The 56,080-nt window shown below is 39.8% G+C and overlaps 1 protein-coding gene across 1 annotated transcript; it reads right to left on the bottom strand.

Annotated features, from left to right (window-relative positions):
- Positions 1 to 17,323: 17,323 nt before the first annotated feature.
- Positions 17,324 to 24,708, bottom strand: LOC307127192 (polyunsaturated fatty acid 5-lipoxygenase-like; the record flags this gene model as incomplete). Its single annotated transcript, XM_079818300.1, has 14 exons — positions 17,324 to 17,476; positions 19,344 to 19,444; positions 19,594 to 19,706; positions 19,856 to 20,025; positions 20,353 to 20,439; positions 20,700 to 20,903; positions 21,022 to 21,168; positions 21,337 to 21,509; positions 21,683 to 21,792; positions 21,894 to 22,013; positions 23,225 to 23,302; positions 23,447 to 23,592; positions 23,999 to 24,135; positions 24,624 to 24,708. The coding sequence occupies 14 exons, from the start codon at positions 24,706 to 24,708 to the stop codon at positions 17,324 to 17,326; spliced, it is 1,824 nt and encodes a 607-aa protein (XP_079674426.1).
- Between the last annotated feature and the right edge of the window lie 31,372 nt (positions 24,709 to 56,080).

The raw sequence follows: 56,080 nt of genomic DNA, 5'->3' as shown, positions 1-56,080 counted from the left end.
TGTGTTCTCGCCGGCCACTCATCGCCTGTACAAGCGTCTCCATAACATTGAGGAAGGCTTGATTGAATGCAGCCGTTTGAGTATTTTCCTCCGCCCTTAAGGCCACTTCCTGTTCCCTCGCTAGCCGGGCCTCATCGATTGACATCTGCAAATGGCGCTCCCTCTGTGCCCGGTTCAGCTCCTGCTGTTGAATATCAGCCACCTGCATCTCTCTTAAAGCAGCAATATGCTCCTGATGCTGCAGGCTCCTTTTCTTCTTGCCTGGACAAAAGTGAAGAAAAATGTGAGTTTTTTTTTTTTACTGTGATTATCAATTTTTGAGAGTACAACACGTGATCATAATATCAATTGATTTATGAAAGAACTGTACATTAACATCCCTTAAATGATTTACAGTATGAACTAATCACATAGGGTGGGTTGCACCAACAAGGATTAAATTAAACTCAGTTTAGAGCTAATCTAGGACTTGTTGATCTAGGCTTTATTTTAAATCGAGTTGTGTTGCACCACTTAATTTTAAACCCAGATGAACAAATCGGGGATTAGAATTTAACCTGCGATTAAAACCTCCATTTACAATTCATTTTCGCCGCCATGATGGATTTACCATTGACACCAACAATACTAATATACAATTTCCTTCTTTATTGACCACCAGAAACTCTCTCTGACATAAGTAGCTCTTGCCGATAAAGGAAATAAACTTGTAAAATGTCAGCTGTCTTTATAAAGCGCTACGTAGAGAGACTGTTACTGCTCAAGCAAGCAATGAAAACATTGTGCGTGCGGATTTCATAAACCTGGAAATATATTTATAGTATCAATTAATGGAGTATATTGTGGCAGTGTAACTTATGCCAAAACAACTGTCACGATTGGCGGAGTGACTATCTCTCTTGACAGCGCCGCCCATTACATTCGATCGAGTGGAGCGCGCATGAGAAACACGAGGTGTGGCCGTGATTACTGGCGCTCACCTCATCATCCCCACTGCTGTTAAATGCTATATACTCCTCTCTTCTTTTCTTTGTCCGACACCGAGATGAGTGACAGATTCTGGACTCGATAGCAGGCGTAAACTCACGGGCCGCCACGATCCTCACACTCTGACGTCTCAATTTGCTTTATTTTTCGTTTTTATTTGCAATAAACACCTCTCTGAGACCTGACGACACACCCACTGTTTCTATCTCTGTTCAATCATCCGCATAGTTTAATTATAGGTGTACTATATTTTATTTAAACCTCCTCACATGTAAGTTTAAAATGAATCCATAATTGAGATTTAAATCTGAGTTTAAAGTTATGGAGCAACAGGATTAAAGTTAATATATTTTAAATATAAATAAATCCAGGATCAAAATGATGGTTTAAATGTAAACTTGCTTATTTTTAAACAAGGTTAAAGTTTGGTGCAACAGAATTATTAGTTAAACCTTGATTTAAACTAGATTTAAGATGAATCCTTGTTAATGCAACCCACCCATAGTTACAGTAACTAGCAATAAAGTATTTATGGTTAGTAACTGGAATTCATATACATTAGGGATGGAACGGTATGAAAGTTTCGTACCACGATTATAGTGACCAAAATGATCACACTTTTATTATTTATATTATCACAGTTTTGTTAAAATTTGTTGAAAGTGTTCAAAAAGAACTGATGCACACAGTTTTATATTTGAAATCAACAAATAAAAAAGCAGCTCTATGCACTTTTTTAAGCAAGATTGTATTCTGTGGCATTTCCTTCCTTATAATAACCATCGTCAATAGTAACGCATTATAACAGCGCACACACGTGTCACAACCGTCGTCAATAGTAACGCATTATAACAGCGCACACACGTGTCACAAACGTCGTCAATAGCAACGCATTATAACAGCGCACACACGTGTTACAACCGTCGTCAATAGCAACGCATTATTACAGCGCACACACGTGTAACAACCATCGTCAATAGTAACGCATTATAACAGCGCACACACGTGTCACAACCGTCGTCAATAGCAACGCATTATAACAGCGCACACACGTGTCACAACGGACGTCAATAGCAACGCATTATAACAGCGCACACACGTGTCACAACCGTCGTCAATAGTAACGCATTATAACAGCGCACACACGTGTCACAACCGTCGTCAATAGTAACGCATTATAACAGCGCACACACGTGTCACAACCGTCGTCAATAGCAACGCATTATAACAGCGCACACACGTGTCACAACCGTCGTCAATAGTAACGCATTATAACAGCGCACACACGTGTCACAACCGTCGTCAATAGTAACGCATTATAACAGCGCACACACGTGTCACAACCGTCGTCAATAGCAACGCATTATAACAGCGCACACACGTGTCACAACCGTCGTCAATAGCAACGCATTATAACAGCGCACACACGTGTCACAACCGTCGTCAATAGCAACGCATTATAACAGCGCACACACGTGTCACAACCGTCGTCAATAGCAACGCATTATAACAGCGCACACACGTGTCACAACCGTCGTCAATAGCAACGCTTTATAACAGCGCACACACGTGTCACAACCGTCGTCAATAGCAACGCATTATAACAGCGCACACACGTGTCACAACCGTCGTCAATAGCAACGCATTATAACAGCGCACACACGTGTCACAACCGTCGTCAATAGCAACGCATTATAACAGCGCACACACGTGTCACAACCGTCGTCAATAGCAACGCATTATAACAGCGCACACACGTGTCACAACCGTCGTCAATAGCAACGCATTATAACAGCGCACACACGTGTCACAACCGTCGTCAATAGCAACGCATTATAACAGCGCACACACGTGTCACAACCGTCGTCAATAGCAACGCATTATAACAGCGCACACACGTGTCACAACCGTCGTCAATAGCAACGCATTATAACAGCGCACACACGTGTCACAACCGTCGTCAATAGCAACGCATTATAACAGCGCACACACGTGTCACAACCGTCGTCAATAGCAACGCATTATAACAGCGCACACACGTGTCACAACCGTCGTCAATAGCAACGCATTATAACAGCGCACACACGTGTCACAACGGACGTCAATAGCAACGCATTATAACAGCGCACACACGTGTCACAACCGTCGTCAATAGCAACGCATTATAACAGCGCACACACGTGTCACAACCGTCGTCAATAGCAACGCATTATAACAGCGCACACACGTGTCACAACCGTCGTCAATAGCAACGCATTATAACAGCGCACACACGTGTCACAACCGTCGTCAATAGCAACGCATTATAACAGCGCACACACGTGTCACAACCGTCGTCAATAGCAACGCATTATAACAGCGCACACACGTGTCACAACCGTCGTCAATAGCAACGCATTATAACAGCGCACACACGTGTCACAACCGTCGTCAATAGCAACGCATTATAACAGCGCACACACGTGTCACAACCGTCGTCAATAGCAACGCATTATAACAGCGCACACACGTGTCACAACCGTCGTCAATAGCAACGCATTATAACAGCGCACACACGTGTCACAACCGTCGTCAATAGCAACGCATTATAACAGCGCACACACGTGTCACAACCGTCGTCAATAGCAACGCATTATAACAGCGCACACACGTGTCACAACCGTCGTCAATAGCAACGCATTATAACAGCGCACACACGTGTCACAACGGACGTCAATAGCAACGCATTATAACAGCGCACACACGTGTCACAACGGACGTGCTCTCGTTTCATTCAAAACGCAACTTGTGGCCTTGCGTCTCTGTTTGTGATTGTATTGAAAATGAAATCAGAGGACTTTAATATTAATACTACTATAATATTGTTGTTAGCATCTTGTCTGGGCGATGGTTTTGTACACTGTACAAAATGGATTTATAAATAGGTAAGATTTAAAACATTAATCTCAATTCCATATGTCCCTGTAATTATTTATGTGGTAAAAAATCTGTGTAATAAGTGTACAATGAATACACATTATTATCCTTTAAATGTCACCCTTAATAGTCTTGTTTGAACTTGTTTATTCGTTTATTCGTCTTTGGCTTTGTTTAAAACTTTTTGTCCAATTATATCCCAGATGTAGTTTTGGTATTAAGGTTAAGATAACTTGCCTTTGTGTTTGCTATAAAACAGTGTGTGATGGTCACGAAAACGATGCGGCAGATTTGAAGTGTTTGCCCCCTATTGCAGTGATTTTCTTTTTGCATGTTCTGCAGACAGGGTGACCATCCTCGATTGTTTCCCTCAGGACTTTTGTAAAAGCCAAAATATGACAGATTTGGTCTGTGAGAATAGCCTAATCAAAAGTAGCCAAGCTCATTGTACAACAAAATTACCATCCAATCACAATAAGTTATCGATAAACGTGCATTTAGTGAAGGCGGCATGTCAAAAAAGATTGAATGACACACAACAGAAGCGCTCTCTCTGACAGTATAACCAAAATAACTATATATCGGTTTTGCAAAATAGGGGAGGGGATGGGTGTTGGTGGGGTATATGAAAGTTACATTTTTATCATTACATTATGGAAAATAATGAACTTTATCACAATATGCAAATTTTTTGAGAAGGACCTGTATATATATATATATATATATATATATATATATATATATATATATATATATATATATATATATATATATATATATATATATATATATATATATATATACAAGCTTAGTCTAGACATATGATTTGTAACCGTGAGTTTTTTGGTCATATTTCATACCTGTGACCATGCGCTCTGGTTTCATGCTGGTGCTGGAGGTTGCTGGTGTTGGTGGATGTGCTGCTGGTGACGCTGCTAGCACCAGTTGGGAAGTTGAGCCATCAGTGTGTGGAGAAAGTGCTAAAGAATCAATCGTAGACAATGAATTTGAAACAAAAATTTGTACAATTAATTTGTAAAAGTTAGATGGTCAGTAAAGTGAAGATTTCAAGTGTAATATAGATTTAACACACAACGTACCATCCTCCATCGTGTTCTCCAGCAACGCTGTGGCTGAGTCCAGGGCAGCCTCCCTCCTGTTGCTCGCTGGTTTACTTCTATAGATAGCGTCCATTTGGGCGAACCACTTCCACATTCTTCTGTTTGAACCACTCCGGCTGTTGAGGTCCTTTATGGTTCTGTAGTTGCTTTTTAGTTTTTTTAACTTGTCCCTACACTGTTTGAAGGTCCGGTGGTATCCCTGAGCGACTTCCTGAAAAACTTTTTCATTCCGGGTCGTCCCATTCAGCTCTCGCTGGATCCGCTCCTCGGCTACCAACGAGAGGAACGTCTGCACCTCGTCTACTGACCACGATACAGCCACGTTGTGTGTGACGGTCGTGCTTTGAGAATGAAACCAACCTGTTTGTTCCTCAGTTTCTACATGTTTTACTCTGAATGTTTCTTCAATCTTCATGTCTTCACTCTCCTCTTTCTCTGTTTGTTCCTCAGTTTCTTCATGTTTCACTCTGAATGTTTCTTCAATCTTCATGTCTTCACTCTCCTCTTTCTCTGTTTTTTCCTCAGTTTCTTCATGTTTGACTCTGAATGTTTCTTCAATCTTCATGTCTTCACTCTCCTCTTTCTCTGTTTGTTCCTCAGTTTCTTCATGTTTGACTCTGAATGTTTCTTCAATCTTCATGTCTTCACTCTCCTCTTTCTCTGTTTGTTCCTCAGTTTCCTCAATCTTCATGTCTTCACTCTCCTCTTTCTCTGTTTGTTCCTCAGTTTCTTCATGTTTCACTCTGAATGTTTCTTCAATCTTCATGTCTTCACTCTCCTCTTTCTCTGTTTGTTCCTCAGTTTCTTCATGTTTCACTCTGAATGTTTCTTCAATCTTCATGTCTTCACTCTCCTCTTTCTCTGTTTTTTCCTCAGTTTCTTCATGTTTGACTCTGAATGTTTCTTCAATCTTCATGTCTTCACTCTCCTCTTTCTCTGTTTTTTCCTCAGTTTCTTCATGTTTGACTCTGAATGTTTCTTCAATCTTCATGTCTTCACTCTCCTCTTTCTCTGTTTTTTCCTCAGTTTCTTCATGTTTCACTCTGAATGTTTCTTCAATCTTCAGGTCTTCACTCTCCTCTTTCTCTGTTTTTTCCTCAGTTTCTTCATGTTTCACTCTGAATGTTTCTTCAATCTTCATTTCTTCACTCTCCTCTTTCTCTGTTTGTTCCTCAGTTTCCTCAATCTTCATGTCTTCACTCTCCTCTTTCTCTGTTTGTTCCTCAGTTTCCTCAATCTTCATGTCTTCTCTCTCCTCTTTCTCTGTTTGTTCCTCAGTTTCTTCATGTTTCACTCTGAATGTTTCTTCAATCTTCATGTCTTCACTCTCCTCTTTCTCTGTTTGTTCCTCAGTTTCTTCATGTTTCACTCTGAACGTTTCTTCAATCTTCATGTCTTCACTCTCCTCTTTCTCTGTTTTTTCCTCAGTTTCTTCATGTTTCACTCTGAATGTTTCTTCAATCTTCATTTCTTCACTCTCCACTTTCTCTGTTTGTTCCTCGGTTTCTTCATGTTTGACTCTGAATGTTTCTTCCCTCTTCATTTTAATAAACGCCATCTTTATAATAGTGTGTCACGTGGATCTCAGTCGCTTCACCAGTAGTGCTGCAGTCATCAAGTGTGACTGAAGCAGAGAAACATTGTGATTTTATACAGATTTCAGGGGGCCGTCCTTACAGGTGAAGACAAAGTATACAAAAGCATATAAAGGATGTGAGCAGTTATAGGAACAGCTCTAATCCAATCAGCACAACTATAGATTATCATAGACATCAGATAGTCACACCTTCATCCATTCAGTCACACTTAACTCAGATATTGATTAGCATCAACAATCACACCAATTAAAGTCATGAGGCAGAAGCAGCAACAGCCATTAAAGACAAAAGCCTCACTTACCATGATTTTACATTTGTGTTCCCACACACCTGAAGCAAAAGAGATTCTGAATGTTTCTTCAATCCTCATGTTTCACTCTGAATGTTTCTTCAATCTTCACGTCTTCCCTCTTCTCTTTAATAAACACCATCTTTATAATAGTGTCATGTGGATCTCAGTCGCTTCACCAGTAGTGCTGCAGAGTAGTTTTTTTTTTTTTTTTTACTATCGCTAGGACTCATTTCTCAATACTTAATACCATATTTTCAAAACTCTTCACACAGTTCTCTAAACAAGCTTTCAGCTTCACAGCAGTTAATTTGTGTCATTTGAAAGAAGTTGTGTATTTTGTGGCAAAGCAATGATAAATGATCTACAGTTTACCTTACATAGACTCACGTGTTAAGAGTTTTGAAAAAGCAGCCTAAGTGCAGAGCTGCCAACTTTCACCCATTGGCCATGAGACACACGCATTTGATTGGTTTCACACGCTCACACGCCCCAGATTTCTCACGCTGAAGTGTCAACCCGGTCGGTCAAATGCCTGAAAGATGAGTTTATCTATAGATCTACCTGTTGAGCCACTCGTGATCGATTAGTTATGCTTTCGGTGAGGGGGTTCAAGATAAATGTGCAAATAAATACGTGTAGTGACCAAAAGCTATATACCGTTTTGGGTCCTGTAATGAGCGAAGCGTAGCGCTGTGACGCTCAGGGGTGTTTCCCGAAAGCGTCGTTAGCTAACTATGGTCGCAAGTTCCGGGACATATAAGGGACATTCTACCAGAAACGTACATTTCCACTTGTAAAAATTCTTGGGGGGAAAAAGATCTTATTCTTAAATCTGAACATTGAGTCATATAGAGGACATGTTAAACTATGAGAAACACATATCATGCCATCTCAGCATGTTTCTATGATTGAATAAAATACATTTTTAAACGCATTGCACCCCTAAAATGTCAGGCCCTGTCACAGACAAATTTGTATATGTAAGAATGATTTCCTAATGATTATTTTTTTGTATACATAGCATTTTCTTATTGGTCACATGTCCCTGATTGTATCTAGCATGGTTTTGTAATTCCTATTAGAAATATAAGCAACTTTTCAGTCAACTGTAGTACATAAAAATCGCAGAATACCAGCCAGGCACTCATATAGTTATAAAATAACTACCTTTACATAGGAGATTTTTATAAAAAAAACATAGTAGTAGATATATACCCCCACGTTCATCTACACAGTTAAATAAGTTAATTCATCACTATTTCCTCGAATAGTACATTTTTATATCATAATTTCCTGTGTGACAGGACTGACCGTGGCGTGACAGGACTGACAGTGCTGTGACAGGACTGACTTTATGGATTACGTTGATGTAGAAAAAGTTATGTTTTCTGTTCTTTATTTAAGTTTTGGTATGCATTCCTTTTTTAAATTATTATTATAATTTAAAGTCTTGTTCTCAGCCAAGGACCTATAATAAGGAGCTTCTTCCTCTCTTTGTTGGAATGCTTTCGCCCCTCTATCTTTTGCCTGCAACCTACGTCCCTCATTAAAAGGTTACACTACTCTATTAATTTGCTGTGTAGTTCTATGGAAAATCACTTCATATATAAAGTACATTTTACTATGATACAGCAAATGTATTCAATAGGCATTTAACTGAATAGCACAATGTAAAGTAACTGTGTTACCACATTATATTACGGATCGTAATAACAGGGTAATACTATGGTAATATCTACATTACTTAAGAAATTACATGGTAATAACGAAAAATTGCATGTAATTTCTTATAATATAGATATTACCATGGTATTACTCTGTTATTACAAAGCTGTAATATGAAGTGGTACTGTGATGGTGGCCCTTTCTAACCTTGAAGGCCCTGGCCCTGGAACTGGAACTGCTCCTTTCTCTTAAGTCTAGAGGTTTTCTGTTGCTCTCTCCATAATTTGCGCCTATGTTTTTGGTCTCGCTCATTCAACTCATGAATACTTTTCCTTCTTTACTTTTTCTGCATCCATATCTCCCTTTCTTTCTGAAGATGTTTCTCCTTTCTGTCAGGGTCTGCATTTAGTCGTGCCCGACATTGTCTCTGTCTCTCAGCTGCACTAACTGGAGCCATCTAACTGCAATCTGTATGAATTGGAATAATTAGTCATCATTACGCAAAGCCAATATAAATGACAATTTTATATTATATCAATCATGAAATTAATATACAAAATGCAACCTCAAAAGCAGTGCTACATAGACCTAGGTAAAGAGGGACAAAATAAATAAAAAAATGTTGATGCGCATAAAAAGCTTAAAATTTACAGTGTAATGTCTATTTTTTCAAATAATGTTTTACTATGGCTTGCATTAAATTCATATTATATGCAATAAAGGTAATAAAAAGAACAATGCCATTGATTTGTAAGGCCCTGTCACAGGACTGTCAGGCCCGGTCACACAGTGATGTGACAGGGCCTGACGTGACAGGGCCTGACGGTCGGCCATTTTAAACCGCCATTAATCAGCCTGCCAGCATGCTAGCAAAAAAACGGCTAACATGCAAGTAAGGGATTTCATTAACCTTTTAGACATTTTTGGAAATACTTTTTATGCACTGTAAACAATTCAAGGACAGATAATGTACATTTCTGGTAGAATGTCCCTTTGACCTCAAATCAGGTTATATTAATGATTTTTAAAAAGTTATGGGGAAATTTCAATAACAAAATATATCCTGACAGAATCTGTTCTGAGAGGAGGGTTTTAGAAAGGAACATGTGTTTTCTGAAGTGATTTTGACCTCAAATCAAGTTATATTAATGATTTTTTTAAAGTTATGGGGAAATGTCAATATAATAAAATATATTCTGACAGATTCTGTTCTGAGAGGAGGGTTTAGTGCACTGCTTAGGTGGTTGTTGATGCTGTAAGGCAGGGGTGTCAAACTCAAATACCCAGTGGGCCAAAATGTAAAACCTGAACAAAGTCACGGGCCAACGGTGAACAAATTAACCTTTTAATATGGACCCAAACAAGTTTTGCTTTAAAACATTGAATATGGAACAAGCATCGCTTATTACCATACAATATATCATTTAATAGTGGAGACATGCAAAATCGAATTTCAAATGAAAAAACACATCAATGGCATTCATTTATTAAATAAATAAAAAAAATTCTATTTGCAGCCTTCTGATTTAGATACCAAAATAAACTTTTTCCACTGGCTAATAATTTTACAAATAAAATGATAATAAATCAATCAACCATTCAAAGCCCATGCCTTGTAGCAAGAAAAAGTGCATAAAGAAAACGTTAATTATTGCACACTGGTCTAATCTGATGTGCCCAAGCCAGATTGTCACGATCGTCTGAAGGAAACTGAGGTGAGGACTCAAATGCAGGAAACAAGATGAATTTATTATAAAAATAAACATAAACACAAACCAAAAAACCCACAAGGGGGAAAACATAACATAATTGGAACAAACAACATACCAAAATATCAGGAAGCGGATCACAGGGAAGGGAGACGAAGACCAGACATTACAACGTAAGCACAAGGACTGAGAACACAAGGGAACTATATAAAGGGGAAGAAATCAGGAGGGAACAGGTGGAAGAAATCAAACACTAATCAGATAACAAGGGGGAGGGATCAGACAAAGACCTGAGCACAGCCCAAAACAACAACACACCACATGTGCTCCACAAGACAGGACAGACATGTGACACAGATACCTGGCATCTCTTCTTGGATGCTAGTTCATCAATGTCTGGGCTCAAGCTCTGAGCTGAAGAAATCCTCAGTATCGAGCGAAGATGTTCATCAGTCAGACGTCTCCTGTGAGTTGTTTTGGTCATCTTCATCGAGGAGAAAAGTTGCTCGCATAGATAAGTGCTGCCGAACATGGAGAGCATCTGAGCAGCTTGGGTGCGGAGCTGAGGCATTGTGTCAGGGATGAACCGTGGAAACTGTGCGGCGCCCACAGCATCATACTTTGACTTCAGCGTGTCATTGCACTGGAGTTCAATCAGCTCCATTTGGATGTTGGTTGGTGCATTTTCCACATCAACTGCGAAGGGATTACTAAGCAGTTCAAACTTGCATTTCTGGGCATCGAAGTCGGCAAATTGCCAGCTAAACTCAGCGGCGAGAACACTGAGTTTTTCAGCAAACTGTGCGCATGGGAACACGGTGGTAGAGATCTGCGCTTTTATGGATTGGCAGCAGGGAAAATGGCAAGGGTTTCCTTGCAGCATCTGATTCTCCCACAGGCACAGTTTAGATTTGAAGGCCCTCACTGCAGCGTACATGTCTGTGATGATGCGCCCCCGCCCCTGAAGCTGCAGGTTTAGCGCATCGAGATGGCTCGAGATGTCACAGAGAAAGGCCAGCTCACACAGGAACTTTTGCTCCCGGAGCTCTGCTGTATCCTTCCCTTTGGTTTCCAGGAATTGACATATTTCCTCACGCAGCTCGAAACATCTGTTCAGTACTTTTCCTCTGCTTAGCCATCTCACCTCTGTGTGATACGGCACGTCTGCATATTCCGAACCACACTCCTCCAGAAAAGATTTAAACTTGCAGTGATTTAGACCTTTGGCTCTTATAAAGTTAACTACCTGTGTTACTGTGGTCATAACATGTTCCATCTTTAGGGCTTTGGCACACAGTGCTTCCTGATGTATGATGCAGTGTTAAACAGTTAGCTCACCTGCACAACTGCAGTTCTCTTCCCGCATCTTCTCCCGAACCATGCCCACAAGTCCACTCTTTTTACCGCACATCGCTGGAGCACCATCTGTCGTTAATCCAACGAGTTTATCCCACGGCAGCTTTATTTCAGTAACACATTTGGAAACCTCCTCAAAGATTTCCTTTCCTGTGGTTGTGCCATGCATTGATTTGAATCCCAATAGCTCCTCCGTAACCAAAGATTTGAGTCCACTCCACGGATGAAGACTGACAGCTGAGCAGTATCAGATGCGTCGCAGCCCTCGTCCACAGCGAGGGAGAACGCAACAAAATCTTTTCCCTTTTCCATCAGCTGGTCATACAGATTGGTGGCAAGATCACATGTGCGATCAGCTACTGTGTTCCTGCTCAGGCTCACGTTTGAAAATGCTTGTTTTTTCTCTGGGCATACGAGGTCACAAACCTTCATCATGCACTTTTTCATGAACTCTCCCTCATTAAAGGGCCGGGCTGATTTTGCGATCTCTGCTGCCACTATATAACTAGCCTTTACAGCAGCTTCGCTTTGTGATGTGGCTTTTTTAAACATATTCTGTTGTGAAACCAAACTTCTTTTCATCTCCTCTACTTTCTGGCTCCTTTGAGTCATGTCCAGGTCCTTGTATTTGTCATGGTGTTTCGTTTCATAGTGTCGTCTAATGTTGTACTCCTTACTTACAGCCACGTTGACTCCACAAACAAGAAAAACAGGTTTGTCTTTTACATATGTAAACAGATATTCTGCCTCCCACTTGTCCAGAAAGCTCCTGTTTTCTGCCTTTCTTTTCGCCATTTTTGGGAAGGGTTAGCTCGCTGACAGTTGTAGCGTCTATGTTGCTATGACTACTGTCACAGAGGAGAGAGCGTTTCTGGGTCCTGTCCTGATTGGCGCGCGAAAACAGCAGAGCATTATGGGATTCGTAGTATTAGTGGTGAATGCGCTGTATAATACCGGCGGGCCAGCTCTAGTAGTAATTTGGTATTGTCTCGCGGGCCAAATATAATTACCCCAGAGTTTGACACCTATGCTGTAAGGCTTTGCCATTTTCAGTTCTGAGTGTAAACCAAAACTTGTAAAGAATGGTAGAAGGTCTTTCTTTCTTTCTTTCTTTCTTTTGAGATGCATATTCATTTCCCACTTAGTTATTGATGACAGCTTTCAATTTGAAATGTAATTTGAAATAATAATGCTACTATTGTGTTTTGTAGCAGAAATGTTTCTTATAATTTATTTATTTTATTTATCAAATTGATATAGATATAAAAAACAATAGTGCAAACAGTATATTTCTTACTGAGATACAAAAGATTTGTTTAAATGTAAAACATTTTTTTCCGTAATGTAACTAAAGTTAATTTTGCTCGTAAAGTGACTCTTTGTAGCAAAAAACAGTATGTGATTTGTTATTTGGCCATATTTATATTATTCCTATTTCTTGTTGAAACATGTAAAAAATCCGGCACTTAATTTTTCCAGCTTCCACCATGGTTTGATGTGGGATGGGGGGTGGGGGTCTGGTCTTGGGCATAGACTCCCAGGCTGAAAATGGGTCCCACTCCGGCCCTGACAGTGCCCATCATCCGTTATTTCCACCACTTAATCAAGCCACTCTTCTTTAAAACATGATGAGGTTTTATTTCACGTCTGTGCGTTTCAAGTTGCCTCTCACACTATTATGCACACTACTCATAAAACTAGGGAACAAATTATTATATTATGCACACCATTTACTCATATTGAGCTATTTGGACTCTCAAATTGACTCACTGCCGCTCACATGTGACATCATCCTCTTTCTATGAAACCTGTAAACCGCATTCACCGGATCTAACACTGCAGCAATACTATAGCGGCTGAACAGAGCACTGCAGTTATTTCTCATTTAAAATACAATCTAATGGATTTCTCCCCACCTTTCACGTCTTTGTCTGTCGTCTGCACAACAATTGTATTATTTCTGCGCGGCAACACACGCGCACAGCTTAGAGGAAACATTACTGACAACTACTAAATGTTTTATAACTACCTGAATGAGTCATGAATTACAATAGGAATATGAATGTTGTTAAAGCATGTATTAACACACTTAGAAACTATTACTGTATGTCTAAATAATATGTATAAATGTACATTTAAATAGTTTATTACTCATTTACTTACACTTTCTAAATGATTTTATCAACCACTGACAACTCCTAAATAACTGGTTTGTAAATAATGTAATAATTTAGAAATGATAAATTGATTACTAATAAAACATGACAATACAATTATTGAACACATTATAGATAAGCTTATAAATCGAGAACAAAGTATTTATAAAATGCTTATTAATATGTATTAATGCTTTATAAATTATGATTTAACTATTAACTAATGCTTAACTAATGATTCATTGTGTATAGTTATTATAAAGTATTACCGAATATGTTTACTTTATTCAAGTTACTACAAGAAATACACCGAAGATGTGGTACACAGTATCAAGAAGTTAAGCTGGAACGTTATTCCTGCCACAGCATCTACTGGAAATCACACAGCAAGTCAATAACAACAAAATGTGTATAAACGATAATCAGTGTAAAATCAGTACAGATGTAATATAATCAGTGTAACTGTAGGGTGAAAGTCATTTCAATACAAGTAAAATGATCATCTAAAATGGACTACAAGCAATGTATAATTTAGGTAATAAATAAATCAAAAGATGTGTAAATTAATATAGCATGGAAATAAGATTATGCAAGTTTATATGAATACAGAAAATAATAAAAAGAAAATATCAAATGGATTATAGCACAAGCCAACAATCACCCTGCAGATAAGATACGTACAGGCACAGATAGCTTTACAAAGTAATATCCCTTACTTTCCAGCAGCAGAGTTAAATGCAAGAACAGTTAATCAAATATAACTTCTGAAAATTTCCCCAAAAGGCGCAATGCTGTTTTACTAAAACTTTTATTTTAAGTATGACTCCAGCTCTTCTCTATGTCAAGCATCCATTTGACGTAAACTCCATGGTTAATGTTTTCTTAAATTGCAACACTGTTGGGGATTTTGTCTGGGGACAAATAACAATAATCCATGGTTAATCCTTCATTCCGGAGTTTGATGCTGTGGGTCACCTCATCTAGTTTCTTGCGGAAAGTCTTTATGGCTTCCTTCATTGGTTGCTCTGGGAAGTGCATATCTGGATACATGCCTAAGAACAGCTGGGAAAAAGTAAACTCTTCAGAGAGGAGAACAACATGTTTCATTCTTTTTACATGGAAAACTGCCCCTCACACTCAGACAAGCTTATAAAACACCCCGGGAAAGAATTGGGGATTTTCACAAACACGTTTTCAGAGAAACGTGCTCATAATGTGGTATTCTTGGAATGTGACACTGCAAAGCATTTTATTGATTCATTTATTTTTGCTATGCAAATGCGTTTTACAGTAAGAGAAAAGCCTCATATGATAGTGATTACGGCGCAGTAAAAAAATATATGATCCATAAGTCCTGGCAATGTATGTTTTAAGGTCATCAAACCATTTTCTGCTTCATTTTATAAGCTAAACAACTTAATTTTAAGCCAAGATTTAAATGCAAATTTTATTTTATTTCACAAAGTTTTTAAGTTGAGGTAGAGAGAAGACGTGCGTTATAACGTGAGTTTGGAGCAAAAACATTTACATTTACATTTATGCATTTGGCAGACGCTTTTATCCAAAGCGACTTACATTGCATTCAAGGTACACATTTTTACATTTTGTCAGTTCTTGCTTTCCCTGGGAATCGAACCCATGACCTTGGCGTTGCTAGCGCCATGCTCTACTGTTTGAGCTACAGGAAAGCTAAAACATGGTCCATTATTTGTTGTGTTTTGATGCTGTGCTAAGCTAATATGCTAGCTTGCCCGATGCTATCAGGAGCGATTGTGTTTTATGAATAATTGTGAATGGTAAAGCTCAATGAAATGTTTATTTTTGTAAGAAGGGCATTTGATACAGTTTCAAAGAAGGTGAAGTGAGAAGTTTGATCAAAGAAATGAGGGATTAAAGTAGAAAGTCGTCAGTAATTATAATGAAGACAAAAGAATAATAATTAGAGCCATAACCCGGCTGGAGAGGTGTGAATGTGTGCAGCACAGATGAGTTATTATTATTACAATCTAAACTGGATAAAAACAAAGCAGAGCTCATAAACATGTAACCCCATTAAATGAATAACATATATTCTGTCAATGCCCAAACACGACGACTGGTTAGGGACATTTTTAAAGTGGGATTTAGCTAAGAGTCAGTTAATCAGATTGATTACACTACCTGGCTGAAAATACATGTACGGAGGCAGAGACGCAGAACACACAGACCTTAGCAAGCAAACAATGCGTCTAAAATAGTGGAGTGGAAACAGAGTAAGCTGATGCTGGAAAGGTACATGATCAAGTGCCCAAAACATGAGAAATCTTTATTTTAAGTTTCAAGATAATGCATTAGCGTTTAACATACCCTGTCATGAAAAATGTTTGTGTCAGCGTCAGTGCAAAATGTTAATTTTACAGGCTATATCCACTGATCTATATAGAGAACAGTAGTTATATCCTGATCTGTAAATGTTACTAATTCATGTGATTATTTCCATTTTGTATGAAAGCGTGTCCTGACAGTCTGCATTAAAGCTTCAAACTTCACTCAACGAGCGGCGGGCGGACGGGCACGCAGGCACGTGCGTCAAACAGACAGAACGCAGTCAAGAGGGAGACCATTAATATTCAGCGCAAAAACATTAATTTAGCTGAAATATCCCTTACAAAAAAATAATGCGGTTGTTTAGAATTAATACTGCAGTTGTTACATATAGAAAATTGCAATATTGCAGTTTTACTTCAATGTACTGCATTTATATTGCATTTATACTTCATTTATACTGCAAGTCTGGAATTGTACTTCATTGTACTGCAGTTTTTCTTCAATGTACTGCAGTTATTTTTTGTAAGGGATCTGCTGTTGGACGCTATATTTAGGTTTAAAAGTCAACATGTAATTCAAGTATTTTATGAGAGTAGTAACTGTAAAGGGATAACAGCATGTAATTGAATGTAAGACGTTTCTACAGGATAAAGAAATTACAGTAACAGGTACTGTGTCCAGAGCGATATCTGTTAACACTGAGTTTGTGTTTTTTAATATTTGAACGTACGGATTTAAACTGTCCTTTTGCATAGTATCTTATTTTGCACAAAATGTAGGCTATAGCACAGATAAACCCTTATGAAAATGAACCATGGTTCTATTAGATAGCCCTGTTTTTTTATTATTATTATTATTATTTGTTTGTTTTATTCGTTGTAGTACCATGGTTACATTTTGTAAAGTATATTCACTATTTATGTGTTCATAGCACTCAGTTGACACGTTTGAAGGACAGGATGGGGTATAGTGTGTTTTGTCAGTAAAAAAGAGCTACAAACATTTCAAAACATAATCTTTGGCCTTTTGTTTTGTTTTTTAAATGGATGCCTTGATGCCCTAAACCCCTCAGCTACTAACAGGATAATTTTTTTAATTTGATTTGGTCAAGATTTCTGCCATGTCCTCTACAATTTTAGGTGGACAGTATAACAAAATGAGATGTCAAACCTCATCGCGCTGGAACCGAGTGAGGCCCCAAACTGTGCCTAGAACCTCACTGGAACAATCCCGGTCCGGCAGACTGTCCATGATATATTCCAGGTCCACTTGGCCCTTCTGTTGGGGAGGCAGCTTGCGCATGGTGGAAGGACTGTGTAACCGATGTTAGGGCCGAGGGACGATTACCACACTCCGGAGGAGCAGACACCTGAGGATACCAAGAGGCGGACAACAGAATGACTTTCAAAGGTAAGTTTTGTTTATTAATTTAAAACAGTGCTGAGAATGTTCGTGGCTGGAACCCGATTTGGGAAGAGGAACTGGGGGATATTCCTCTTCTCTACTGACTCATGGGTGGGACAGTAATTTCTTTGACCCGTCAGAAGGTGCTTGTAGGACGGACAGAGGCTTCTTCTCGCCTTCAACTTTCCCCACGGACAGAGCAGGTAAGTATTTGGCCCGTGAAAGTGTTCTTAGGACAGCCGATCGAATGACAGCAGCTTCCTCACCTCTTCTGAGGGACAGACAGTGACGGTGCTCAGACTCGGCTTGTGGATGTGTTCATAGAACAGCCGATCGAATGACAGCAGCTTCCTCACCTCTTCTGAGGGACAGACAGTGGCGGTGCTCAGACTCGGCTTGTGGATGTGTTCATAGAACAGCCGATCAAATGACAGCAGCTTCCTCACCTCTTCTGAGGGACAGACAGTGACGGTGCTCAGACTCGGCTTGTGGACGTGTTCATAGAACAGCCGATCGAATGACAGCGGCCTCCTCACCTCTTCTGAGGGACAGACAGTGACGGTGCTCAGACTCGGCTTGTGGATGTGTTCATAGAACAGCCGATCAAATGACAGCAGCTTCCTCACCTCTTCTGAGGGACAGACAGTGACGGTGCTCAGACTCGGCTTGTGGATGTGTTCATAGAACAGCCGATCAAATGACAGCAGCTTCCTCACCTCTTCTGAGGGACAGACAGTGACGGTGCTCAGACTCGGCTTGTGGACGTGTTCATAGAACAGCCGATCGAATGACAGCAGCTTCCTCACGTCTTCTGAGGGACAGACAGTGCTCGTGGAGTGTGGTCCTCGGGGTGCGTTGAGCTCTTTCCCTCCACACCGTGCACTCAAGTGGGAACCTGGACACAGCTTGAGACAGATCAATTTGAAGGGATCTTCACAGTCATAAGTCAATATTCATCCATCAAAGTTTCAGAGAGAAACGCAGTCGTTTGATCTCACCACACTTGTGCATAAATCACTCTTATAAATCTTCACACGTGTGCACTTCACTCTTTCAGACACTGCAAACTCACTTCATCTCCACAGTGATTAATCGACTCGTTTCTCTTCTCTCTGTAGGGTGGATGACTCAAGGAATAACGTTTTCAGAAGATCAGCGTGAACACAGCAACGATCCTCCCAGCTGTTCCAGTTACTACGCTTCGTTCTGTCAACAAGATCACACACACTGCCCACAAACAAAGGTTAGTTGCACTCTGGTGATGGTCAATCTTCAACTGTGGTTTTCTCAACGGGTAATCAAATGAAGGGTGCACTTAACTTTTCCTCGGTGAGTCACTCAATATCCTGCAGTGGTTTCCTCTCTCACTTACTTCATTACGTTGCTGTTCGTGGTTTCTTCAGAAAACTCACTAAATGAGCATGCCTCGGGGAATCTCACAGTAGAACTCCGATCCGGCATTAAACCTTCAGCCTTCCTCTTTCACCGCCGCTGTCAGAACACACACTGCTGCCTACCCGTCCTCCCACACTGCGCAAACACTGCCTTTTTATGCTCCTTTTCCTGAGCACATGCTTCAATGAAGCACAGCTGATTTGCTTCAGCTGGCGCTCGTTATGGCCAGCACTCAACAGAGCCAGATTTAGAACCAATGAGGAATCTTTTTGGATTTACCAGGTTTTCACCCGGTGACAACTGTTTGGGATCCAGCCATACCACTCAAACTGGAATGCAAAAGTTTACTCACAGATATTAGCGTATAGATGTTATCCAGAATTTTCCCAAACACTTTTTAATGCTCTTGCAGGTGAGATGAAAGTGTGTTATCTCACCTGTCCAAAGTTGAGAGCTGAATGTTGCGCTGAAGCTGTGAATATCACAGCAGTCAGGTACTCGGCTAACTCCACTTGAGTTTTCAGAGACTTTGGGAAATCTGTAAACAGTGGCAATATGCATTAACCTTGTGTGCATCTAAAGGAGACTCGATACAAAGATGCATATAGAACATCCAAGAACACAATCATTCATGCTTGCACAGACAAACATTCACTGACATTCTGCTAAAGTTGAACCTGTACTCACTGTCAGAGTCATTCATGCCAAAGGAAACATCCTTAACAAATTTTTGAATCTCCACATCTTTTTGAACCGTCTCATCGCTGTCATAGTAGATATTGACCACATCAGAAACAAAACTGCAGGAAGATCATTGAGATGATGAATAAAAAACTCTGGATGCCACATTTCAAACATTTAAAAACATTTTCATTGTCACGTATGTGGGCTAATTTGTACTTTTACACAACTAGTACAGGATCCCAACGGTTGTTCCCCTACCACTTACCAGTTTATTGCCTCCCAGACCTTCATGCCATCGTCTCTATAATGGTACTTGGGTGCATCTTCCATTCCTCGAGCTTTTATGGCCTCAGGGAAACACAGGGACTTGTAGGTGAAAGTCTCCATGGCCCTTTTCATCACTTCCTCAATCCCAGGTCCACTTACGCTACTGATCTTTAGATACAGATAATTCAGTTAATCTTTGGCCGAAATATTTTCAGAAATGAACTAGGCTGTAAGCACATATTGATCTTACTGAAGTGATGATGATCTAGGAGGTTATGTATGAAGTTTTATTCTGGCAGATATTTAGAAAACTACACACTACGGTATATTAGAGAAAACACCAGCTAACTAAATACAATGAAGCCTACAAAACAGAAGACATCCCTAAGCCTAATAAGGTTAGAAATTACGGCTTTCCAGATTTGAATAGAATTTATTTGGATCCTAACAAGATGCTGTTTATCTGTGGATATATTACATTAGGTGTAAAGCTACCTTGCTGAAGACGCCGTCTTCATTGATGAGCCTTTCACGGCCCTCTGCGTTAATTGCAATTGTGAAACGAACATGAGGTATCAGTAACTGTAAAAAGATAAGAATCCATTTAAACGTGTGCATTAAATCTTAATATGTATTCAAAAAGCATAACCTCAAACACAAAAAGTGGTTTCCATGCCATGCAATGAAGGATTTTGGTCAACATTAAATGCTTGTTGAAAAAAAGGCAAGGATATCAGAACCAGCTGTCCTTTAATAAATTGACATACATAAAAAAATCACAATCTTCAGCACTGTTCAGCTTCGCACTGAATCTAAATATCATGACTGTGAATGGAAAGTACCTTGTATACAGGATGGACTGCAGAAAGCTGTCTGTACATGGCCATTTCAAAAACCTCTGATATCAGATGTGTCTTGAGAAGATGGGTGACCAACTGGTGTATGTTAAAGTCGGAAGATTTTACCCACATCTTGGCAAGCATCCAATCATGCTCATCATCGTTTGGGAGAAAAATTGGGCTTGTTTCCCCTGAGTGTTGACTGAGCTGTTTCAGCAAAGCAGACATTTTGGTCAAGCACAGACATTAACATCAATGAGTAGATTCACAGCAAAATCACTTTCCTTTTTACTTAATTGATACTGATTCTTTATGGGACACATACCTGGATGGCAATTGGCACTATTTGGTTCAATCTGTTGTTGTATAGTAGGCAGATGGGTGCAGTCAAATAGTACGGGGTGTCTGGGTGTGTCTTTTTGGCTGGTACTCCCTCTAATATTTCATAATCCACTATGTAGATGTTTCCTGCCTGTAAAGATATTTATTAGTGTACACTTTTATTGGATCTTTTATTAGTGTATAGTTTGGAACATTTGGTTTGTAAGTAAAAAAAAACATTGAGTCATTTACATAAACTAAAAGATGTAAACGATGTCACAATACAGTAAGCAAGTATTGGATTTGATCATTGACCAACCTTTAATTCCTCTTGAAGTGTGAGACCTCTCTGCAGACAGCCCTCCACCATCTCATGTGTGACGGGAAATTTGTCCGGAAGTTCCTTGCACTTCCTGATCATGACCGGATTGCAGCCATTCAAAAACTGATAGCCAAACATGTAATCCGTATTCCAGTCCTGTATCACGTTCTCTGTCCAGTTTTCAAAGAGAAACACTCAGTCAGTTGTCAAAGGCTTTACAGGTGTGAAAAAAGTGCCCCCACATGGTTGGTTTCCCACATTCCCACATAGTTTTTGTTTGGATGAAGAAAAACTATTACAATAACAACAAAACATTCTTGACAAAGGAAGAAATAATCCAAACCTAGTAGAGTGTTCTTGAGGTTATAATTTCCAAATATCTTTTCAAAATCTGCTATTTCTTTCCAGGACTCAAAGTAACCTTTAAAAGAGTCCAAGGAGGAACTCACAAACCTGAAACAGAATACATACACTATATTTATAGACATGAACACTATTTGCATGAGAAAAATTCAACAAGGACTGTGGTCATGACACGTTCTGCCCAAACTTACGCTCTCCTGAAATCCCCAGTAAAGTTTGAGTCTTTTTCCTCATCAAACCGAACGTCTAAAGGAAGTTCATCTAGTTTGGCATCTATGCTCTGAGGGAAGCCCCGGTGCCACTGGATCCATCTTCAAATAAAAAATGACAACATTTACTTAGTTACACCAAGGTGAAGTGTTTATTTTTCCTTATAGCCCAGTTTAATGCGTAGAGGCGATTATAAACAAGACATTTGCATGTTGGTTGCCTAGCTTTTTCCTTTTTTTTAACATACAAATTGCAATCAATCAATCCATAAAATATTGGTTTCACAGACCGGGCTTAGCTTAAACCAGGACTAGGCCTTGGGTAAATTTGGATATTTAAGTCACTTTTATAAAAAGGCCTTAGAAAAAAACATTACTGGTGTGCATCTTGAGACAAAACAATAGCACTGAAATATGTTTTAGTTAGTGCAAGTTATTTTCAGTTAAGATGGCTCAAATATGCATTTTAGTCTGGGACTAGCTCAAGCCTTGTCTGTGAAACCGGGCAATTATGTTTTAACAGTAACCTGTTTTTAGAAGCGCTCCAAAAAGTGTCAGCGGTGCCAGAAAACCATTCTCTTACTTTTCAAGAGTGATTAGTCACATGGCATTTACAGCTCAGGTAACCGGCTAAAAGGTTTTCAGAACCGAGTGCCCAAGAAGCTAAGATCCAGGTCAAGTACTGTACTTCCATTGAGATTTATAGAAATCTTCTTCGTCTAAGCCTAACGCACCACTTTCTACCTCAAATGAAGGTCTGAGTTTGAGGAATGGCAACTAATGAGCCATTTATCAGTAGAATATCCAAACATTGGCAAATGCCTAAAATAAGTTTTTTAATTCTTAGAATGTTACACTTCATCAGAGAATGGTATGAAACTTGGTAAAGGTTTTAGCACTATGTAAATACACACACACATACACACACACACTCATGTTTGTTTTTGTGAAATGTGAGGACATTCCATAGGCGTAATGGTTTTTATACCGTACAAACCGTATTTTCTATCCCCTTACACTGCCCCTGCCCCTAAACCTAGCCATCACAGGAGACTGTGCAGTTCACTTTCTGTTAAAAAAACCTTGTACTGTGTGATTTATAAGCATTTTGAAAAGTGAGGACATGGGGAACGTCCTCATATTTCACCCTCTTTTTGTAATACCTTCCCACATGCCCACACACACACACACACACACACACACACACACACACACACACACACACACACACACACACACACACACACACACACACACACACACACACACACACACACACACACACACAAATCAATATTGTTAAAGACTGTAACCGTTTCATCAAACCTGAATATTTCCTGTCTAGATTCCAGTTCTTCTTGTCTTTGCTTTTTAAGCGAATCAGTGTCATCCTGAGGCAGTCGAGCATAAACACACAAAGAAATACATATTACAAACATATAATAATAATAATGCTTCTAATAACTGAATAATGAAAAAAGTGAGTCTGTCACATACCACTGCCTTCTCTGATAATCACTTCAGTTTGGTCTAACCAGCGATAACAGGGGAACTCAAAGCACTTTCCAGAGGGGGATTTCACTCTGATATGCCCACAAAACCACTGAGAATTGTCCATTTCAAGTTTCACCTGGACAATGTCTCCAAGGTCCTTCTCCACACAGATGTCAAAGGAGATCTCCTGTAACAACATCTTTTATTAGACACACGTTATATAGGAAAAGAAACAAACATCACTCGCACAGGCTTTGGTCAAGAGGGATTCATCCTACTTTTGCCACATGGCTGAACTATAACGGTGAACTATTAGCAACTTTCTCTAACTTAATTTTAATTTATTTTCATGTCATTGTAATTTTATCTCAATGTAAATAAATGAGTATCTACAGCAACAGGTATTTTCCACACATTAAACCATTCCCACAGAGGAGTACGAGTTCAGAGCTAAAGAAAAGGAAAAAAATGGTTCTGAACAGTTGCTTATTATTATTTTATGTTCTCTTATATATGAGTGCACAAACAAGACAAAAAGCAAATTTATTATTTCTGAGAAATTATTAAAATAATTACGTCTTTAAAGTTCTTACCTTTCTAAAACCACCTAAATAGGGTTTTTTCACCAGGATTTTGTCACTGCTCTGACTCTTCGACTCCAGTGTCAGGTAAAAATCCTTGATTTCCTCACCATTAGTAGATAACAACAGCTTGTAGGTCAGCGTTTTGCCTGCATGACAGGACAAATAATATGTACAATCTCTGGATCCTCAGTTTAATTCTTAAACAACTTTATAAGTTTGCTTCCGACTCTCTTGTTTGCTCCACATCATATATGTATATGTATGGTGACCAGTGGTTGCTTTAGTTGGGCTCTTGGTCCTTTACTTTTTAACATTACAGTTCTCTGGCTGCTGTAACATTGTGTTTAAAAGGTTTTAAACACAATGTTTTTTTATGTGTCATGCAATGTTCTTCCGCAAGATGCATGCAGTTCTGTTTATTAACCACTAGAGCGCAAAAAGTTACGGACTTCAGCTTTAATGTTAATAATGATAATAATATAGGGAACCCACACAATTAAAAATGAAAACATTCAAAAAAATTTCTGTCCCAGTTTTTTGTACCAGCAATGTCATTGTAAACTAATAATGATTATCTCAAAATGTCATTGCTACTGATGGGCAGAATAAGGCCAAAAATAGACAACTCGCATACCTGCATGATGATCTGCAATTTCTCTGCGTGCGAGCTTAGCTGTTGGCATAGCAGCCTCCAAAAGATGTGCTCGTTTTGTCGCCATCATGTAAGTTTGTAGAAAAGCTGGATCATCAATCTCTTCATGCATTCTGAGGATAAAACCCACAGTGACAACTCTTTTATATCCAGCGGATATAGCCTAGTTTTTTCTGTCCGTCTTGATTGGTGAAACTAGTGTATGGGGCAGTTACAGTTATAGAGGCGCCGCCTTAAAGCTTGAGGCCCTAGGCAATTGCCTTATCTGCCTTTAGGTTGTGCCGGCCCATACCCCCTTCCCCCCAAGTATGACACCTCCACTAAAAATGTTTGGTTCCCAGAATGTTATTTTTTATATATTCCGATATCACTATCCTGCTGTACACAAGTAATCATCCAGCACACCCGCGACCCAGGAAGCATGGAAGATGGATTTGTATGGACGCTTATAAATCAGTATTATGCAAACCATATCTTGTTTTTATTTGTTTAATTAATAAAAATAATCTGAGCACATCAACCATCTTATGTAAGATTAAATAAGATTTTGTTCATTAATATGTAATTTTATGTATGTGTATTTTCACGGGGTACCCACATTTTACATTTCTACAGCCAAATAACAATGACCAACACAATCTATGGTTTTTAAAACATGAAGGTCTGGTTTCACAGACAGGGCTTAGATTAAACCAGGATTAGGCCTTAGTTTAATTAAGCAGCTTTATAAAGTGCCTTAGAAACAAACATCACTGGTGTGCATCTTGAGATAAAACAATGACACTGACATATTTCATGTTGCTTTCAGTTAAAACAGCTCAAACATGCATTTTAGTCTGGGGCTAGCTTGAAGGGATAGTTCACCCAAAAATTGTAATTCTGTCATTAACGATTTGCGTTCATGTCGTTCCAAACTAGTAAGACCTTCGTTCATCTTCGGAATACAAATGAAGATATTTTTGATGAAATCGGAGAGCTCTCGGGCCCCTACGTTGACGGCAATTTAATGAACACTTTCAAGGGCCAGAAAGTAAAATAGTCCATGTGACTCCAGTGGTTCAACTTTAATTTTATAAAGCGATGAGAATACTTTTTGTGTGCAAAAACCCAAACCCAAACGCTTTGGAGATACAGCAGCCGAGACTGTTCACATGAGCACCACGACACATGCGTGTTGTATTTACAACAGAAACTGTGTAGGACACTAGCACAGGCCAGAATGAAATTATTGAATAAAGTCATTATTTTTGTTTGTTTTTGCACCCAAAAAGTATTCTCGTCGCTTCATAAAATTAAGGTTGAACCACTGCCCAGATAGCAAAATCTTCCGGGCCTTTTCTGGATTCTTCTGGCATTTGTTTGGTTTGTGTACGATGTTGGCAAATGGATGGCAACACTGAAGAGTTCCGGAATCGGTGGTGGAGGTGGTGGAGGGAGGGGCATTATTTTATGGCTCTCTTCTGGCAAATATGAAACATGCCAGATTCAACGTATTTTTCAGTTGCATATGTGGGAGTGATTGTGAAATTACTTAAACAGTATTTCTCCAGTTTTATCATAAGATTTATATAGCATCTAATGGACAAAGTTGTCTTTGTCATAAATTTATGAAATTACACAAAGTTACACAATTTAATTTAATAAATAAATATAATAAATTTTACTGAAATCGAATTTACAATGTATGTAAAGGTAGGGTCTGACCACAATTAACTTGACATAATAAAATAAAAACTGATACATGATATTTAAGTATGAAAAACGAACTTATTAAAACATTTGTGATTTACCCTTTGACCTGCTGCCGCCGCGCCGCGCCATTTTAAACGGAGTCGGACGATTCTCATCGTCAGTACCTGAACCGCGCTGAGGTAAAGTGTGTTCTGAACTATGCTTTATTTTTAGTAATTCCAATTCTATCGTGCAAATAGCCAGTTACCTAATTATATTTTCTGTTATATAGGTGGTAGTTCCGTGTAAACTGGCATTATATGAAATGAGAAGCAAATTGTCCCGTTTTTGAATAGTACCAGCGTCAGCACTATGCGTCAGCAGTTACTTTAGCTAGCTGCTAGGTTTAGCATGTTCACCAAACCGAGCCCGTTTCTCTGACCAAACCAAATGTTCCTGTACATTTCCTGACAGAGATTTAACCGGTGACTATCAAGAGCCAAGTAAAAGTAAGGTAAGTTGTGTTCTTGTTTTTAACTCTTGTTCTATGTTGCGCTTTTTTTTTTGCACCATAACGTTAACGTGCCGCATGAGCACCAGGCAGATTGTCATGGCAGTTTTAAATGACCGGAATTTGATGAGAAAATTGCATATGGCATATGGATGGGCAGTTTATTGGTATTATAGCATATGCACATTTTTAGAGTATTCAATTTGTTTGAAGAAATCCGTATTTTAGCCACTACTTAGTGTTCACACCGCATGGCGTGGTCAAGATGGCGGCTGTCCTTCTGTCTGGTCACCGAAAGAATGCAAGAGGCAGACATTTTCCCGCTTCATTCTGCCTACTATTGTACATGAGGGATGCGCCAGCCTTATTCTGAGTTTGACATGTTTTCCATTTAGCGTTGGGCTTTTTTTTTAAACGTTTTTATTTAAGTTTATTATAATAACATTATATTTAATTTGAATTATTTTTAATACTAACAGCTGATAAGGCTCTCTGTATGTTTACAGCATTAGGTGAGTTTTTTTTTTCTTGAGGAAAATGAATGCCTGTCTTGTGTTCCTAATATTTATCCAAATTAGTCAATATTAAATCAAATCACAAGAATTTAACTGAATTGAAATCCTGAAATTGGTTTCAAGCAATAATAAAAAACGTAGCTTACCAGAATTTTTACCATATAAACATTGTAACATGTTGTCACTAAACCTAATAAAATTCAGTTTAGATACTAAAGTGTTTTGACAATCACAAAACACTTATTGTGATGCAAGATATATATTTTTTTTTAGTTAACACTTTATTTTAAGGGTCCAGAATAATGCATTAGTTAAGCATTAATTAAGGATTAACTTGTTCACAACTAAGCATTAGTTAAGCATGAACACACTAATTAATGATTAACTTTACATTTTAAGGGTCCATAATTATGCATTAGTTAAACTAGTAATTAATGATTTGCTTGTTCACAATTATGCATTAGTTAAGCATGGACACGTGGATAGTAATTAATGATTAACTTAACATTACAGTAAGGGCATATTAGCCACAACTTAATAAGCCATTAATTTTTTTTGTGTAGCGATGTAATTATATTTATGTGTATTTTCTGTTAAGTTAACTGAACAATAAGCTAGTAATTTATTTAATTACTGCTGATTTTGCTGTTATAAATTGCTAAAATACTGTAATAAAGACAATTTGACCCCTTATTTTGAAGTGAAAGTTTGATCCTCATTAATTATGGCACTTATTGAGTGATATTTAAGTTTATTAACCTGAATAAGCCATTAATTAAGCCTAACTACCATTAATACAGTACTAATAAAGGCAATTTGACCCCCTATTCTAAAGTGAAGTTTTATCCTCATTAATTAAAGCAGTTATTGAGTGATATTTAAGCTTATTAACCAGAATAAGCCATTAATTAAGCCTAACTACCATTAATACAGTACTAATAAAGGCAATTTGACCCCCTGCGAGACACTCTGGCATTGAGTAATGATGCACACTACTTTTGCCACTTGTATCGCGGGGAGCCAATCACATTGGTGTATCTGATTTAGGCGGTATAAGATAGCTAAACCGATGACAGTCATAGTGTTATCCAATTGCGTCGGAGTCCGGACGTTTTTGTTTTTAGCCTCACCAACAAATGTCCTTTCCCATGTTCATTGCATGGTTTCTATCTTATTCCATTATTGAGCCTGACAGATTTTTACATGCAATAAAATTATCAATAAGCTGCAGGCTTCAACATATTTTTCATTACCTTTTCTAAGTATTTTTGAATGGAGCTGTTTTATTTGGCTAGTGTAACATTGTATGCCTTGATCAGCGTATGTTTATTGAAATTTGAAAGATTTGATTTCAAATTAATACAAATAAATCAACTGAGCAGTGGAGTTGTTTTATGTGACTAAGGTTTACCCTAAAGTACAGCCTAGACTACTTGGGACATACACTGTTCAAGACATTCATACAAAGAGGTTTCTCCTCTCTTTTCTCTCTAAATAAATCCGTAGCGTTAACAAATGTCTGTGTTTGGTTTTTCCCCAGTTCACAATGGAGCGGTCCCAGTGGAGTAACATGCGCAAGCGAGCCATAAAAAGGACAAATGACAGAATTTTAGAGGTACAAAGAAGTCTGGGCACAGGTGTCGTAGAGCACAGTGAGATGGCAAGTTGTGACTTTGGTGAAGTTGTGGACACTGATATGGTGAGTGAGGATGAGGTCTCTGAAGCTGATGAGGTCTCTGAGGAGGAGGATGATGCGTTTTCTCCTCCTTTAGATTTGTCCACTGCTCTGTCTGGCTGGGCTGTTGAGTATGGTGTATCATTAGTGGCATTGTCTGCTCTTCTGTGCATCCTTAGAGTACATCACCCCTTTCTTCCAAAGGATGGGAGAACCCTTTTAAAAACGGCAACCAAGTACACTCTGGAAAGGTTGGCTGGTGGGGTGTTTTTCTATTTTGGTATTTTGAACATGTTTCGCAAAACATTTGAGTATTTGTTGTCCAAATTTCCAGATAGAAATGTTTTTATGTTGCAGCTTAATTTTGATGGATTGCCGCTGTTTAAGAGCTCGTCGACTCAGTTCTGGCCAGTGTTAGGCATGTTGCGTCACAAAGATTATGTTTCCAGCAGGCCACTGTTAATTGCTTTATTCTGTGGTGAGACTAAACCCACTTCATTGCAAGAGTATCTTGGTGCCCTTGTTCAAGAATTGACAATGCTGAGAGAGGGATTTGTCATAGGCTCAAAAACCCTGTTTCTAAAGATATGTTCGGTCATTTGTGATGCTCCTGCTAGAGCCTTTATCAAACAGGTGAAAGGCCATTCAGGTTATGCAGGATGTGATAAGTGTTTACAGCCAGGTGTTTATGCTCGTCACCGCATGACATTCCCAGAGGTGAGTGCTGCTGATAGGACTGATGAGTCATTTGCGAGGGGCACAGATGAGGAACATCACACAGCAGTTTCCCCTCTACTTGAAACGGGTATCGGTATGGTCAGTCAGTTTCCTCACGATTATATGCATTTGGTTTGTTTGGGAGTAATGAGGAGGCTCTTAGATTTGTGGTTTGGCAGTTCTGGCCCTCTTCGGTGTCGTCGTTCAGGTCGTGACATGCAGGAGATCTCTGAAAAGCTGGTAAGTTTGAAGGCATTCGTCCCAGTTGAATTTGCTAGGAAGCCAAGGAGTCTGGCAGAAAGACTAAGGTGGAAGGCAACTGAACTCAGGCAGTTCCTTCTGTACACCGGTCCTCTTGTTCTTAGGGGTGTGTTACCTGAGGAAATGTATAACAACTTCATGCTGCTGTCAGTTGCCATCTCGATTTTAGCCAATCCCCGCCTTTGTTCAGCTCTGAATGGATTTGCGAAAAGGTTACTTGTGTCATTTGTGGAGCACTTCAGTAAATTGTATGGTCCTGAGTTTGTTGTCTACAATATACATGGGTTGGTTCATCTTAGTGATGATGTAAAGATTCATGGTCATTTAGATGTGATATCTGGGTTTCCATTTGAAAATTACCTGTGTACATTGAAAAAAATGATCAGGAAACCACACAGCCCTCTAACTCAGGTGATCCGTAGAGTGTCTGAAGTTCACAACCAAAAACATAGCGTTGAAGTTAAGTGGCCAAAAATGCAAGTAAAGATGGAGCATAGAAATGGGCCTGTACCAGACTTGTTTGAAGGGGATGTTCTACAATTCAGAGAACTGGTAGTGAATGATGTGCACGTCAGAATTACTGAAGGAGACAATTGTGTTGGAATCAATCAGATTGTTGCTTTGGTGGAAAATATTATTGTCTATAAAGACCAGGAGTACATAATCTACCGTGAATTTGCAAAGATGGAGACATTCTTTCATTACCCAGTTGATTCTCAAGAAGTAGGAGTTTTTGTAGTGTCAAATTTGTCTTCAGATTTCAAATGTACAAGGCTGAATGACGTATTAAAATATTTCAGGATGCCATTTGGGGAACAGGGCAGTTTTGTTGTCTTTCCCCTTTTACATCGAAAATAACTTGAAACCCCCCCCCCCCCCCCCCCCCACCTCAACCATCAGTGTATTGCATAGTGAGCTTCATTAAGACAAATGAAGTGGAGGTGGTGCCAGGTGTGTGGGTAGAAGGAGAGGTCTGTAAATGGCCTAACTACAAACTCGATGCCATGTTGAAAGCCATCAAGAACTGTGAGATGCCTAAGGAGACCTGGACAAGTTATGACATCAGGGTTCTTTACAAAGCAAGTGAGTGTTCACTTTAATCCATTGTTCATGGTTCAAGACTAAATCAAGCCACCTTTATTATGCATTTCTTAATACTTAATATGTATTAACCAATACTGGTTTGGGTAAAGCTTTGTTTTTCACTTGGTTCCCGTTCTTGACAGATAGCTTTAGTGAGGCAAGGTTGAAACTTCGCCGGGCAGAAGAAGACACAGACCTCCAGTCAGAAGCAGAGGAGGGGAGGCCAGAAAAAAGAAAAACCAGGTATGTCGCAAATCTGCTGAATCCAGGATAACGTGTGTTGCTCTCAGTTTAAAGACAAACATTATGTAGACAAACTGAGCAAAATCTAAGGCATGTAAAAAGATGTAAGCATTTAAGTTGCCAAATTTCTGTAAGTAGCACTGAAAAAGTATGTGGGGTAGTTGGTGAGAAGCCATAACTGGGATTTAATTTACTTTAAAACCTCAGTTTTATAATTTCATTCATAGATGGGTCTCTTCATAGTAGGAAGTGTAAACGGGCCTTACATGACTGTAGGGTTGTAAATAATTTTAGTCATATTTCTCTCTTCAAAGACCAAACCAGCGCTTCCTCTCGAGTCAGGAGGAGTCTGATGAGGAGCCTGTGAAGCGCAAACCAGTCCTCCCTAAGGTGCCCTCCATTCCACCTCTGTCATCACTGTTGCATGACGCCATTTCCTCTTCAGATGAAATGTCTCCGCCAGCTAGTCAACTTGCCTCTATGCTGCCGTTTCACGCCCTTGGACCTCCTGAGCCATCCTACCATCTTGCCCCGCAATCGTCTCGCCACCATGGAACTCCTGAGCCATCCTACCATCTTGCCCCTCAATCGTCTCGCCAACATGGAACTTGTGAGCCATCCTACCATCTTGCCCCTCAATCGTCTCGCCAGCATGGAACTCCTGAGCCATCCTACCATCTTGCCCCTCAATCGTCTCGCCAACATGGAAATCCTGAGCCATTCCATCTTGCCCCTCATGCTGCTTCTGAGACGGACCTGCACTCTGGTGAGACCTTATGCTCTATTTCCATTTACAATACATTTCTATGTTATAGCTGGCAAGGACTGAACAGTTTTTAAAATGTTCTGGTTTCAGCATTACTACGAGAGATCATTGCCAAGCAGGAGGTGATGTGTGATATGCAAAGAAATCTGCTGCGGATTGTTCAGGATCTCTCTTCTGCACCTACACCACATGGACATCACATGGACGGAAGTTTCCTGCCATTGAGGGATGCTGAGGCTCTTTTGGCGCTGGACCGCGACATTAAGACAAAGCCAGAGAAGAGAAAGGACTTGGTAATTACTTTTATCATTAGTATTTGGACCAGATTTTTTTCTGAACTGTTTTTTTTTCTTTTCTTTTTTCTCTGCAATGAACATTCATATTTGCAAAACTTTTTATTTATTCCAGGTGCTGACACTGGGCCTTGCTGGGGGCGTGACCCTCAAGGACACTGTGTGGAGGGTCATGAAGATGCTTCTTCAGAATGACTTGGCCTGCAAAATTAATTGGACAGGCCTCAATGGCAAAACTTCATTCCAGGGCCTAGAAGTCAAGAATGTTGTTACAGGTAAAAGTGTTGATTAGATATACCAGGCAACATTATGTTCATTTACCAGCTTTGTAGTCACTTTGATGAGCTGCCACCCCTCAATACAGGGTGAATAAAGGCTCTCCCGCCTCCAGTGTAGTGGCCACCGTTTTTAGAGGCAAATTCTTTGTTTGTATGTAAACAAAGGGCAGTGAAATGACTTGTCAGGCTATGTATACATCTCTGTAAGGTCTGTGCCTGTTTAACTCCATAGTGGTAAAAAAAAAAAACTGTATGAACAAATTATGCTGTGCCTTTCCCTTAAGTCTGTCACACAAAGTCAACAGATGAATGGGACTTAAAGGGATAGTTCACCCAAAAATGAAAATTTGACATTTATCTGCTTACCCCCAGGCCATCCAAGGTGTAGGTGTCTTTGCTTCTTCAGTAGAACACAAATGGAGATGTTTTTAACTTCAACCGTTGCTGTGTGCCAGTTGTATAATGCATGTCAATGGTGACCAAATCTATTAGGGTAAAAAAAAAACATGCACAGACAACTTCAAATTAATCCATGCGGCTCGTGACGACACATTGATGTCTTAAGACACGAAACGATCGGTTTGCGTGATAAACTGAACAGTATTTATATAATTTTTTTTTACCTCAAATACAACACCATGTCCAACAGCACTGAAAGCGCAGCACTTCCGCAAACGCCAGAAGTGCTCTCGCGCTCCTTCTTGTTTTACGGCGGATCGCAAACAAATGTCACCTATGTCAGAAATGCTCTCGCGCTCGTATACAGTAAACAATGAGTGACATATACGAGCGCGAGAGCATTTCTGACATTGGTGGCGGTAATTCACGTATTTGTATCGCGCAAACCGATCATTTTGTGTCTTAAGGCGTCAATGTGTCGTCACGAGCCGCATGGATTAATTTGAAGTTGTCTGTGCATGTTTTTTTTTTACCCTAATAGATTTAGTCACCATTGACATCCATTATATGAGTGACACACAGCAACGGTTGTAGTTAAAAATCTCTATTTATGTTCTACTGAAGAAGCAAAGACACCTACAGCTTGGATGGCCTGGGGGTAAGCAGATAAATGTCAAGTTAATTTTTGGGTGAACTATCCCTTTAACTCCAGGGAATTTAAGTTAATCTTGATCGTTATACCTTTGTGTACTGTCTATAGAAAAAAAACGGCTAGCTGTAGTCTCGCACTGAAGTCCCGTGGGAAGTTGTAGCAGGAAAAAGATAAATAGTCCAGGTGGGAGGAGCGTCGTGTGTGTGAAGTGATGATCGGCTCACAAGTGTCCCCGCTGTGTGTCTGTGTAGTCATCCTTGTCAAAGTGTTTTGGTAATCTTTATCGCGTAGTACTTTTATGGGAGTTTGCACATCAAGTTGAAGTACAACTAGCCACAACTGCAGAATCTCGAGGTCATGAAAATGAAGACAATGAAATTGTAAATTCTTGCATTTTAGCATTCTGTTGCCACAATTCGGAACGGCACAAACGCGAACATTTTCTTCTTCACTTGTGAGCCGATCATCACTCCCTTTTTTTCTTTTTTTAATAGACAGTACTCACAAAGGTATAACGATCAAGATTAACTTAAATTCCCCGGAGTTCTCCTTTTAACTTAAAGGCCTAAATTAAATTTGAAATGGCATTGCCTGTCTTTACTTTGTCTTAAAGTCTTTATATTTAAACTCTGAAACCTTTCTTTAATTGTTTGTTTATAGAAGCCATTCGGCGAAATCCTGGATGCAGAGAATCCACGAACCAGGAGGTGGAGCAATGGTTGAGGCGTTGGTTGTATTTGGCTGGCGATCGAGAGGGGGGTAGGAGGAGGAGAAGCACAGTCCTCCACCACCAGCGACCCACCAACACATAGTCAGGGACACACCAACACAAAGTCAGGCACACAAATACATTCCACTTTGGCCCGTTTCTGGCCACACTTTAACATACACTACCGTTTCGTTCATAATCTTTCATTGTTTACACAACTAAGTGTGATTTCTAAAACCAAGCTTCGTATCAAATGTTTTTTAATTTTATTTGTATTAAAAAAATGAATAATTGTAAATGTTTACCTATTTGGGTCATATGTTTATGTTGATTGAAAATAAACACTAATTTTCAGAAGTTATGGTTTCCTGGTTTGATTTCTCTTTGAATTGCATGGTTGCTGTTGGGCGCAGATATTGAATATGGGCCAAATTATTTGTTTTAATATAGTTGTGGCCTGTGCTCGGGAGACATCTGGCTTTTCAATGGCGATATTATGGCATGAATATGGGCCAATTTAGGGTCTTCTGGCTCTTGTCTGGTAATTCATTGGCATTTTTCTGGCAGCTTTCTGGCATGCTTTTGGCAAAACTGTTTGGGCCGGTTTCGGCCCTGCATTCCTGGCGGTATGATTGCCAAAACTAAGAACAGTGTTTGGGCCATAAAAGGCCCGGAACAATTTTGCTATCTGGGTGGAGTCACATGGACTATTTTAATCATGATTTTACTTCCTTTCTGGACTTTGAAAGTGTTAATTGAATTGCTGTCTATATGGAGTCAGAGAACTCTCAGACTTCATCAGAAATATCGTTATTTGTGTCTGAAGATGAACGAAGGTCTTACGGGTTTGGAACGACATGAGGGAGAGGAATTAATGACAGAATTTACATTTTTAGGTGAACTAACCCTTAAAGTCTTGTCTGTAAAACTGGGGTAATTTATTCAAATAAAAAAAAAACTAATAACAATTATTGGACTTAAAGTAGGATATGAGTACATTTATTTCTAACCACTGAAGTGTACATTTTGCACAGCGGGACATGCTTCTTTTGGTCTATAAACAAAAACTTCTCGATTAACATCATGTTCTCTTCAGTTAAGCGTGTCAAATCTCTCCGAATCTCATATCAATTATAAGTAACTATTCAATAAAGAGATCAATAAACAAATTTTAGTTCATCAGCCAGTAAAACGAAATGACCGTTAATCTTTAAATTCCACAAGCACGTGGGTTTCTGTGGAAGACATAAGTGCATGCTGGAGAAACGCACATCGATCTTTCTTTCTCTCTTTTTCATGTGCCATTTTGACTTTTGAAACGATGAATGACACTGTGGGTGTAGGCTTGTACGAAACTGAAAATCATTCAGTTGTATTTCTAAATGAAATTCCTTGCAGTGGTATTGCTGTACAAAGTAAATGTGTTTATAAACCCTGTCAGACTGGTCAACCAAAATGACCAGTTCAAGCTGTGTTTTAAAACATGGTATCTGGTAGCTGGTTAGACCACCCAAACCCAGTTTATGCTAGTAGCTGTTTTTGTTTTTTCTGAGGATTGTAACCAGCTAGCTAGAGGTTGAAGCTGTTTATGTAGCTGGTCATTCATTTAATTTAATTCATATTAGCTGCTAGTTACACCACCTTGCCTTAGCGTATGATAAAACCAAACTTATGCTTTAAGACGGGTTCTTAACTTTTCCGCCTTTGTTTCTCACATGGAAGTCCGTAAAAATAAATTGCACACGTCACCTCAGTGATAAAACCTAAAACTTGTGCATTCGGATTGTGATTTATTCACGGTGGAGGGGAGAGTTTTGCTCACGTGGTCATATGCTTGGTATGATAAGAATAAATGAGGCCGTAAATAATGGCCCAATTCAAATGTTTATGTGCTTTTCTTCTTTCTTTCTTTTTTGAACGGTGATGAAATATATTGCTCTTGTAAACACTTGCCAGCATTTAAAGAAATACAAGTCTAGAATGCATCCAAATTACAGCGAAGCGCAACCGTACGGTGCTCTGCAGTGGTCAAAAAGGATATAAACAGTACATTTTAAAGTGATATATTCTTGAAAACTCATGTGGATTTGAACAGCAATTAAATGACCACACGACCTTGGTGTTTATCAAAAGCAGTAATTCGGCCGGGGATATTTACGCGGGTGGTGGGAGACGGACCGCAATAAAATCACTGACTAGCCGCTGTAAATGATGACAATGCCTTCCGACCGCACGAGAAACTATTTCCAGGGCTTCAGCCAACTCCTTCACCACTAACGGAGCGAGCTGGAAAATCAAACTTTTCCCCGGGACACAACATCATAGCCACCAACAACAAAAAAAAGCAAAGATTGTTCTTGCTCCGGCTTTAACTTCTGGATATTCGGCAGCGGTGCCACAACGGAATGAATGGCTTCACTCGCAACTTTTCTCCGCCGCCATTATTGAACTACAACTCAAACTCAAACCCAGTGTCTGCAGGAAGCATGCTGATGGACATTGCATCTCCTCTCTCATCGGCTACAATAAATAGGGAAGAAAACATATTATGTATAAAATATATAATAAATGTGTCTCTGTATTTAACATCTGTAAAAATGCCTTCATTCTGTCTATTGTGTATTTTTTATGCTTTATTATTATTAGGGTTGCAATGATGGGCTGTAAATGCTGCTCCATTTGAATGTAACGAGGTTATCCACTGGAGGCAAGTTGAAGGACCCATGTGCAGTTTTATTTCATCAAACATAATCCAAACATAAAACAAAGACTTACTTGACTGTAACGAAACTCACCAACAGCAGGTTACAACATTCAATACTTGACCAAGACACATGGCAAACATGAGGGCTTAAATACACACACTAATGACAAGACAAGTGCCACCTGTGAACAGTGATGAGACAATGAACCAATGACAGGACAAGACACAAGATCACATGAGGGCATGGGAGTCACATGACAAGACCAGGAAGTGCACGACAAGACTGTGAACATGACAAACTCAAACATAACCATGAACATAAACTGAAAACAGAACCAAGAACAATGAACATGAACCATCACCAAAACACCCTGTGACAGATCCCCCCCTCTATGGGCGGCCCCTGACGCCCAAACAATACCATAACACCCATGGCCTAACCGAGAGTCTTAACAAAAAGTCTTGGGGGGCGGTCTTGGGGGAGGGATGGTGGGCCAGGCCCGTGCAGGGGCACCGGACCCAGACATGACCTGGACGGGCCTGGGAGCATGGGCGGACCTGGACCCTGAGGCGTGGGCGGACCTGGACCCTGAGGTGGGCGGACCTGGACCCTGAGGCGTGGGCGGACCTGGACCCTGAGGCGTGGGCGGACCTGGACCCTGAGGCGTGGGCGGACCTGGACCCTGAGGCGTGGGCGGACCTGGACCCTGAGGCGTGGGCGGACCTGGACCCTGAGGCGTGGGCGGACCTGGACCCTGAGGCGTGGGAGGACCTGGACCCTGAGGCGTGGGAGGACCTGGACCCTGTGGCGTGGGAGGACCTGGACCCTGTGGCGTGGGAGGACCTGGACCCTGTGGCGTTGGAGGACCTGGACCCTGTGGCGTGGGAGGACCTGGACCCTGTGGCGTGGGAGGACCTGGACCCTCAGGCGTAGGCGGACCTGGACCCTCAGGCGTGGGAGGACCTGGACCCTCAGGCGTGGGCGGCCATGGCGGCAACGGCAGTTCACCGGGCCATGGCGGCAACGGGAGTTCATCGGGCCATGGCGGTAACGGCAGTTCACCGGGCCATGGCGGTAACGGCAGTTCCCCGGGCCATGGCGGTAACGGCAGTTCCCCGGGCCATGGCGGTAACGGCAGTTCACCGGGCCATGGCGGTAACGGCAGTTCACCGGGCCATGGCGGTAACGGCAGTTCACCGGGCCATGGCGGTAACGGGAGTTCATCAGGCCATGGCGGTAACGGGAGTTCATCAGGCCATGGCGGTAACGGGAGTTCATCAGGCCATGGCGGTAACGGCAGTTCATCAGGCCATGGCGGTAACGGAGGTTCAGGGGGCCACAGAGGCGTGGCCTTCATGGCCTCCATGTACCCCTTGCCCCCCCCAAAATTTTCTTGGGCGGGACAGCGGGCTCGTGGGCTGGAGCCTGGACGTGGCCGTGGGCTGGAGCCTGGACGTGGCCGTGGGCTGGAGCCTGGACGTGGCCGTGGGCTGGAGCCTGGACGTGGCCGTGGGCTGGAGCCTGGACGTGGCCGTGGGCTGGAGCCTGGACGTGGCCGTGGGCTGGAGCCTGGACGTGGCCGTGGGCTGGAGCCTGGACGTGGCCGTGGGCTGGAGCCTGGACGTGGCCGTGGGCTGGAGCCTGGACGTGGCCGTGGGCTGGAGCCTGGACGTGGCCGTGGGCTGGAGCCTGGACGTGGCCGTGGGCTGGAGCCTGGACGTGGCCGTGGGCTGGAGCCTGGACGTGGCCGTGGGCTGGAGCCTGGACGTGGCCGTGGGCTGGAGCCTGGACGTGGCCGTGGGCTGGAGCCTGGACGTGGCCGTGGGCTGGAGCCTGGACTTGGCCGTGGGCTGGAGCCTGGACTTGGGCTGGAGCCTGGACTTGGGCTGGAGCCTGGACTTGGGCTGGAGCCTGGACTTGGGCTGGAGCCTGGACTTGGGCTGGAGCCTGGACTTGGGCTGGAGCCTGGACTTGGGCTGGAGCCTGGACTTGGGCTGGAGCCTGGACTTGGGCTGGAGCCTGGACTTGGGCTGGAGCCTGGACTTGGGCTGGAGCATGGACGTGGGCTGGAGCATGGACGTGGGCTGGAGCATGGACGTGGACGTGGGCTGGGCTCACTGGGGTGGAGAGTACTGTGGGAACGTGGAGCTCCTCATCCACCCTTCCCACAGTAAAAGATGAGCCACTCAACTGAAGTGCATAGTCAATATACTTGGCCAATGACCAGTGGATCTTGCCTCCAGGAAGTCTGGAGCTAATAGGCTTATTCAAACCAAAACGAAAAATGTCTTTAAGCGCCACGTCATTAAAATCAACTAAGTGACAGAGTCCACAAAATTCCTCCACGTAGTTTTCAATGGCTTGATTCTCCTGGCGTAGATGAAGCAAAGCAGCAACTGCTGGGTCCATTTTGTAGGTCAAGTATTCTGTAACGAGGTTATCCACTGGAGGCAAGTTGAAGGACCCATGTGCAGTTTTATTTCATCAAACATAATCCAAACATAAAACAAAGACTGACTTGACTTGACTTGACTTGACTTGACTTGACTTGACTTGACTTGACTTGACTTGACTTGACTTGACTTGACTTGACTTGACTTGACTTGACTTGACTTGACTTGACTTGACTTGACTGTAACGAAACTCACCAACAGCAGGTTACAACATTCAATACTTGACCAAGACACATGGCAAACATGAGGGCTTAAATACACACACACACTAATGACAAGACAAGTGCCACCTGTGAACAGTGATGAGACAATGAACCAATGACAGGACAAGACACAAGATCACATGAGGGCATGGGAGTCACATGACAAGACCAGGAAGTGCACGACAAGACTGTGAACATGACAAACTCAAACATAACCATGAACATAATAAACTGAAAACAGAACCAAGAACAATGAACATGAACCATCACCAAAACACCCTGTGACATTGAAAAAGCAACACGCGTCACACATCTTCATAAACTTGAAATGCGAAGCATTCATAAACCTGTTGTGTCCAACAAAAGACTACGTTTAATATGTTGAAATGTAAAAAAAAAATCATCAATATAACTTCATTTGATTTCAAAATCACTTCAGAAAATAAATGTTCCTGTCAGAAACCCTCCTCTCAGAACAGATTTTGCTGTCAGAATAAATTGTATTATATTGAAATTTCCCCCTAACTTTAAAAAAAAAAAAATGAATATAACTTGATTTCTGTTGTGTGCATCACAGTTGTGACGTGTCTCTGTAGTTCCAGCACTTCTTCTCTTGTAGCGGCTGGTGAGAGTATTTTGTGAAAGTGTTTTGGAAGAATTATGAAAAATCTAAAAATAATATTGAGGCTGTTCTAATTCAAATTAACAATAGACTAAAATAATTGTTAACAAAGCAGCAATAAAACCTCACCTTGCTGCCTGGTTTGGTGTACTGCTGGCGCTCTGCCGGTGTTGAAGCTGCTTTGATTGCTGGGAAGGTCTAACGCATGAAACAAATACCAATCATCATATTATTTTATTATGTCTGTCGTGATCTTCAAATCGTTTATCCTCAGCAGTGATATGTTCGGGGTAACAGCCTTAGACCCAAGACCAGTAGTGAAGAATGAAGACCAAGAGTCAGGGGTGCAATTAATTAAAGAGAAAAAATACTGAAGAATAGTTTGCAGTTTCATCAGCAGAAGCAGCTTCAAGTCTCACAAGGAGTTTGTAGGCCGCGCTCCTTCTCTACCAGTCTATCGTAAATATAATTTCTCAACAGTTATACTGTTTTCAAGGTCTTGGCACATCATTACTGCCAGGTGGATGATACTGATTGGCTCAGAGAAAGTGAACAGTCATGGGCTGTGTTCGAAATCGCCCCCTATACCCTTAAATAGGGCACTATTTGAGTGAACATCCATTTTTAATGGTGTCCGAAACAATAGTGGACGTCTTTGAGTGCACTTATTCAATCCCACCATGCACCGCAATAACGAGTGTACATTAGATACGCGCTGGAGAATATGCTTGTTCGATGCCCGATCGGCGTATGACAGCAAAGTCCCGCGAGAGCATTTCGAGAGCAAACGAGAAACAACTCCTTATGAGTTTGAAACGTTCTCTCACTCAACCAGACGGTGTGCTCTCAACGCACTGAGAGTCGCGCACTGAATGAATGAACTTACCGCTGTCCGATTCGCCCTATGTACCCTCATTCTCCATTACTCCACTACTCCAAAAACGAGCCAACAAGCTTAAAGTTAACCATAACTCTTTACTTGTGTGGCACTGAACTTACTTGGAAAGGGGAATAATAAAGTAACTAATAAGCATTTAATTAAAAAAAATAATAATAATATTTGTAGTAGGCCTATATATTTCATACTTTATAGTAGGCTACTATTAATATTATGGGCGTCAGAAGCAAAAAAAATGTCGGTGGGTCCTTTAACAGAAACATTTTACTGGAGTAGATGCAATTTACAAAAAATATATTTAAATATATCGGCTTGTTTAAACGTCTGGTTGAGGAAGACACACCTACGGAATACACAATCTTCATCAGTAGCAATAGTGTAGGGGATAAGACGCTTGACGATAAGATTTGACGCAAATTGATCAGAGGTTCAAATCCGCCTTTTACCAAACTCGCACTGATCCTTTTTTCCATCATATATCAGATCGGAAAGGAATTTATTTTCTATGAATATGAAGAAAATATTAGAGAAGTGAAAATAAAGCTACTAACCGATTTAATCAGTGTTTATCAGGGTATGTAAACAGACGTGCTCAATTGGAGATGATACAAGTGAGTGGGCCCAATATCATTGGTCTTAAAAAGTGTGTGAGTCGATGCCATCTCCTGGCGAAACGCGGGAATTCATTCAATGCACGGCGCGACTCTCACCGTGCATTATGGGTATTCTCTAGCCGTCGAGCATACATCGGTTGCAAACTCGTTATTGTGGTGCATTGTGGGATTGAATGAGTGCACTTAATAACGTCCACTATGGTTTCGGACACCACTAAATGGCTGTTCCCTCAAATAGTGCCCACAGCTGAATCAATCATCCATCCATCTTCCGAACCGCACTGGTCCAGTCCAATATCATGCATACAGGTATAAATGATCCTTTTTAAGATGATTATTATATTGTTTGATTAAGGTTACATGCTAGTTTCCGTAGCAGAGTTCAGGATAAATCTTTTCATTATTACTGGAGCTGCCAAACAGCAAGCACAAACAGCAAAATCGGCAGCCTTTCCGGCGACTTAGTGTCCGAAATCACTCACTCGTTTTCGAAGTGGACTATATCAGTGGACTAATGTAGGGAATAGTGAATGAGGGTATAGGGGGCGATTTCGGAAACAGCCATGGTAAATTTCCACACATTGTCAGTTAATCAGATGCACATGTCCATAGATCACGCATTGACGCTTTCACCCCGGAATTAGGCACGTTAGTGACCTTCCAGGTCTGGAGTAGGCGCCAGCCTGCACAGAACAACCAGTCAACCCATCGCTTTGTTTGATTAAGGTTACATGCTAGTTTCCGTGGCAGAGTTCAAGATAAATCTTCTCATTATTACTGGAGCTGCTGAACAGCAAGCACAAACTGCAAAAACTTGTTTTGAATGTACGCCCTCTAGTGGTGAGAAAGGTTACATAGTGTACCTTTTAAGACACAAAAATGTGAATGCAATGTGTTAGTTAGTGCTTTAATTTTTTTAACTGTCAATGTGAACTGTATTAACTTACCATTGTGTTATTAAATGTATTTCAATAATACATTCAACTCTGAATTTTGTTATCTTTTTAAATAGATATTTTCTACATACATTTCTATGCACTTCTGTGGTTTTAGACGCAGCAGTGTGTGAACGGGACTTTTATTTTGATATCCACGTGTGACGTCATAAGGCGGCGCCGCGCTCCTGCATCTGTTGTGGTTCGGCTGAAGAAAGGTTTGTGTTTTTAGCATTTAAAGCGACTTAATTATGTATTATTAAATGTAACTGTATTGCTTTATCTAACATTTATCAGCGTTGTGTGAGCAAAGTAACATAATGAAACTCATGAGTAACAGAAGGAGCGGCTCATTTCACTCTTTATCGTGAATCAGTTCAAACATGAGTTCAGTCTCCGGCGAGTGACGAGAGAACCGGAGCTTTAGACTCTCCGAGTCAATTGAAGCAAATGATTCACAGCAAATGATTCGCTCCATTTCCTTTTCTATCTCAATTTCTACAAATCGTTAGAAAACTAAACTGACTAGTATATCAAGGGTCTGTATAATTTGCTTTCTTTTTTTAATCATTTGTAGTGTTGGTTTTGACTGTTTTCAGTCTAATCAATACTAAATACTATGGTAGTCAATGGTTGCTCTCTCTGCTTGGTTACAAACATTCTTCAAAATATCTTATTTTGTGTTCAGCAGAACAAAGAAACCCATACAGGTTTGGAACAACTTGAGGGTGAGTAAATGATGACAGCATCTTCATTTTTGGGTGAACTAACCCTTTAACTCTCTTACCAGGGACTAGGGTTGCCAACTTCTGGAAAAGAAAATAAGGGACAATCGTGGTTCTTTTTAGGAAAATAAGGGACACTCCAAATATTTGTACTGTACCACACAGTGTATGTAATTTCAGCATCTGCAGTTAAGTGTGTGTATATAAGGTTCTCAGACAAACACAACTGGGTCATTCCGTGTCAACCAAATTTCAGAAACTTTCCCAGCTCAAATTTTTGATTTTGTTAATTTTGTTTCTGAAGAAAGACAAACATAAATGAAGAAAAAAAAGTAAATATACATCCATTACATTTAATGAGTAATTCAACATTTTAATGGGGGTCAATTTTCACAGGAGTGTAAAAAAGCTTTAGAAAGATGGCAGCATCATTATTTTATTTTTACACCGAGATTGGTAGATCTATTAATGAAATCTTTAGTAATCTTTGTTGCATTATATGCCAATGTGACAGTTCAAAATGGGAAAGTTTGCACGCCTGTAACCCATTTTGAAGATACCTTAATATCCTTTTAGATTCTAATTCTTAAAACACTTTTTACTTTTCCAGAGACACAGGGATCTCAGTGTGGCTCAGTGGGTAAATTGGTACCAGTGGTCACACATTTTCTGAACAACAAATAATGTTGACACAATTGAACATTCCTGTCTGAGTGCCGTCAATACTATTTTACCCATATTGTGCCTCTAACTCTAAAGCCCTATTCGGACGGGATTAGTTTAACATGGGGAGGTGGGGGTAAAGTAATTTTACCTCAGGACGTCTGTAATATTAATGGCAAATTCGCACGGGATAAGACATCTCAGTAAAACTAGCAGAATTGGGAGGGGTAACTCGCTTTACGCACCAACGTAACCTCCTTGTCGTCATGTGCGTTGCTTCCTGTTTTCACGTGAGCAAACACACAATATATATGTGTGTGTGTGTGTGTGTGTGTGTATATATATAAACATAAACATTTAGGTCCAGTCTAACGATTCTGTTTGGATTGTATTGGTAATAGACGCTTACCTAAAGCTAAAAGAAGTGTTGTGCCTCTAAAAAGTGCTTTCGATCTTATTGTTGCTTTAAATTGTATGCGGAAAATACTGGAGGTTTGCCACAGAGTTGTCCCACCCAGTGACGCCGCTACCACCACGCGCTGCGCGTAGGGCACCAAGTGCTCCGGGGAGCACCACAAGAAAATGCTCTCTCTACCCTCCCGCGGCTCTGCAAAATTCGCGAACGCCGCCACTGCGGGCATCGTAAAGTGATCGCGCTTAGGGCATCAAAGCGGCCAGCGGCGGGACTGGTCCCACCACCTACAACGAAACCGAGTGCTTCTTCAAGCGCTTCCATGCTTGCAAAACGCGCCAAAACTACTTTTAAACAGGAAATGATGGAATTTTACCGTACATTTTTACACCGGGTCTATTCGAATGGGATTAGTTTTACCCAAGGTCATTTTTCCGGACCTTTTTACAGAAGGTAAAAGTCTCCGTAATCTTTACTGACATTGTCCGTAATGATTACCGAGATGGCACATTCGGACGGGACTAAAATCACAGAGAACCTCTGGTAATAATTACTTTACCCCATGTTAAACTAATCCCGTCCGAATAGGGCTTAAGAGTATTAAATATATCTCAATATCCTTCTATATTCTCATTCTTAAACTTTTATTTTGTAACCTTAATTTTAAAGGCCCTATATGGTTCAGTCCCAATAGATATAATGGCTCCATGCTCAAATTATTGAATATTTATTTTTTTACACCAAGGGATATTAAATATCATCAACCTCTATTCAAAATGATAACCTTAAAAGTTTTTTTTTTTTTTGGTCAGGAAGAAACATAGATTGCATACATTTTGAAAGCATAATAACTGAACATCTTTGAAATTTCAGCCAATAAAAAAAAGTTTTTTTTTAAATAATGGCAATTCAAATTTTTTTTTACTAAATTTAGTTGCAACCATGTATGAATACAAGTTTTTTCCCCTCTATTTAACAACATTAACGTGAAAGACAACTTCCCTTTTTAATCACGATTTCCCTCAGGGAGAGTGAATGTTTTTTGCATGGCTGAATGTTGGACTCATGAACAATATCACGTTGTCCGCCCAAACTGATTTGCCGAAATCAAAATGCGAGCAGTGAAAGAGATTTGCCGTTAACGCGACCGTTGACGGCAAATCCCTAAATAGAGGGGGAAAAACGGCATTAGGCACCGGTATAGGTTTCTGCTGGGTCTTAAAGCCTTCTGCGAACGTCTATATACGCAAATCAATCAATTATTTGTCTCAAAGGAATGATTAATTCTCAATTTAGAGCGTATGCATTTACATTTATGCATTTGGCAGACGTTTTTATCCAAAGCGTCTTACAGTGACAATTACAGGGACAATCCCCCTGGAGCAACATGGAGTAAAGTGCCTTGCTCAAGGACACACTGGTGGTGACCGCTGGGATCGAACCAGCAACCTTCTGCGTATCAGTTCCATAGTTTAACCCACTGGACCACCATCTCACAATGCCTGAATATACAAGTATTATACGGAACGGTTGGCAACCCTACCAGTTACTGAACTACTGAACTAGAGCTGATTGAGACACTTTCAGAGATTTAGATTGGATTTATTTTTCTTTCTCTTAATTATTCTCATCTTAAACAGGACAAACACACTGAAAAACTCCTGGTGAAGTGACTGAGATCCATGTGACACTATTATAAAGATGGAGTTTATTAAAGAGGAGAGTGAAGACATAAAGAGGGTGTTTATTAAAGAGGAGATTGAAGACATAAAGATGGTGTTTATTAAAGAGGAGAGCGAAGACATGAAGATTGAAGAAACATTCGGAGTCAAATGTGAAGAAACTGAGGAACAAACAGGTTGGTTTCATTTCATTCTCAAAGTTGAACTCCGTTTATCTTTATTAAAGGGGTCATGAAATGAAAAATCAACTTTCCCATGAGCTTTTAATATATAAAAGGTCATGGTAATAGAAGAATATCCTGTAAGTTTCAGAGCTGAAAACTTCCTTGTTAGTCAATGAAAAGCTTTTATTGACAGATGGCTCAGAAAACGATCGATCTGTGAATGTCCTTCCCTGTGACGTCGGAGAGCAGTGAAACACCGCCTCAACAGAAGAAGAATGACAAATTCTGTAGCCCCGCCCACTGATTCACACATGACATGTAACATAAATAACATAGGCCCAAAGCCATAGAGAAAGTGCTGTCACGTGGTTCATGGAGCTCTTAATAGTTCAAAACAACTCTGCGCTGTTGATCTGTTTGAATAGGATTAAGCAGGACAGACGGCAGTTTCACTATATTTGCAGAAATTTCTGATAAATATTAATACAACGTGCATCGACTTCCACTAGGCTTTACAGTAGCATTTTATTCTGAGAGATAAAGAAGAGACAACGTTAATGTTTTTTTTTTTTAGTGATCTGGTAGTTTTATTTGGGTCATGTGAGTGCATAATTTTACAGCGTTGAGTGTTGTAGCCTATCACAGGCATATCTGTTGAAAATAATGACCAGTCATATGTTTAATTTACTAGGAATGAGAATCCATATCGATTAAAACAAGTTTTATACAGTCTCAAAATGCTGAATACATTTTAGTGCAAGTTTACGTTTTGCACGAATCTTCCCATTATCTACAAATCCTCTCATCATAAACAAAGCACAGAGATGATTTAAATAAAGACTTACTGTGAAGTTTAGTCAGCAGTTTTTGTTTTTCTTGAGACTGTGATTTTCCCTACAATTAGCCCATACATTTAACACTTCAGTACAAATAAAGTAACTCAAAATAGATATTTCATATTATTATAGTGATTTGATAATCTATTAAAATTAATTCAAAAAGGAGAAAAAATACTGGTTATGGGGTAATTTAGTTTATCATTTCCATGTTGTTAACATCCTAATGTTATTTTATTATACTCACATAAGCATACACAACAGCATACAACATGTTTTTGAATGTAAAAACCATGCGGACGTCATAAGTTGACCTCAGACAACAGTACATTTTTTTAAAGCCAGTTCATGACCCCTTTAAAATCTCCAGCTCTACAGAAATAGAGAATATCCAGAGTATAATCATACAGTGACAGAAGTAGCCTAAACAAAATAAACAAAATCGATTATTTTGTGTAACATTAAACCCAATATCTACTTCTGAATGAAAAAAAATAAATACAAAATATTTTTTTCTTATCTTACTCAACGGTGTCCTACTAACATTTTAACATCCTTGAACATAAATAGCAGTAAATTAACATTAAATAAAGCAATAAATAAGTCTTAATTTAGGGCTCCAGACTAACATTTGAGAGCAGTAGCATTGGTGCCACTAACACGCTGAGGGGTGAGGGGGGATTTTTTTTATCATAAAGGCCTTTTAATAATAAAATTACTGTAATTTTGCATTAATAAGTGTAGTTACTTATCATATTACAGCCTGGTTACACACACAGGGCTGAGACTAAACCAGGATTAGGCCTTAGTTCAATTAGGACATTTAACTCTTTCCCTGCCAGTGTTCTTTTTTAAAAGTTAGCCCAGCCAGCGCCAGCGTTTTTGATTATTTTCACAAAAATGTAATGGCTCATCGAATATTTATCTGAGCATGCAATGTATCAAACGAAAGAGCAGACCCTCTGCTTAAAAAAAAAGTTGTATTCTAGTTTCATGCATTCCTTTTTTATCAACACTTAAATATGGGTACGTTTTATTTTTTTAAAGTAACATTTTGAACAACAATCTGATAAAATCACGTTTTTGTCAAAGACTACATCCAGATCAGATTCAGAGCGATGATCAAACACAGATGGAGTCCATCAACACCCCTAATGCTTCTATAGCTCGCCCTGGGTCGAAATATCATTCAGTAACAGGCAGTTTTGATTTATATGTTGTTTAATGTTGATCACGTTATTTTATATGAATCTGCTTACATACTATTGCTTGTTTTATTAAGTCTTTTTCGCCTGTGTTTTGATCAGAAGATTAATAATGAAAGATGAGTAATAGCACCCCCTAGCGTATAACAGTGGAAACACAGAAAATTCTGTGTTTGGCGGGGAAGCATTTTCTTACAAATAACGGAAAATTGCGTGTTTGGTGGGGAAAGAGTTAAGTAGCTTTTATAAACGTGCCTTAGCAAAATAATTACTGATGTGCATCTTGAGACAAAACAATGGCCCTATTTGGACGGAACTAGTTTTCCAGGGGGTGTTTGAGAAATTTGGTGTTTCATGGACATACTTTGCGATTTTTAATCCCGTCCGAATATGCCAAAGCCCTATTCGGACGGTAATTGTTTCTCACGTGGAAGTCCGTAAAAATAAATTTGCATGCCACCTCAGTGATAAAACGTGCTTTCGGTGATGGTGATTTATTCACAGTGGAGGAGCAAGTTTTGTGATCTTTTTTGTACATATGCTTGGTATAATAAGAATAAATGCATATTTAATTTAATAATAGGAAAATAATATTCTAATTATTATTTAATCATTTAAATCTGTTTAAAAAAAGGAAGGTATATAGACACACATTATAGTTAAATGGTTTTCTGTCTTGTATTTTCTCTCATAATAAAGGATGGCATTTTATTCCACATCGAATTGGGGAAAAAATAACATGAGGTAAACATAATGCTGCTTGGCTCCTTTTAATATTTTTGAGCGGTGATGAAATCTATTATTCTTGTAAATACTTGCCAGCATTTCAGTAATAAAAGTCTAGATCTTTAAAATGTATCCAAATTACAGCAAAGCGCACACCGTACGGTGCTCTGCAGTGGTCAAAAAGGATATAAACAGTGAATTTTGAAGTGATATATTCTTAAAAACGGCAATTAAATTACCACACAACCTTGGTGTTTGTCTTAAAACAGTAGGTCATTGGGCCGGGGATTTTTACGTGGGTAGTGGGAGAAAAACACTGACATTCTGGATTCAGACGGCAATAAAATCACTGACTAGCCACTGTCAATGATGAAAATACTTTACGACCCCACGAGAAACAATTACCATCCATATAGGGCTCAAGTCTGTGTTTTTTCGCACACAACAGCCCTATTCAGACAGCAATTGTTTACCTCATGTAACTAAGATTCTGTAACTTATTTCCGCTCATTTCCACATTTTTAAAATGACACCCTACTTCCTATTTTTTAAACAGGAGATTTAAATAAGTAATAATTTCCTATTATTAAATTAAATATTTAATTTTTTTCCTATTATTCCAAGCCGGCATTTTATTTACAGCAGACAATCATGCTATTGACCACGTGAGCAGCGCAGTCCTGGGTTCGTATGATCACACAACTTGCTCCTCCACCGTGAATATAGCGCCATCTGAATGCACAAGTTTTATCACTGAGGTGGCGTGCAAATTTAATTTAACGGACGTCTACATGAGAAACAATTACCCCCCCCCCCCCCCCCCATAAATTATGATTTCTTTTAAAGGTCCAGTTTTTTGTGTTTTTTTGAAGCTTTGATTGTGTTTACAGTGTGCAATATAACATGTGTTCATGTTTCGCGTGTAAAAAAACACAGTATTTTTCACACAATTTACTTATCTGTATACTGCTGTTTTCACTGTTCTTAAAACGGCTTGAAAGATTTCCCTGTTCTATGAAGTCCCTCCTTCAGAAACACGTAACGAGTTCTGATTGTGCCAGCGGTTCCCGTGTTGTGATTCGACAGCAGCTTAGGGCACGCAGAGCGCACGTTACCGGAAAGGTCACGCCTCTCACCATAACGGGGATACATGCGCTCAATGATCTCTAAGTACAGCGTCCCTGGGAAAGCCAAACAAAGGTGATTTGACTCCGGGATGAAAATAACAGACGACATGGCGACAAACAAACTATACGAACGCAACCGAACGCAACACTTCCTATTCTCCACGCGGGAGCAACAAGACCACGCCCCCTTTTTCGCGTGTTCTTGTGGGCAGAGGTTAGTCGACAAACTGCTCTACTGACGTAATTAAAGCAGGAAGTACCAGGATGTAGTCCTAACCGGCCGTTCGCTGTAGGCTTTGAAAGGGAACTTCTGTTAAATAAAATATCTCGCTTGGCATTGAACTTTGAGCTTTATAATTTTACAGGTATTATAAATGCTCTAACAGCAACATTACACACTAACTAAAGTTTGAAAAATGGGATCACGAAGAACAGGACCTTTAAAAAAAATGTATCAGCAAATAACTCATCACTACATACTCATAATGGCTACATTCATTGTAAAGTTTAGACTCATAAGCTTTCAAATGACATCTATTTTATGTTGATCAATGCACGATTTTTGAAAAATATGACAATTTTTTCGCAGCCAGGTGGCGCCCGCCGGCGGTGGATAGATGCATTGAAAAGCTGATATTCTAAGCTTTAAAATGATACCTTTTTTATTATATTTCTTTTTTATTACATTCAGTGGTTGCTTAGTAATTTGATTATTATTTTTTTTTTGCGGTGGGTGTACCACGTGCGGTTTAAGGGGTTAAAGAACACTTTAAAAGAAACTTAAAGAAACCTGCTGCAGCATTCTGGATCAATTGCAGAGGTTTGACAGAGCATGCTGGAAGGCCTGCCAAGAGAGCATTACAATAGTCCAGTCTGGATAGAACAAAGAGTTGTGTAGCTCCAACAGGAAGGGCCTGATCTGTCTAATGTTGAATAAGTCAAATCTGCAGGACCGGTCAGTTCTAGCAATGTGGTCTGTGAAGTTTAACTGATCATCAATCACAACTCCAAGGTTCATGGCTGTCCTGGATTGAGTTATGCTTGATGAACCTATGCCAAATGGAGACGTTGTGAGGAAGTGCTGGATTGGTTGAGACCACAAGCAGTTATGCCTTTGCAAGATTGAGTTACAGGTAGTTGTCAGGCAGGCTGAGATGCAAGCAGCTACCGTTGGATCATCTAGTTGGGATGAGAGGTAGAGTTGTGTGTTATCAGCATAGCAGTGATAGGAAAAACATGTTTCTGAATGACAGATCCTAGTGATGACATGTAGATGGAGAAGAGACATGGTCCAAGCACTGAGCCCCAAGGAACCCCAGTAGCTAGATGTTGCAACTTAAGACCTCACCCCTCCACGACACCCTGAACGACCTACCTGAAAGGTAACCAGTGGAGTGGTTAACAAATAATGTTTTTGGTCATCACATACATTTTTTTTAAAATGGATAATATTTAGAGGTTTAAAGTGCCGAAGCACTTGAAAAGTAATTTTTAAAAGTGCTTGAATTTCAATCTATGAACTCTGAAATTAATAATGTAAAAACATTTGACTATTTCCGCAACAATACCATGGTTACAGTTAGCGTCATTATATTACATCCATGGTGAATGTTGGTGAAAGCTTGCATGTTATACTTCTTATACCTTACATATTTATTTACCTCTTCAATGGCTCAACATTTCATTCAGTAAATTTAAAAAGCTTGAATTATGTTGAATAATGTTTGATGATTGCGTTAGTTTGCATGTACTTGATCAAAGCTTCTATCACTTGTTTCTGATTCTTTATCTGTGTTTCGATCCAGAGTTTCTGTACTAATTCAGAAGATGTGTCATAGCGTCACCTACCGTATACCAGTGAAAACAGACTGCCGGAAAATTTCGTCAATGGTGGGAAAGCATTGTCATAGGGTGCTTTCACACTTGGTTCGATTGCCTGGACCGAACCCGAGTTCGATTGCTCCCCCCTCCCCCTGCCAGACTGTGTTCATATTATGTTATTTGGGTCCGAACCGGGGTGCGTTTGCATCATCAAGGCAGCAGCTGTTTATCCCGTTGCTTGGTAACGACGGCGAGTGAGAAGGTGGCAAAATGCATAGTGTTGCTCACCTCACTTTTATATTTTTGTTTTTGAACCGTTGGTTTTGTTACCAAAGGTACATAATGGCATTTGCGTCTATCTGCAGCGAATGTACTGCAATGCTCTAAAGAACACTGAAGGCGAGGAGAAATGAGATCTACAGCTCTCTGCTTACAGTACATCAGTCACACTCGCCAGTAAAATTTGTGAAACACACACAAACACACATTTTTATCAAATCATACGTCATTAACCCCCTTGAGTCGGAGGCCACTCGCTTTTTTTCTTATCAGTGCCCAAGAGACTCAAATAACTATCATTCAGGCAAGTGTTATACATCATTATATTTTGTGTGTACAGTCACAATAAAAACAAAATGTTTTGCTTTTTGCAAAATAAAGAAAACAAACATGATGCGCAATCTGCAGCCTCTCTCTCAAAGATGTTCATTCAGATAGTCTTCAGGAAAGGAACTCTAGCTTTGTGAATACTTGTCTCACAAACATGAGACCTATTTCTAAAGAAACGTTGAAATGTCAGGTTTTAAACAATGTAAACCAAATCGAAAACAAATATTCTGTTTATGTAATCTGTTGGAAAAGATATAGATGTCTGTCACCCGCAAGCCTTTTCATTATCCAATTATTGCGGCCACGGATTGCGCGCTCTTTCAGATTCAAATACTACAAGATCCACGCGTCAACACCCACACATCAACTCATACGAACACATCTATTCAAGCGCTATAACCTTACTTCAGCTACATCGTTTTGAGACGCGTTGAGCAATAATCCTGGAATATTAACCTCATAAAAAGCTGTTAATTTCTGAGATTCAGGATTGGATTCATGGATTCAGGGCTTATTGTAAGGTAGGCTTTATTCTGTAAAGTTTATTCTGTTAGCATCTGTGAATATTAAACGCAAAAAGACCGTTTAAATATGAATCCTGCTGCAACATTAAATGTCATACACGCAAGACTGTTTAGACAAGATTTATTTGGCTTGTTTTGGCAGATTATAATGTGTTTATTGTAAAAGAGCCTGTAGTGTCACATCAATAAAGCTTTTATTTGCAAATGGCTGCTCTGATGCTATAAATATAGCACCAGTCAAACGTATTTAGCCTCATATTGATGTTTAAATATTATAGCCTAATGTTATTTTTTTAATTTAATATCAACGTTTTTATCGAGTTTTGTTTTGTAGAAAGTTATTTTGTTTTGTAGAAAGTGAATTGCTTTCTTTACAGTGAATTTCGTTTTGTATAAATTGTATCTTAATTTTAATTATTTATTATTAACATTTAGCATGAGACCACTTTCAAAAACAAAAAATGTAGAAAAAATGCTCTTAATAATTTTTGTCTTGTTTCTAGTCTAAATATTTAAACATTCTTAAATCAAGATGCATTTACTAGATAAGTACAATATATAATGTATATCATATATTTCCTTTTTCCTGTTGCTCTGTCACATACCTGAAGCTCATTCATTATGCAGGTCATTATGCGGGCTATTATGTTCTTTTGTCCTCTCAGGTGGATACCCATCATTATTCATTAGCTATCACACCTCCTCGCATACTGTCTTTGTGAAGAAACATTTTCTTACAAATTGTAAATGAATATATTGTTTTATGTGAATGAGTAGGCTCAATGATTCTCACTTCAGTTTAAAGCAAAAACTCTAAGCAAATACACCCATTAGTCAAAAGTCTTGTGGACGCAAATCTATTGTGTGTTTTGAGGCCTTAATTTTAAAACAAATCGCCGGTGCGAACCCGATTTCGGAAGACCGCGTTCACATCATCCAAACGAACCGAACTCGGATGTCAATCGAACCCGGGTGCGCATCAAAAGTGCTAGTGTGAAAGCACCCATAAATGATAGAAAATAATTTATACATGGTACCAGTGTACTAACCATACGGAATGGCTACTACAACCCCAAATCAGAAAAAGTTGGGACAGTATGGAAAAAAAAAAAAAAAAAAAAGTGATTTCTAAATTTACTTTGACTTGTATTTCATTGCAGACAATATGAACACAAAATATTTCATGTTTTGTCTGGTCAACTTCATGTCATTTGTAAATATGCATCCTTTCCTGTCATTCAGACCTGCAACACATTTAAAAAAAAGTTGGGACAGTAAAGCATTTACCACTTTGTAATGTTGCCATTCCTTTTCACAACACTTAAAAGACGTTTAGGGACTGAAGACACCAAGTGATGAAGTGTTTCAGGTGTAATTTTGTCCCATTCTTCCTGCAAACAAGTCTTAAGGTGGGCAACAGTACGGGGTCTTCGTTGTCGCATTTTGCGCTTCAAAATGCGCCACACATTCTCTATTGGAGACAGGTCGGGACTGAGGCAGGCCAGTCAAGTACCCGTACCCTCTTCCTCCGCAGCCAGGACTTTGTAATGTGTGCAGAAGGTGTTTTTGCATTGTCTTGTTGAAATATGCATGGACGTCCCTGGAAAAGATGTCTTCTTGAAGACCCTGGCTTTTGGACTTGTTGCTGGTAACAGTCTGGATGATCCTTTTCTTCTTTGGTCCGGAGCACACGGCATCCATTCCTCCCAAAAAATACCTCAAATACTGATTCATCTGAGCACAGTACACGTTTCCACTGTGTGATGGTCCATCCCAGATGCCTCCGAGCCCAGAGAAGTCGACGGCGCTTCTGGACACTGTTAACATAGGGCTTCCTTTTGGCACAGTACAGTTTTAACTGGCATTTGTGGATGTAACTACGTATTGTGGTACTTGACAAAGGTTTGCCAAAGTAGTCCTGAGCCCATGTGGTGATATCGCTTATAGATGAATGACGATTCTTGATGCAGTGCCGCCTGAGGGATCGGAGATCACGGTTGTTCAGCTTAGGCTTGCGCCCTTGTCCTTTACGCACTGAAATTCCTCCAGATTCCTTGAATCTTTTAATTATGTTATGCACTGTTGAATGTGAAATATCCAAATCTCTTCCTATCTTTCTTTGAGGAACATTGTTTTTAAACATTTCAATAATTTTCTCACGTATTTGTTGGCAAACTGGCGATCCTCTGCCCATCTTTGCTCCTAAAGGATTAGACCTTTCTTGGATGCTGCTTTTGTACCAAATCATAATTACAATCACCTGTTGACATCACCTGTTTCAAATCACATCATTATTTAACCATTTTACCTCATTACTAGCCCTAAATTGCTCCTGTCCCAACTTTTTTTGAAATGTGTTGCAGGTCTGAATGACAGGAAAGGATGCATATTTACAAATGACATGAAGTTGACCAGACAAAACATGAAATATTTTGTGTTCATATTGTCTGCAATGAAATACAAGTCAAAGTAAATTTAGAAATCACTTCTTTTTTTTCTTTTTTTTTGCGTTTTCCATACTGTCCCAACTTTTTCTGATTTGGGGTTGTACTTTGGTGTGCGCTACTGTTATTACAATTATTTAAATTAATTGAATTCATTCAAGTATATTTATGTTAATAACAGGTCTGGTTCTCACCTTGTTGTTGAACAGGAATTGTAGTTTGCAATTAAAGCTGCAAATTCCTCCATCAGTGTCAGTTCTCTTCTAACAAGCTGAGGATCCTAACCAGATGTGATAAA

Source organism: Gobio gobio, assembly GCF_949357685.1.
Source record: "Gobio gobio genome assembly, chromosome: 5".
NCBI classification, from domain to species: domain Eukaryota; kingdom Metazoa; phylum Chordata; class Actinopteri; order Cypriniformes; family Gobionidae; genus Gobio; species Gobio gobio.
Note: the sequence above shows the minus strand (reverse complement) of the source record. Positions and strands in the feature narration are given on the sequence as shown.